Below are 72,089 nucleotides of genomic sequence, written 5' to 3'. Positions count from 1 at the left end.
AGGTTACTGCTATAGAAACCTCTGTTATTTTAAGATTCTAAATGCTTTAATTATATTATTGCTTATTAGGTTGCAGAACAACTGAGTAAGAGGATTAAACTGAAAGTAACCTATGGTGGAAGAGGGAAGGTGCTGGGTTGGAGATCTCAGAGGAGATATGACACCTTCTAATGGTTACTTCCAGCATGATGACAGTAGTTCTGTGCAGAATAAGTAGCCTTAAGGAAACTGGGTGCGTCAGCAGGTGAAATTGATGCAATGAACAAGCTTAAGGAGAAACATGTGAGGAGACAGCAGCAAGAGTGATTCTAAAAGATTGATACCCCAAAATGAGATGGACTTGATCTGGTAAATATATATTGTTTAACATGATATGTTAAATGTCCTTAAAAGTGGCAGTATGGGGACACCTGGGTGGCTCCATAGGTTAAGCACCCGACTTGGGCTCAGTTCATGATCTCACGGTTCATGAGTTCGAGCCCTACATCAGGATTTGTGCTGACAGCTCAGAGCCTGGAGCCTGCTTCAGCTTCTGTGTCACCTTCTCTCTCTGCTTCTAACCCAACCCCCAACCCCCTCTCATGCTCTGTCTCTGTCTCTCAAAAATAAATAAATGTTAAAAAATTTAAAAAGAAGTAGCAGTATGAAGTACAGAGGAGGCTGACCCCTGCCATAACTTCTAGTTTGGCATTAGAGAAAAAATAAAGGCAGGGGAGAATAGGAGTGTTTATCTATCTGCAAGACAGATAAAGGTGATAAAGGAAAGGGGTTCAAAAATAGTTTTGGGGGAAGAGAGATTTATTTATGTATTTTTATGTTTTTACCCATTATGAATGCGAGAGAATAGGATTAGATAGGATGAATCAATGCCAAATAGGTTCCGTAAGTAGCAAAGGTATAGTTGGAATTGCCTATCTATGTAACAGAAATGACAAAAGAATTGAGGTGGACAAAGGGTATGAGACAAAAGCAATAGTTATGATGGGGTTGCCTGGAAACACTTTTACACAAAGCAGAGGGTGAGAGGGTTTGGATACCGGCAAGAACAAAAGACGGAGTAGAATTTTCGTTAAGGTCTGAAGTTGTGAATTAATGCCGAAATAAGACATCTGTCAAAATTTCTTCAGTGTTCAGCAATATTTTAATTAGCTTGCCTTTTGTAAAGTTTGTTTCCTCAAGCTATCAACTTTTATTTAATTTTGCCTAGATCTGTAACAAAAAAAAACAAAAGTCTCTTGGAAAAATTCTTGGAAAGTACAAGGTACAAATTGTCCTCATTCAACAGTTTTAATACATATCTGCATTATAATTTGCCTGTATTATAAAACCCTTGCTTGGTAGTAAAGCCTGGAAAGGCATGCTGACTCTGCTGTGAGACTGTCTATGGCTGGATCTCATACACATTTTTAAAAGGGCAGAAGTGAAATGCAATTTTCATGGCTTGAAGCTCTGAAAGTTTTTCTTGCCTGTGCTGTGTCTTCAGTAATACAGCACCCTTTTATCGGTTTAGAGAGTTCAACCGATAGGCAGACGGCGGGCTTTAAGATCACGCCCACTGAGTAATAATTAGAAGTTAAGTTTGTGCTTCTGAAACTGCATATTGAGTCACGTCCCAAAAGAATCAAACTGAACACTGTTGTTATTTTATAACTTCACATCCACAGAGTTGTTTCAAACATGGCCTTACAGAAAATGTTTATAATCTGATTGTGTATATGCAATAACAGAGGACTGCTTGAAAGAACCATCCTTTATAATCGTTTTCACAATAGGCGTACATTAAAGTAGTCCCTTGTCTGTAGCAAATGTTTGCTGAAGCCACCATTCTTCATAACATACTTCATGTCTGAGCAAATCTAGGTGGTACGGAATACAAAAAAACACTGGTTACACTTTGGTAGCTTTCATATACACCCAAGGCAGTTTTCAATTAAATTTACTCTGATATTAACATAGATAGGGCTTCAAATTTACACGTGTCCTAATATTTTACTTAAAAGTGAGCAAACAAACCTAGACTTATTCTATGTTTGGTTGCTTAGTTTTATGCAATTCCTTCAAAGGAATCAATCCTGTCAGATTCCCATGAGCACCGAGAATTGTTAATCCAACATCATTCTGAGCTGGCTACTTGGGCAACACAGGACTGACCATTTGCTTGGGATATGGAAATCAGAAAGCATCTGAGGGCGTTACATTTGATCTGGAACTTGTAGGCTAAATAAGATTTTGCTAGTATTTGGGAGGAGGTAAGCTTGTGGTCAGGAACGAGCAACAGCAGAAATGTTTTACAGATCTGAACCTACATTGCTGGGTCTGATCAATGCCAAGTGCCCCAGAGTGAGCTCAGAGCCAAGGGTGCTGGGAATGAGAACTCAGGGGGCTTTGACATTGTGATAAGAAAGGGGGGACCGCTGTAGGTATTTAAGCAGAGGAACAAAACATTATAGCAACGTTTTCAAGATCACTCTAGCAGATGAATGGAGCATTGATGAACTGAAAGAAAGTCAGGAATACCAGTTAGAATCCTAGTCTAGCAGGCTACATAAGAAATAAATAATAGGCACCTGGTTAAGGCAAAACAAGGAAAGAGCCTTTGAATTTTAAGAGCTCTTTCCACCACCCTCCACCCTCATTTTCTTCCGTTTCTCCTTAATTGGGGGGGGGGTAGTTTTTCCTTCCTGATTTCTAAATGAAAGAATTTCCACCCTTTTTTCAATCTATAACTGACCCACAAAATTACACTGAGAATTCAGTGAGACAACACGTTTAAACACACGTATGTATGCTATATATTTTTATATACACATTTCTACATGTGGGACATATTTTGATTGCTTTCACTTTTTCGTGAAAGGATTTTCACTTTATAGGATTTAAGACTGTTTTTTAAGCAGATGTCTTTCAAATAACCAATCCTATTCCAATTTCTCTCATGACCCATACCCAATTTGCCAAGTGTCCACTTGTGTATTTTCACTTACGTATCTGTTGATACTTTGAAACTCAACTTGTATAAAATGGAATCCAGTCAGGCGCTTCTCCTGAATTTCCTATGACCATCAACCCGTTCTGCCCGTAGAACTCAGCTCTGTAAGACTTAGCTTCCTGTGTGTGCAGGCGCAACAAAATGTGCCATGTCTGTCCCCTTTCCACTACTCCTGCAGCCACCTGTCCCTGGGCTTCAAAATCTCCCTCAGGATCTGCATCCAGAATGATTTAACTGTTCACGTGCCTCTTCCAGCCCTCTCTCAAAAGATAACACTTCCAAAGGTGGAGCGTTCCTGCTATTTTTCCTCTGCTCAAACACTTCCAATTGCATTTGAGTGCAGCCTTCTTTTCTAGTCACATTTCTTGCTTCTTACCTTCACAGAGTCTGCACTCAAAGCAAGCTGGATGCTTTCTCCTCTGAATGCCTCATGTTTTCCTGGCTTTGACCATGTTCTTTCCAAGGTTAGCTCAAACATGATCTCCCTTATGATCTCCCTTGTAAGCGTTTTTAGAGATTTCCCCCACTACCAAGTATGATTTTGATCACCATTAAAACTCCGTAACACTTTAATCCCTTCTCTTTATGTCTCCTTAATATACATCACTGTAAACAACGGTCTTACCCTCACAAATCCACTAGATTGCAAACTTCCTGTGGACAGAGTCTGTGTTGCCCATGGTCGATCCTAGTACAAAGCCGTGCGTGAAGAAGCAGTTTGCTAAGCATCAGATTGACTTAGTTGTATTGAACGTGCCCTCACAGCATGTATTTTCCTAGTCTGGGTGCAGCTGCTTCATTTTAGGTGAATGTGCAGCATTTGCCCATTTTTGTCATCATTGTCACCGCCATTATAGTCACCATCAATAAAGACTCACTGAAGATCTACAAAGGCAATTCACGCCCACTTTGGTGGAACTGTACATGGTTGGCACAGATTCCCTGCCGACACTTTTCACTCGAGGACGTCACTGGCAACGATGCTCAAAGGTAAGCATGGGTTGGCAGTACTGACAATGCGCTGAAATCACGAAATGCCAAGCTACCCTCCATACTGAGGAAAAGTCGAAGTTCGGGCACGGCCGTGACTTTGTGTGGAGACAGGGTTCTCTTCCGATTAGTTTAGCCTTGTTAATTGTGAAGCTTAGCTAACATCCATATCTTCCCCAGAAATCACAGCACACCCTTCTTGCACTTTGCAGCGCTCCTGAACTATGCAGACTACACTTTGGGCCCATGTTAAGTAGCAAAATCACCAAAGCACAAAATACAAACGCACATGGCACTAAGTAGACCTCAGAAAGGATGCTTGCTTAGAGTAGGAGAGCCGAAATAAGAAAGTTGGGGAGTCATCTTGTCGGACCTCAGCTGGGAATGTGTGGGTTGGTCGACTTAACTTTTCACCACTCTGCACAAGCTTGTGAATATCCACAAAAGCACCTGGATATTGGTCTTGGGGTCACAGGTAAATGTTAGCATGTAGGCAAATTCACAAACATGGAATCTGCAAATAATGAGGATCAATGGTACTAAGGGTGATTAACCACTGGCCAGCCAAAGATTAGATAATATTTTATTAGTTCCTTAGGTTGAAATGATGTTTATAAAGTTTCTTACGATTCCTCAGCTTGCATTCTATACTAGTGATAAGAAGCTGTTTACAGTCTCCCCATACATTTACTATCTTAAGTCTTTAAACTTGTAATTGTATAGTAACTACCCCTTTCCTGGAATGCTGGGCTCCCGTCTTCTTCATTATTTAATTCCTATTTAATCATTGCAGTTCAAGTTAGCATTACCTCCACCAGGAAGCCACCTACTGACCTCCCTCTGAATGCATGCATTTCTCTATTTTGGCACTTGAAATATTAAGAACTTCTTAATAAAGCTCATGTTTAATAATTCTGTGCCCATAATTCCATCTAGCACATGCCTGTCACATAGTAGGTGCCAACTATTGTGTTGAATTGAATTAAAACCAGGAAGGGTATAGGAAGAATTGCCAATTCTTTGGAAAAAAAAAAAAGAAAAAAGAAAGAGAGAGAGAGAATTCAGCTTGAAAGTGTAGAAAAAACAACTAAAAAGAAAAAGTAGGATTGGATTTACCAAGCTCAAATGAAAGTACAGTGAGGAACAAAAAAACAAATTCAATTGATTTAAGAAAGACTTTGTGTGCTCAAGTACCAAGGGGGAAATGGCTTAAAACTCATCATTTAACACAAATCGTATGATTCAGCAGCATAAAGCAATTTTTTTAAAAGCTAACATTATGCTGGAGTATATTAATAGGAGTATGACAGGCTTATCATGAGTAGTAATCTTTCTCCCATATTTGGCAATAATCAAGCCTTTCCTGAAGTATTTATGAGAGTTGTAGAGAAATTGGAGCTCATTCAAAGAAAATCTACAAAAATGAAAATGAGACAATTATAAAAGATGAAAGGGACTCTGGGCCTCCAAAGAGGTCAGAGAACAGCAAGGAGGAACGTGAATTAGAACTTGTCTTCAAGCCCAGTCCAGTATTTGGCACAAGGTTCAGTGAATAACTCATTGATTAATTAGAATACTGTATTTGAGACTCAAAAAAGACAGAGATCAGTGGTCCTGTATTCGTATAGTAGCCAAAACTGGATGCAATAGATTAAAATTTTAGAAACAGATGAAAAGTTATTTGAAGGAGAATCTGATGGCACCGAGGGATTAAATACTGGAATAAACTTTAGCCAGAGATCTTGAAATATTCCTTCATATGTAACTGTTAGAATCACTTAGATGACAGCCTAACTTAAGTCCAGTACCATCCTAACAGAATTATAATACTTACTGGTATATTGCACTATTTTTCTGATCAAGCAGTCTGTGACTATAGTTCTATTTACTCTATTTAACCTGTGTCCATAATGACTGTTTTTGTGTTCCCCATCTTTACTCTCATGTATATTGTCCCAGGGATGATGAAGGTAAGTGTCTTCATTTATTTCCTTCTTCATATTCTCACCTGGTAATAGATTTGAATCAAGCGACAGAAAGAAATAACTCTTGATGTAGGAAGTTGGCCACATTTCTTGAAGAAATAGTAAGAGTAATGATTATTTTTATAGCATCTATTAAGAACTTAAATGTCCCGTTTACTAGGATGGGAGTCTTAGAAGCTTTCTCTCATCTAATCTTAACAAAAAGTTTCTGAGAAAGATACTGGTATAATGTCTTTCATGGATGAGGGAAATTAATTGTTAAGTGAGGAATTCTAAGTCACAGGAATTGAGAGGTAGAGTGGGGATTCACATGCAGGATCTTTCTGACTCCGGAATACAGGTTCTGAACCTGTATTATCCTAGTTTATTCATTCATTGATTTACTTACCTAGTTATTGAAATGATATTTGTTGAAGCGCCTACTGTTTGACATGATTTTTGTTGGTGGTGGGCATAGATTGGGTTCCCAAGGAAAGAACATCTGAGATGGAAATTTGCTTGCAGGAGGTTTATTGGGTTTACTCTAAGGAACAACAATTAGAAAAAAGTGAAAGAAGCAAAACTGGGTAGAGGGAGAAGATGAATTGTAAACACGTGGTTGCACAAAGGGCCTCGGCCTGTCTTCTGGGAGCTCTTGAGCTAGATGGCCCCTCATGGTTGTCGCAGATTGTGGGAAGGGGTCTGGTTCTTCATCGCCTCATTCGCTGGTCACTTAGTGGGGGCTTCTCCAGGGAAGGCATTTACCTTGGTGAGGCATATCTCCTTCATCCAAGAGCAATTACAAGAAAGGAACTCAGGGGCGCCTGCGTGGCTCAGTCAGTTGATCATCCGACTTTGGCTCAGGTCATGATCTCATGGCTCACGAGTTCGAGCCCTTGTCGGGCTGTGTGCTGACAGAGCCTGGAACCTACTTTGGATTCTGTGTCTCCCTCTCTCTCTCTCTCTCCCCCCCTTTCCTGCTTGCACTCTGTCTTTCTCTCTCAAAATAAATGAACGTTAAACAAACAGAACAAAACAACAACAACAGCAACAAAACAAGAAAGGAGCTCAACCTCAGGACACTCCCCAAAAGGATACAACAGTGAAAACACATGAGTGCCTACCTCCATGATGTTTATCTATTAGTGGAGAAATGGGAGATGTCATCAAAATAATATATTCTTTTTCCCGGTGGCAGATGGTGATGTGTTGCAAGGAGAAAATAAAGCAAGGGAGAGAGCAAGTTTGGGAATGAAGCAATTTAGACAAAGCTTTGTTAAGAAGGTGACGTTGGAGCAAGTATTTGAACAGGACGAGAAAGAGACACAAGTAGATGGCTAGGGACAGAGAATTTCTGTTGGAGAGAACAGTCCCATGCAAAAGGCCCAAGAAGGAACATGGCTGCAGTGTTTGAGAAAGAGCAAGGTGAGGGAAATGCGTGGGGATGTACACAGCTGGCCAGTGTGGCTGGATTAGAGCCTGCAAAGCACAGACTCCTAAGAGGTCAAAGCCAAAGAAATATCAGGAGGCAGGACCCCAGATAATGCATAGGGGTCTATGACTTATTAAGGACTTTGGCATTTGTTCTGAATGAGTTAGGAAGTTATCTGAGGCTTCTGAACAGAGGTGTGAATGATCTGACGAATTTTAAATGGCTCCCTCTTATGTGTTAAGAACAGACTGTCGGGCGACAAAGGCAAAAATAGAATAGGAGTTAAGCTATTGCAGTGGCCTAGGCAAGCCTTGGTGGTAGCTTGTGCCTGGGTGGCAACAGTGGAGGTGGTGAGAAGTGACTGATTCTTGATACGTGTGAAAGGCGGAGTCAAAAGAATTTGCCAATAGGGCTCTGCAATTTACTTTTTGGCCTTAAGCAAATTACTTAATTTCTTAGAGCCGTACTATCCTGCCCTTAATATGTGGAATAATAGGTCTACTTTATGGAAGCGATTGTGAAGATTAAATGGAAAAATCTATGTGGTGTGCTTGGCCTGGTGCCTAACACCAAATGGATGACCAGTAAACAGAATGAATGTCCGGTAAATACTGTGTTTCCCCGCCCTTGTCTCCCACTCTTCATCCATCGGTTGTTACTTGCATTGCTTCATCTCGTCTTGAAATACATACTCTGAGGTACCCAGACAAGCCTTATTAACTTTGATTTGTAAATAAAGACATATAATGATTTAAATGACTTATATGAAACTGCACCAAAAATTAATGAAAAGATCTCTGGATTTAATTCCTGTTGCAATGTGCTTTCAAGTGTAGGGTATGGCTTCTGACAAGCTGGTGTTTAAATCCTTTAAAATATCTCATAAATCTCATAAGAGGCAAAATTCACCCTACTTTTTGGTGGATTTTTAAAGTGTGTTCTTCAAATTTTAAATTTTAAAGGTTTCTTTTAAAGAAACATATGTTATCCCAGCTGTCTCCATCTAATAAAGCAGCCACTGACATAAGGGAAAAAAATGGAATGTAACATTTCAGAAGTTCTCCAGATACACTGAATACTATGAATGCAGTGAAATCAGGTGAACATGCAAGTAAGGGAATTATGGAAAGGTAAAACACCCTGCAATGCATGTAGAGTCCCAGACTTTCAAAGGCAGTACGGTTTACAACATATAGGTTATTAGCAAGTCAGACAAATCACAGGTTATCGGGGCTCCTGGGTGGCTCAGTTGGTGAAGCGTCTGACTCTTGACTTCGGCTCAGGTCACTATCTCAGGGTTCGTGAGGTTAAGTGCCAGGTCAGGCTCTGCACTGATAGTGCGGAGCCTGCTTGGAATTCTCTCTCTCCCTCTCTCTCTGTCCCTCCCTACTCTCTCTTTTTCTCTCTCAAAAATGAATAAACATTAAAAAAAAAAAAAAACAGGAAAGAAAAAAAAAAAGAAAGGGGCACCTGGGTGGCTCAGTCAATTAGGTGTCTGATTTCGACTCAGATTATGATCTCACAGCTCGTGAGTTCCAGCCCCACGTCGGGCTCTGTGCTGACAGCTCAGAGCCTGGAGCCTGCTTTGGATTCTGTGTCTCCCTCTCTCTCTCTCTGTCCCTCCTCTGCTCACGCTCTCTCTCTCTCTCTCTCTCTCTCTCTCTGAAAGATAAATAAAAATTGAAAAAATTGAAAAAAAAAGAAAAATCACAGGCTATTAAACAAACATGCTGGGTGTTTCTGCTATTGATATATTTAAAAATCACGTGTTTAATGATAAGATGTTTTTATAATGTTTCATTTTAACAAAATTTATAATGTCACTCCTCTATCTTATAATCTCTAGGTGAATAATTATACAAAGAAGCCAGGACATGTCCCTGCCTGTTTTATTTTCTCATGGTCAGAAGTAGAAATATTGTAACAGTTTATAGAATACCATTGAAGAATTTTATTAAAAGTCACAATTGTCAAAATCAACAACAACAACAACAACAAAAAACAACAAAAGAAAAAGAAAGGAATCCATACAGAAAGAAAAACCATTCGATTTTCTATCAATTAATGCTATGGTTTCAAGTTGTGTCAATAACTTGAATAAGACTATTTTTCCTATAATTGACAAAGCTGATCTATTACTCATTGTATGATTTGTGTTTAAAAGTCAATTTGGTTTTGGACACAGATCTTTCTAATCTCACTTCGCTTGCAGGAGGGCAATAATAATAGGACTGTGATGATCCAAAGGAAGAACGAGGGCTTCCTAAGCTGCCTTCCTCCTCCACATAGTCTTTTCTCTTCCAGGGGAGATCCAAATAAAAACCTAACGAAAGGACAATCATGGGAGCCTCAAAGGAGCGTCAGAGAATCACCTGGGAGGCTTGTCAAACATGCAGATTCGTTTACCACTTGCAAACCCTCCCAAATCAGAATATCCAAGGTGGATATCCCAGAAACCATATTTTGTAAGATCTCTGCATGATATTCTCACTTACTCAAGTTTGGGAAGCACACATTCTAACTTCAGAAATAACGTGAACAGGTCACCTGAGTCTTGCCAGTCCTCAGTTTCCTTCTCTGTAAATTGAGGATAATTATAGTCACCTCATAAGATCACTGCGAAGAGTAAATTAGATAAAACCAAGGTGAGACATATGAAGCATGGAATGTTTAGTACTATTTTTAATCATTGTTAGTGACCCTGAGTTCCTGATTTTCTGGGCTGATGCAACTAAAAACAACAACAACAACAACAACAACAGCAAAGGATTTGAGGATATTTTCAAGAAAGCAGGTCAAGTGATAGATTGTGAAATTTAGACATATTACTAATTAAAATGAAGCCAGGAAGGATTTGGCAGAGTTGAGAGTCACAGTGAAATCTAAGAAAAATGTGTAGTGGGCCTCCATGGAGAGAGCTGGCAGGATGGAGTGTGGAGAAGAAAGTGTGTTTTCTTTCCTCCAGTTTCTAGAATGGAAATTGTGTGTGTGTGTGTGTGTCTGCGTGTGTATGTATAAAACAGTTGGAAATGTGATAACACTATCAAAAGCACATGACATCAACTACAGAAGTACTAAAACATGAAACACGAGACAATTTGATATGGGACAATTTAAAACCCTGCAGCCCAAATCAAAACCTGCTCTCTACTCCATCGCAAGAAGCCATTCCCTTGCTTGTCCCTAAAAAGTTGTGCTTCTCTTGAAGAGCTGCTCTTCGGGGCTAGAGAACAAAATAAGAGAAGAGAGTTGCCATAGAAAAGGAACATTTAAGATTTTACTGGTCTTGTGGCCCCTGATTACGGCAAGACTGAGATATGACAACAAAATTAAGTGACATGGCAGACACGAAGACAAGTGGGGTGGAGGCCAGGGGCCTGCGAAATAGCTGTTATGGCATGGGTTTCCAGCAGAGATGGGGGTTTGGCAAGGTTGGGGTGATGAGGAAGATTGGGCTCTGGAGACGATACAATGATCCCTGCAAGATGGAGAGTGTATGGGTGCCTGATCGATGAAAAGGAAAAGCGTGGAAGGGCCTTGGTCATGCGCCTGCTGTGGTGCTTACTCACATTAGGCTGAGAGTCATGGTTTACAAGTGGGCAGCACTGCAGAGCAGGAGTTATGCCTCCCACCCTCACGCTGGTCTTCATGAACTTGAGAGAATAAGCAGTGTATGTTCAGACAGCTTCAAGGGAAGCCACGTTCCTTGGAGGAGCACTGGATTTAAGACAGAGGGTTCCATGTGAAAAAAGACAGAGATGCTGGGAAGGCCTCCCCTCATGGGGCAGGTGAGCTTCCAGAGTGTGCTCCTAATGCCCTCAAACGGGGCCTTGCTCTCTAACATTCCGTGGACATTGCCTTCAAATTCTTATAATCTTACCTTTCAATTTGTTTTGTAAATGAAATCTGATGGGACGATGGAGAATGTGTGAGAGCTTAGAACCTCGACTCACCTATTGTGCTGCCTCCCTGCCTCCCTGGACAAGGCCTCAGCCACCTGCTTCCGGCACCCCACTACCCCTACCGATCAGTGACTGTTGCTGCCCCCACTGAGGGCCTACGTATGGACTTGGGGATGAATAGGGGGTGAGGAATGCAAGCCCCACACCGAAAGTGCTACGGTAGGGTCTGGGCTCCCATGAGGTTCTATACTTGTACCTCACCCAAGGGAACATGACACTTAAGTATCTTTTTAGGGTACCTGGGTGGCTCAGACAGTTAATCATCCAGCTCTTGATTTCGGCTCAGGTCATGATCTCACGGTTTGTGAGTTTGAGCCCCACGTCGGGCTCTGTGCTGACAGCGAGGAGCCCGCTTGGGATTCTCTGTCTCCCTCTTTGTCTGCCCTCCTGCTTGTGCTCTCTCTCTTTTTTGAAAATAAGTAAATAAACGTTAAGGAATGATTTTTTAAAAACCACTGTGACTGGTTCAGAAAGAGAGCACAGAAGAAAGGAAAGAGCTTCTTCCCCTGCTTTTTCATGCAAGACGCCCTACGTTCACATTTTGCACTTGAGCCCTACAATTTCTGTAACTGGCCCTGACTTGAGGTTTCCAGAGGTAGCAGAGGAAGATCACAGAAGGAGGGCAAAGGAGGGCAGGACTAGAGAGAGGGGACATCAGCGGGACTCTAGGTGAGGGCAGATAGATAAACAAACCGCAGGGGATGATGGGCTTTGCCTTTTGGGCAGTGGCCAAGGAGAAGATTGCGAGAGAGATGGAGCTTACCTTGTCAAGGATCCAAATGGAATGCCGGCAGAAGTTTTAGTGTGAGTGCCCTGAACCCCAGTGCTTACCTTTATTGCTCAGGGCACCAATCAGAAAGCTGGGAGGTTCTCATAAGTTGGTTCAATAAATCCTCTCCAAGTGGAAGCTTCCAAGACAAACCACTTCAAATCGAAACTCCTCTTGCTGAATACAGCAGTGTGCTCATGGTGTGTGGGGTCAGGTCCAGGCCAAAGGAAGGCACTGGGGACAGAATTTGAGTCTTACTGTAAACGGCTGGACATAGCCAAAGCTACGGGGCTTACAAAGGAAAAACAAAAGGCTTTGGGGCCTGGGTTTTCAGTGACCAATTTTCACCCCAAAGAAAGACCTTAACTCCTTTGAGGTTTATGTGTAAAATGGGGATGGTGATCACTTTTGCTTTCTGATGACCCAGGATTGTTAAAAGTGTCAAAGTATATCAAAAATGTGAAAATGCCTTGCAAATAGCTATATAAATATTAATTGGTACTTTAATTCTATATTCTTTTTTTTTTTTTTTTTTTTTTAAGGATTACTGGATCCTACAAATTAGTCTGTGACAGCATTTAGGAGAGAGACACTGGAGTCATGCTTCATCATTGTGAGCCCCACATCTCTGGAAGGTTAAAGCCTTAGGGTGGACCTCTGAAAATTTTAAACACAAACAGAAGCAAAAGGTGAAGTTCCAAAACAGAAGAAAGCTAAATTTGTATATACAAATGGCAAGTGTGGCTGGATGAAGGTCCTGAAAGACATCTATTACACAAAGAATGTGGGAAAGGGAAGAAAAAGTCCTATCTTTCTGAATTGTAGAGTACTTTCCACCTCATACATTTATCTACATTAAAGGAGTCTCTTTCTGTGTTATTGTCTCTTTCTCTCTCTCTTTTTTTTAATTTAAAAATTTTTTAACGTTAACTTAGTTTTGAGAGAGACAGAGAGACAGAGAGTGAGCAGGGGAGGGGCAGAGAGAGAGGGAGACACAGAATCTGAAGCAGGCTCCAGGCTCTGAGCTGTCAGCACAGAGCCCAAAGCGGGGCTCAAACTCACAAACCACTAGATCATGACCAGAGCTGAAGTCATATGCTTAACCAACTGAGCCACCCTGGCGCCCTGTCTCATTCTCTTTTTGATAGATTATGGAAGGATCTAAAATGGAAGTGGGATTAGCACTATTTACCAACTTTTCCTCATTCATCAATGGAATACCCACAAAAGAGCAATTGTGGATAGTGTGGAAAAAAACAAGTACCAATCTAAAGAGATCAATGAAGCATCACATTAAATAACAATGTCAGGGTTTTAGAAAAGAGGTTATAGACAGTCCAGAAACTAAAATCTGAGTAACATGTTTCTGTCACCTCTTAACAAATCAAAATCTTAGCTTAATTCAGACAAATGTGTTTGAAACATCTTTTCTCAAGCATGTATTCAGAATTTTAAAGTGGATAATACCCATCTCTTCAATTTGTTAGATTTTGGAGACAGAACTTAAAATCTTATGGTGTCCCAAATCGTATTTTTTCGTCTTGTGGAGATTAAAATAGTAGCTAGAGTAAGGTGTAAATACTGGGTGCTGATATAGCTCAATTCTCTAATTAGGTGGGTGTGCTGGCGTGGCTTCTTTGAAAATATCGCCACCTAGAGGAAATTATGAGTCAAAGCAACATCTGCAATGCACCACGGACACTGCATAAGAGAAGTATGACATCTGTAAGAAGAAAAACAGATATTTCAGTGAATGAGGTGGGTCACTTAGGAAACGTATTAGGTCACGGGTCTACTAGTGTATTTTTGCATAATTTAATTAATTTATATATCTATTTGTATTCCTAAGTAACATTAAAACTGCATATAGCTTTTATTTATGCATTAGGGATTGACTTCTAATTTTTTTGTCCATATCTGGAAATATTTTTAGAAAATAGATATCCTGATATTTGACTACAGGGGTAAAATTTACATTTTGGGAAAATTCTTCAATTTAAAAATAATCAGTAATTTAATTAACATCCTGAAAATGTTTAAGAGGCTAACATACTAAGGATTTTCTATCTCAAGTCTTAGAAATTAACAAACAAAATTCCTTAAAGTCATTTGTTTCTGAGCATTTATGACTAGGTTCCAAATCATAGCAAGCAGGGTAGGAGGTAATTTAGTTGGTTGATTCGAATAAAAATGGGATAATTTTCTTTGCTTCAATTTCTGATGTTTTTCAATCATGGCAATTTCTGAAAGCATATTTAACATGAAATATGATCTATGCAGTAATCTTAATATGCTATGTAACAAATACGGGACCTTGAAAGCAACAGATCTTTAAGGTAGGTTTAAATGGATGATTTAGCAGCTATGAGAGATTTATATCCTGTTTAAAAAAAAAAAGAAAGAAAGAAGCTGCCAACTTCAAAAGTTAACTCTCTTAAAAAGTCCCTAAAGATGATTTTACTTTAAATTGTCTTCTGAAGATAACAATTTTTGGCTAATTGGATTCCTCTGGATTATCCATTTTCAATGTGTCAAGAATTATGGAGTAGGTAAGAATATAAATAAGGAAAAAACAACTTCATAGACTATTTGAAGAAGTTTTATTGTCCTGTGTTTACCCTTGTTAGATCTGTTGCCTATTAACTCATCAATCTTCCCCAATAAATGCTAAGCCCCCTGGAGGCAGAGACTATTTTTTATATGCAGTCATTCCTAGAGTGCCATTTGGTCAGTGTCTGTTCTGATTAATTGATATCCATAGTACAAGTGGTTAAATATTTTGAATATAACCCTTAGCTGTATCTATAGCACTTAGAGTAGTCCCTGACATTTGGGAAGAACACAAAACACAATGGGTGAGTGAATGAATGAATGGCATCCCAAACTGGACCTACCATCTGTTTTAAGTGTATGTTTATTGAATGTATCTCTCCTCCCCACCACACACAAAACCCTTAATTAAGTAATCTGTAGAAGGTCTGATTAACACTTGTAAGGCAAAGACAAACATAAATCATTCCTATCCTTTTTTAGATTATCACTAGCCTAAGCATAATGGCATACCAAAGGGAACTATTTTGTCGTATGAAATTATAAATGTCTATATATGTGTATATATGTATACATATACATAATATCTTATATACGTATTACAGTATACCTATTATAGTATGAATTTACATATAATATATATTTATATATTTGCATATAAATATAATTTTAGGAACGGGTAGTGTATTTGGTAATGGAATAGAAAAGATTCTTAGGTACATCAAGATGAATCATAAATTAATCTACCTGGATAAGTAAACTTGATGCTTGATCACTGCCTAGGGAAACTATTTAAATTACTGGGCAGCTTACATGTAACATACCTAATATATATTAAATTCGGTGAGCACTGATTGTCTTCTATTTGCAAAGTAGCTGTTATGAGTCTACACTTTAGTGTTCTATAGTTTTTGTAGAACAATGGTTAAGGAAGATGAACAACCTAAATGCTGAAAATTTCTGTGTTCTAAAACACACTTGACTTCAAGGATTTCAGTAAAATATGTGTGATTCTGTCTTGTGTATGTAGTCTAGACCAATCAGCTTTCTCCCTCCAGCCTCTATCAGCAATGCATCGCCACATTTTGGGAAAAATTTATTTTATTTTATGTTATGTTATGTTATGTTATGTTATGTTATGTTATGTTATGTTATGTTATGTTATGTTATGTTATTTTTCAGAGAGAGACAGAGGGCGAGTGGAAGAGGGGCAGAGAGAGAGGGAGACAGAATCTGAAGCAGGCTCCAGGCTCTGAGCTGTCAGTGCAGAGCCCAACGCAAGGCTTAAACTCACAGACTGTGAGATCATGCCCTGAGCCTAAATCAGATGCCCAACCGACTGAGCCACCCAGGTGCCCCAATGCATCACCACACTTAATCCCCTTCAAATCTTAATGCTGTTCTGCTTCTATGGACTCTCTTTTCCTCCAAGTCAACAGCTTTGCTACAAAGCAGGACAAACCAATCAATTGTTTGATCAATTGATTACTGGACAAACTAATCAATGCTAATATAGTCATTGGGCTTATTCATTGTCAACTCTCTCCTGATAAATGCAGAATCTAATAGATGATTTATAGATACATAAATAAATAAAAAATGTCTTAAAGGAGTGGTGAGGCTTAAGGTAGGAAGCTTAAGCTAGAAAAATCATAAACATACCATTGACCAGTGGAAACTATTTTGAAAAAAGAATTTTAATGTACACCAAAATTTAAACTCCCTGTCTCTTGTCATATTTATGACTGGGTCTTATGGTAACGAGTGACAGAGGAATTGCAACATCTTACATAGCATTATTCCTAGCTAAATCCTTCTTTTCTTTCCTTTTTTTAAATGTTTGTTTATTTTTGAGAGACAGAAGAGCGTGAGCGAGATGGGGGCTGTGGTCAGAGAGAGGGAGACACAGAATCCAAGCAGACTCCAGGCTCTGAGCTGTCAGCACAGAGCCCGACACGGGGCTCGAATTCATGGACCATGAGATCATGACCTGAGCCAAAGTCGGACACCCAACCGACTGAGCCACCCAGGCGCCCCAAGTCCGTATTTTCTATTAATTTCATCCACATTTCCTGTTTAAATTCTTGCCTCCTCTCATTCCTGATGCTTTCCTTATGGTGATACTTAGCTCTTACATTTGGACACTTCATTATACCCAAAGCTTTCAACTGACCTCCTGATATTGGCTACTGCCTGTATTTTTTTACACCGTATTCTATATTTTTCCTTAACCGTGGCTGCCATGTGGCAGCTCTTGGGCTCCTCCCCTGCCAGCAGCCAGCAATTTTCCATTTCCACCCACTTCCATTAGTGACAGCTGATTCCTAATTTAGAGAATGAAGAATTCTGCAATCAGAACGTGCTTTATACTTTCACCTTAAGAAGAAAGGGGAAAGGGGCCAAGAAACAGCTCTAATGATGTGAGGATTCTAGCACAATTTTGCACACTGTTTCTTTTCTCTCTTTAAAAACTTCTCCTCCCATAAATAATTTATCACAGAACCTTTGGACATCAACTACTGAGACTCAGCATTTTTCCAGGACGGTATTACAATATGCAGTATGACTGCAGAAGTTTGACTTTGAATATCCACTCTGAGTTATGTCCTTGACTAATCTGAGCTGAATTTAAAATTCATCACATTCCCCCCCATTTCATGGAGTAGAGCAATGATACAAGGAAACAGACTGTGTGGCTTCCAACTTCAGTCACTTGTTAGCTTTGCAACCTTGAGTAAGTTGTTCAGTAGCTGTCAGCTTCAGCTTTCTCCCTGGGAAACTAAACCTATACTCAGGGCACAGGTCCTGGAACAGGGTAGGGACTCAGCTAATGTTAAGTTGAAACGTGGCAAAAAATAAGTATTTAAATTTCCAAACCTATTTAAATTGTAGAATGATAATGAACTTAAAATGTATTTTCAGGTGCACTTGAAGAGGAAGATCGTTGCTGTGGGCATTATCTAGGTGGCTCATATTCATGATTCTGTGGCCTAGCAAGCCTGAGTCAAGAGCTTCCTTGTGATTAAAGGACTTTGTGTTCAGTCCCTATACAGATCTGTTTTGTCCACAAGGATGTGCCTAGTGTATAACACAGAGCTCAGGGTGCGAGAGATGTTGTGCATCTGAAAGTGGTTTTAGTACACTCATCATGAATAAGTCACTGTGCTTCCCTATGAAAGCTACCTAATGATCACAGCTCATTTCATACATTTCGTTTCATTTTTTCAGAATAAATATTTTCAGAATATTAAAAACATTTATTGAGGGCTTTTTATATATAAGAGTCTGTATTGAAATAGAAAATCAGTTCCTTGCCCTGAGTGATTTTCTAGCCGGAGGAGAACCACAGAAAACTAGCTATAATTTTCAAAGGATAATGGAATTCTCGGTGAATTGAGTACCTGCTCTTTCCAGAGGTTCTCAGGGCAACTGATGCGAGTGTTACTAAGAAAGTTGTATACGTGGAAACTGCTTCTCAGGCTAAGGCAGAGCCAATCCTTAGCACTGACTTATGCTCCCAATAGAAGTGGTTAAGCAGCTGGAAAGAGCTGGAAATGGGACAGTAATAAAAATATTAATTATCCTTTGGATGCCAGACAAACAAATAAGCAGGGTTGTCTCTTTCCCTAACAAGTTGTGCTCTAAGGAGTGGCTGTAATCATTAATAAATGAAATGACTCTCAAGTCCCAGGAGGTAATTGACGATCACAAGTCCTGCATTTAAAACTAGGCCAAAATAATGTACCACTGCATGTCAGAGAAGTGGAATTAAAATAAAAACTTAAATTTTAGAAAAAAAATATAAAAATAAAATAAATAAAACTAGGCCAATGGGCACATAGTTTTATTTTTCAGGATTAAAGTATTAAGCATTATTTACTTTAGCAACTGGGAGTTAAAATTTAAGCATCGAAAAATAAATTCCAAATTTGTTAATTGTCTTCTCTGCTGTTGGTTTTAAGTCAAAACAAATATACTGTCAAAAATACATTGCTTGTATTAATTAGGGGTGTAAATCTCAAAAGGAATTCAAAATAGATTTATTATAGTAATATCTTTAGAGAAACTTATTATCAGTATAAAATTAGAAGTATAAAAATAATCCATGGAAATCCAAGAATCTTGTGGGTCTGTTTTCCTTCTTTCTTTTACAGTTTGATAGTTTATGTTTATGGCTTAGTTTCATAGGTCAAAAAGATGCTATTGTTAAACACCAAGATAGTTGGCAACATGTTCAAATAAATGATACAGACATCTTAATCAAGTCCTTGGGCCAGCACCTTTAAAATGTTCATCTTCTATGTATTAATATAGTATGTGTACCAGAAAAATGCATCTGTAAATACAACAGGAACGCCATGATCATTAGTTCACATCTAAATGTTCAACCTTTGCCACTAGGTGGCACCTATATATTAATAGTGGTAGAGCATATGTCCCGCATCTGAAGGCAAAGTTGAGAGTATGTAAGAGAAAGGTAAGTTAGTTTAGCTTCGTTTTGTATTTAAATATTTGTGCTGGTATATACTTTGAGGTGATGGGTTTATTGCAGTAACTAATGTGGAATTCACAAATTTTTTTTCAGAAAAGGAAAACATTTTTTTTTTTTTTAAAGAATAAATAAAAGATGAACATTGACTTTGGAAAATCCACTGGAGGTGGGAAGATGTACATCCATCCACTTAGTCCTGACCTCAGCTTGTCATTTTATATTATCTCTCAGCTCAGTGGAATGTTACAATTGAAAGAAAGTTACAACAACAACAAAATATCCAATTATATATACCAGCATTATAATTTTGCTTTTGGTAGTGCTATTAATAGTAAATGTCGTATAAAGTCTAATTTAATAGTGATTTTTGTCAGAACCGGTAAATTAAATTAACATCAGTAAAAGGTCTTGAATTACTAAAAGTGACGTGCTAAATTTTTAAGTCTCTTCACAGGAGAGAATACTCAAATATTCATGATAATAGAAGTATCAACCATTATAAAAAAGTCCAAATGCCACATGAAAACTACAGAAGATGCTAATATTAATAGTTTCTCTTTAGGTGTAACATAAGACAGAACCTTCAATAATGTTATAGTGTTATGAATGATATCCAGTATCTTAATACACCTACAAAATTACCTACAATTTTTGTGAATATTTTTCTATCATGAAAACATTGATTTTAATTATAGATGAGAAGCAATACAGTCACTAAAACTAAATTTTCTCAGTGAGGTGTTTTTTTTCCCACCAAATATGTGTATATTGACACGCACACATATAAAATTATTAACCAACAGTGATCGTCATCATATGACTTACATAAGCTGTTAAACTAGTAGTAAAAATTATAACAGAGACAGGAATATTAGTATCTCTTCCTTAGGTGCCATTATCATCAACCCCACATCGAAGACAATATAATCTTTTGTACTCTCCTTGGAACTCAGGTCAAGGTTATTAAAGGAAATTTTGATCCTACCCAAGGTGTCTTAAATAAGACAATAGGGAGATATGTTCCAATAATACAGTGGGCCTATAACTTTAAACTCCAAACAGAGGACTTGAGTCCTGAAACATTTTACTTCTTTGCATTTCAGGCCCTTCATCTGTATAAGGAAAATAAAGCATTAGTTCACAGCGTGGCTCTGTATTTCAATGCGATAATACATCTTAAGCATCTTGCATATGCTGGGGCGCCTGGGTGGCTTAGTTGGTTAAGTGTCCGACTTCGGCTCAGGTCATGATCTCACTGTTTGTGAGTTCGGGCCTTTCATCAAGCTCTGTGCTGACAGTTCAGAGCCTGGAGCCTGTTTCAGATTCTGTGTCTCCCTCTCTCTCTCTTGCCCTCCCCTGTCTCTGTCTCTCAAAAATAAATACACATTAAAAAATAAAAAAAAAAATCTTGGGGCGCCTGGGTGGCGCAGTCGGTTAAGCGTCCGACTTCAGCCAGGTCACGATCTCGCGGTCCGTGAGTTCGAGCCCCGCGTCGGGCTCTGGGCTGATGGCTCAGAGCCTGGAGCCTGTTTCCGATTCTGTGTCTCCCTCTGTCTCTGCCCCTCCCCCGTTCATGCTCTGTCTCTCTCTGTCCCAAAAATAAATAAAAAACGTTGAAAAAAAAATTTTTTTAAAAATAAAAAAAATAAAAAAAAAAATCTTGCATATGCTTACGTGTTTTTTGAAGTATTAAGATCTCTGTTCTGAATAGTGTATGTTTTCCACATAGGTGGCTTGTAGCAGGTATTTAATATTTATTGGAGTTTTCACTGTCTTAGGTGTAGCATAAGACAGAACCTTCTTCTTTAAGCATTACTATGCATGTGTTTTGATTTTGAAAAGATACATTGCCTCTCTGAAAAAAGAATGATCCTGACTGGGGTGGGTAGTTCTTAGCACTAGCCATTAGGGTATTAATGTCAGCCATAAGAAGGAAAGAAACATCACTGACCTGGTGTTAGGGGGAGATGATAAAGAACAGAAACTTCTAGCTATATAGATTTAATTGATTTTCGTAGTCCTGCACAACAGTAAGTACAGCTCAAAGTATGTATCTGATTACAATTATCCATGGGGAAACAAGGTAGTTAGTGAATCATTTTGTTACTTACCTTGTGGGGTTTTACATTTACAGTTGCTCTGATTACTAACAAGTGACTTTTAGACACCCCAGGATATGTCGATGGTCTCATCTGTGCATTTATTAAATACTTAGTATTATAACTAGTAGATATTGGATATCACTGTTCTGAGTGTTTGGTATGTATTGACCCATTTAACCTTCATAATCTCATTTAATCTCGTGAGGCAGATACGACAGATGAGGAGAATGAGAAGCCAAAATTTCAGTAACATGCCTGAGGTCACACAAGTAGTAAATAATAGAAGTTTTGAAGCTACAAAGTGCAGCTTTGATCACTAAATTCCCTTGAGGGCTCTCCAATGGCACAAACCCCTCAACCACAAAGCTTCCAGGCCTTCACTGTGCAGGCATATCGTTTAAAGATCGTGCTACAAAGCAGATTCTAACTCAAAAGGTTTGGGTGGAGGCTGGGCATCGATAGTTCTAGCAAGACCGCAGGTAGACCCAATGCCGCAGGTAGACTACACCTTTTTTTTTTTTTTTTTTTTTTTTTTTAATTTTTTTTCAATGTTTATTTATTTTTGGGACAGAGAGAGACAGAGCATGAACAGGGGAGAGGCAGAGAGAGAGGGAGACACAGAATCGGAAACAGGCTCCAGGCTCTGAGCCATCAGCCCAGAGCCCGACGCGGGGCTCGAACTCACGGACCGCGAGATCGTGACCTGGCTGAAGTCGGACGCTTAACCGACTGCGCCACCCAGGCGCCCCTTGACTACACTTTCAATAGCAAGGCACCAAAGCACTACATTTGCACACTATTTTACCAGGAGCCAAAACCGAATTTCAAGGGCAGATTTGTTCATTCTTCGTTTAGTGATAACAACTAAAATATCTAGATATCTCAGTCCAACAGAACTGCAGTGAGATGACACTTCATGAGCCTGGTTAATGCACGTAAACTGATCTCATGTTCAGAAATCGACATGATTTTTACGATTAGATGTAGTTTAGCGTCTAATTAATGGTGATGCAGTCTACACTGTACTTCTTAAGTACTGGGTTATTTGATCTCCACAGTAGACTTGAGCAGTAATGGAGTATGGCAAGTACTTTTGAGGAAACAGACCCAAGGAAAGTGGCTACTTAGGCACTCTTAGGCAGCAGTGACCACGCACAGAGGCCCAAACTCTTCTCTTCCCTCAACTGACCTTGATGTCTGGCCATGTTCCATTAACTGATTAAATGTAAATAGATGGAAATACAGAGTAAATGGATACAGAACAACAATAGTACCTGAAACAGGTAAGAGGCAGCCACATTCTGATTTTGCTTTAAATACACAGATAACCAAGGCCAAAGGAATTTGGAAGCATGAATATTGAGTAATTTTCTATTGTTATTCCATTAATATAAATGTAGCTAAATATGGACAACATAGCTGCATATATAATTTTATTATGCTGTTAAAATCAAAATTAAAGCTGTTTTCTTAGTCCTATTCACTCCCTCACCCCGAGACCACCTATGAGATGATATTTGTATTATTTCCTTCCCAGACTCTGTAGGTTTGGTGTAGCCATCAGGAAACTGGTTATTTCACCTTTTGTGTTAATTGTAATGGAACTAAATCTGTTGGAATTACTTTTTTCATAAGCAGATGTTAAAAATTTTATGAAACCATACTCAGAATTCAGAGTTGATCTCTAAATGTCAAACGTATTTACCATCCTTAGAAGACTAATATTTTCACAGAAAAAAAATCCCTTTGAGTTACTCTGGAGATGAAGTAATGAAGATAAATCAAGAAATGCTGTCAGTCACTAGGAAAGGAAAATACCGGAATCTCTATATTTAAAAACACTTGCGAATAGACAGCAAAGATTCTTATCAAGCCTAGGCCTTCTAGACATATCTGCGATTTATAATGTTATCTTTCTTATCATTGGCAAGGGAAATAATACCTCCACTCTTGAGAGAATTGACTAAATGGCACCTCTTTATCGCCGTGTTCACGCATCGAGTTTGAAACGACTTTAAGAATGATACATTTACTTTGGAAAATTGTATTTTCTTTGAGTGTACACTTAACCCTAAAACTAAAGACTAGATTTATTCTGAGTTCTTACTGATATTACTGAATCATCAAGTTGTACTGAACAAGCTGCGTAGAGGTTCTCCATGAGAATTGAGAACTACAGTGCTCCAAGCATGCTAAGCAACAACAGGATCCCTAGGATCCTGTCATTACATGGGAGTGGATGGGGAGAAGTCTGAGAAATGTAATGGTGGGGTATACTGGGGGCGGGGGGTATCCCTCTTTCCCCCCAGCATGATTTAATTATTTCATATTAGCCTTTAGGATTAGAAAAGGGGCCATCACAACCTGGCTAATAAAACAAGAGTTCCCATAGAGAATCATCAGGTACTAATCATTTTCGTCATTAATTTTTGCTGGTGTCTATTTCAGAAGATATGGGTTGCACAGAAATTAATAGATAACATAGCTTCTGCCTACCTCTGTCACTGTTCATTGGCTGCTCCTTCGGGACATTCTGGTATTTCTGTCCTCAGTCCCTTAAAGGCACCAAGCTCCTCCCAGTTCTCTGCCTTTACACTCATGGTTCCCTCTGCCCACAGTAAACATCCCCTTGGAAACCCCTGTGATACATACTTTGCCAGTGATGCATTTCCTTGGCATTGCTTGCAGAGTGACTAATTTGTCTAACTCCTCATTTAATGTGTCTTTTCTCCTAAACCATAAGCAACACGAGAGTACTGATTTTGTTTATTCACCATTGTATCCTTATCAGGATTTACATTGCTTGGCCCCTAGGAGTGTTTTGAACAAAAGTTTGTGAAGTGGAGGAAATTCTTGAGGTTTACATCCTTTACAATGGCTAACGAAGAATGCCGCGTGCCTGTGGAGCCAATTATGTGTTAAATTTTTTAACGTAAAAGTAGAATCTTTTGTAATAATAAACTGATAATTGTCCAGATGTGATAATGAAGAAATGAAATCCTAAATCCTTAATGAGAACATATTTATGACCCAGTGAATATTGTAATGTCTTGGACAAAGTATTCTATGAGCTTTGATTTGCAAGAATTTGTGGGTCAGTATCAGGAGCAGAACTCTTGATTTCCCTCTACAAATACATATTAGAATAGTAACAGTAATATGGCTGGCTGGCTATTTTTAAATTCCTTTATAGGTCACTCAGAAGCTGTATCTTGTGGAAAGTAATGATTTTTTAGAGTATTATTAAATGTTTGGTTATTCATTGCTACAGTTTGGAGTGTTGTCATTTTAAGATTCCTATAGTGTGTCGTTTCTTCTGTTCCTCCTGTTGACAGCTGAAGTATTGCTGAATAGATTTCTGACATTAAATAATAAGTGAAAAGCCGAGGACTATCATTTAACACTTCAATTATTTTATTTTTCAAGAGCTTAAGCTTATCACCCCCAAAGTTATGTATGCTGGGATATGAGTAAAATTCAACATCCATGTAAGATACCACCATACAGTCTTCTCTTCATCAAATAAATACTAAATTGTGGTTCAAACTGGAGGTATAGTTTGTCAGAAAAAATGTCATTTTTGAGAAAGGTTCAAATTCTTCATCTAGGGATATTCTGGAATATGCCATCGGTGGAAACTTTTATTAAGTTATTGGAATTAAGTGCCCAGAAGGAAATATGTTACTACTTCCTAAAAATGTTTGAATAAAAGCTATTACTCTGAATAATGTATTCTCTCCAGGTAATTGCTTAGACCTTAAAAAACTAGCTCACATAGGCTTGCACTTACTCATCTTTGTTTTACTGTCCTTTGTAAGGAAGACAAACTGGGAAAGAAATAAAACATTCCACCCCCAATAGGCCAATAATCCTTTAAAAAAAATCCATTGTGCAAAAACTATTTTTTCTGGTTCCTGTGAACTTATGACAAGGAATATATCCAGGAACAAGGCTTCAAAACCTAAGCTATGTTCCATTGCTGGCCGTTACCTTGGATTTTAACTAGATGTACAAGTTGACTTCTGACCATGGGGAATCCTCTCCATGCATGGATTTATGGATTGTTGAGGCCATGGCAGATAACCAGTTCCACAGAAGCAACTCCATGTTCTTCTGAGGAAGATCCATAGTGCTGCAGAACAAGGAATATAAATGAGCGATGCCACAAGACACTGCAACTGGGGTCATCAAAATACAACCCTCAAAAACGAACTCTGAAGGTGGAGAATCTACAAGGAAAAATATTTTTTGAAACATAGACATTTTTAAATGGTTTCAGTATTAAGAGCACTGATAGGGCGCCTGGGTGGCGCAGTCGGTTAAGCGTCCGACTTCAGCCAGGTCACGATCTCGCGTTCCGTGAGTTCGAGCCCCGCGTCGGGCTCTGGGCTGATGGCTCAGAGCCTGGAGCCTGTTTCCGATTCTGTGTCTCCCTCTCTCTGTGCCCCTTGCCCGTTCATGCTCTGTCTCTCTCTGTCCCAAAAATAAATAAACGTTGAAAAAAAAAATTAAAAAAAAAAAAAAAAAAAAAAGAGCACTGATAGACGTTCACTAGCCATGGCATGTGCTTCTTAAACATGTAACAGCCAAAATATCTGTTGATTCCAAGTTTATTAAGTAGACAGCTGAATAAATTTGTTAAAAAAAAACCTTTCAGCATTGCCAGAATTAAGAAGAAAGAAAGAAAGAAAGAAAGAAAGAAAGAAAGAAAGAAAGAAAGAAAGAAACCTCCAGTGTCTAGAGAGGAAAACACCAAAAGAAACTATTCAAACTGCAGTAATAAAATATTTGGCCTTTAATCATTTCCAATTAAATTATATTTGAAAGCTCCCCCTCCCCCACCCAGAGTCATACACAAACACACCAATTTTTAAATGTTTTATAATGGTCAAAGGAGGGCTTTACATAGATATGTTTATTAATGGAACCCACTTTTTAAATTAGGTTTTAATAAGTTGCTAATGCAGTTTAGCCTCAAATCAGTTCCATCTCATTCTCAATCCCTTTCCTGATGTCTAACAGTTAATGTCGTCTAACATGAAGAGAGCTTCCTGCGGCATTTTGGGAATTACCTGCGTGGGGCTTAAATAAGTACAGTTTATAAAGTTCTCTCTCTCTTCCTCAGCGCCCACTAGGAACGATAAAGGCATTTCCAGAGGTAAGTGATTCTCTTCCTCCCTCTGCTCCTCCCCTTCCACCCCCTCCTCCTCCTCTTCTATTTCCTCGTCTTCTTCCTCTTCCGCCTCTTCCTCCTCCTCTTCCTCCTCCTCCTCTTCCTCTTCCTCCTCCCCCTCATCCACACAGTCCGCCTCTTGGACCTCCTCTTCATCTTCGGCCTCTGCCGCCTCCTCCTCCTCCTCCTCCTCCTCCTCCTCGCTCTCCTCTTCCTTCCCATCACACTCCTCCTCATCATACTCCTCCTCATTTTTCTCCTCGTCCTCCTCCCCAGGCTGTGCTGTCGGAGACTGGTCCGGAGGGAAGACCAGAGGCGGGTTCTGCGCAAAGCTGTACAAAGTTTCCCGCAGCTCCGCGGCTTCTTCGCCGCCGCTGGGGGGCGCGTCGTTCCAGGAGGGGCCCTCGGGGGAGGCCGGGCCGCGCGCCTGGGCCTGCTGCGCCCGCAGCGCCTCCTGCTGGCGCTCCAGCTTCTCCTGCTGCCGCATGTCCTCGTAGATCTGGTTCATGATGAACTGGGTGGTGTTCCGCGGCGCCCGCATGCCGGGTGCCCGCCACCCGTACAGGTTGACCGGCCGGAGCAGCGTGCTCAGATCCACGGGCGGGCTCCTGGGGAAGGAGCGGCGAGGGTGGCGGCGCAGGCCGCGGCCCCTGCGGCCCCAGCGCTTCTTCCTGCCCGGGGGCCTGGCCCAGCGCGGGCTCCAGGGCCCGCGCCAGCAGGAGCAGCAGCAGAGGCAGAGCGGGTGCAGCCCGTACACCCGGATCACTTGCACTCGGCCTGGAGGCCTCCAGCATCCCTCTGGAGGTGGGCGCCAGGGCCCTCCCCAGCGCCCCCAGTTAGAGTACACCTCCCAGTGGGGCCGTCGGGGTGGTTGGAACCAGGGGCCCGGACCGTGCTGTTGCTTCCTGGGGGGCTCATACTCAGACTTGGGACCAGAGCGGTAGCGCCGCTTGTTTATTGGAGCGCCCCTGCGCCTTCGGTGCCAGGAAGACCAGGTGCCTAACCGGGCCGAGGATGCCCAGCCGCCGCCCAGGTTCAGAGGGTCCTCCCTTTTGTGAAGAGTCTGGGTCATCGTTCAGGGAGCTCCGGGAGGTCTAAATGGAAGCGTCCGGGTAGCGGTCAAGTTTGGCCAGATCCGAAGAGCTGAAGAGCCTCGTTAGTCCGCTCAGAACCACGTGCCTGCTCCTGGGATCACGACTTTCTCTCCAAGAGGACTCCTCTTCTCCCTCTTCTCCGCTTGCTTGATCGCTCTTCCTTCGTAATCTCTTCGCACCCGAGTTGTCTTGCCCAGGTGGGTTGGGCGGGACTGGGGCTGGGTAAGGATGGTGGGGGAGGAAGGTGTTGGTGGGCGACGCACAGCGAGACCCGCTCCCGGGTCCCACACACACCCGCCTCGGCAGAGGCGTGGGCTGGGAACCGGGGAGGCAAGGGTTGCGCGTTACCTTGCAGCTCACTCCCAACCCAGGTGCTTCACCGTCGCAGTCCTGGTGGGACTGAGGGGCCGAGGCCAGAGGCAGCCTTTAAATATCGGCCGGAGCCGCCGCGTGCCCACCGCGTCCTTGGTTGCCCAGGGTGATAGCCAATTGGGGCCGAGGTCGTTCCCCTTGTGGTGGAGGGGGATTCCGGGTGGAACGAGGCGCCCTGTGAAGGTTCGCAGAGGGCTTGTGACGCAGTTTTTGAAGGAGGGAAAGAGGGCCCTAGGCTGGGGTTGTGCTCAACTCTGATAATATTTGATACCTTTGTACCCCCTGGACGTGCGAGCATATGGAAGCTGGACCGTTAGCTGAACCTCTTGGAAGGGGGGCAGGGGGGTGGGGGCTTGTACATTGGAAAACTTATAAAGGGAAAGTGCCTAGAGTCAGAAAACTGGGCCCCACTCCTTCCCTTATGGCCTGTGCACACTCTTCTAACTCTTGAGAGTTATAGTGCGTCATGTGGGAAAACACTACCACGAACATTTATTGCGTGTGCCTGCAGCAAGCGTGGGCTCACGGCACGTAGCCCTCACACCTCCCCTGTGAGGTAGGCATTGTTATCACACCTCACAGAGTAGGAAATTGAGAGGTTATTTTACCAAGGGGATTAAGCGCTTCGGGGCAGGTATTGAAACCTAGGTCTGTCTGGCCACAGAACCCACATGCTTAACCACGTGACTCTCCTCAACTGCCACCCTCCTTAAATAGGACTCTTGTGAGGAGTACATGAAATCCTATAGGAAAGCACTGTGCTAATTGTATCATAGCACGCGAATGTCCACTGATTAAATAAATAGTACCAGGATGTATATTCGTGAGAACACAAATATGCCAGTTATGTCTTTTCATATGTCCCTCTATCTGTACCAGAAAACCCATTCGTTGGGAGCGTTTATAACATTACATTGAAAATACGGGCTTTGATTTAAATTATCATGAATATACGCTGAGTGATGCTATAAGGGTGGATGTGTGTCATTATGCATTCGTCCAAATACATAGAATGGGCAATATCAAGACTGAACCCTAATGTGAACTATGGACTTTGGGTGATGATGATGTGTCACTGTAGGTTGATCGGTTGAAAGGAAAGTACCATTCTGGTGAGGGATGTTGGTAACCGGGGAGGCTCTGCATGAGTGGGGAGGGGGGTATATGGGAAATCTCTGTATATGGGAGATCTTACACTCAATTCGAATGTGAACCTAAGCTGCTAAAAAACTTGAAATCTATTAAAAAATGTGCTTGAATTTCAATTTACCGATTAGTAGTCTCTGTAAACCTCAGATTCCTTACCCATACCCAGAAAACAGTTATAGTACCTATTCCATAGGGTTGTGTTAATGATTACATAGGGCACTTCATTAAAACAGCTAGTGCAGGTACCCCATGAGCACTCAGTAGCTGTTAACTATCATTGTTGTCATACTAACTACTTGAGGATAAAGAAGTTGATTCAGTGTATGTAAAGATTAGTAACCCTGTGGGTAATGCCCAAATAGGTTTCCTTGCCCTGTGACTTTTTCTCGTTCCACTTTTCAGAAACATCAAGGAAATGCCCCGAGGCCTGATCCTAGAGAAAAACCATCTCAGGGTATATCCCTTTATTGCTTTCCTGTGGTGAGTAGAATTGCGGAAAATGGAACGTTGCCCATTGGGAACCTGAGTCTATACAAGCCCCCAGTAAATGGCAAAGAAGTAAAAGGTGGAAGCGCCATGAAGCCTGCAGAGGTCATGCAGGCTTTCCTGGTTGAAAACGGAGAACAGTGTGGGGATTCTTGGATCAGGATTTCAGCCATTGCCGTGGGACCTGCAGGCTCCACAGGCTTCATTCAATTTTGGTTGCTCTGTGGTTTGCTGAGACTAGCCTGCTTGACTCAAAGTGCAGAATGCTGACACATTTAGCCTCCAGTGTCCCTTTCTGGATGTAGACCCAGACATTTGGCAGTTACTGTCCCTTTACTCTGCTTAATTCAAATTGGAATGGTGACACCCCAGATTTATTTTTTCTGAGGACCTATGTGGTATATGATATTGGGTTTTAATTGGGAACTTTAGAAACTGGCCGTGGTGCCATAGTGGAATTCTCACCAATGTCTTGTTTCAAAAAAGGTTAACTCAGATAATTAAGGACATTGTTTTTTGTACAGTTGTTCCACGGTGACGTATACATTTCATATTAATTCTCCTTATTAAAGAACATTAATGTGGTATTGTTCTTGCCCCATCCTTCCTCTTCTTAAGAGAAACAGAAAATTATGATTTATGAGTTTTAGTTTTATCAAAAGATTGGCATTGTAATTCTGGCTGTTCATGTAGTGGTAAATCACCCAAGAAAATTACTGCCCGAGTATGGTAAACACAGCTTTCAGAAATGCAACTAAGGAATTTTTTAACACATCTTTTAATGGCCCATGTTCTTTAAATACTGTAATATGAGGTGTTCTAATTCATCATGAAAATATAACACACTTGCCATGGCTTAGTATGTTGTATTAGTTTTCTACTGCTGTGTAACAAATTCTCACAAACTCACTGAAACAATGTACACTTGTTACTTCAGAGTTTTCGGGTGTTAGTTGGGTCCTCTGCTCAGGGTCTCACCAGGCTATGGCCAAGGCACTTGTCTGGCTTGGTTCTTATCTGGAGGCTCCATTTGGGAAAATATTATTGGCAGAATTTGTTGTGGGTATACAAATTAGGACCCTGCCTTTAGGACCCTCCAGCTGTCTGTTGGACAGACAGAATTTTTTCTGGAGGATGCCCTGAGGTTTGGAGGCCACCCACAAGTCCTAGGGGTCAACAGCCATTCCTAGAGACCATTCTCACTTCTTTGCCATGGGAAGGCCTAGGCTCAGTATGGCTGCTCACTCCAATCAAGTCAGCAAGGCAGATCTCCCTGGTGCTTCCTAGCACAATGAATACACACACACATACATATGTATCATAGCATGGGCTTGACATTGACATTTGTGACATCCATCATCTTTGTTATACTCTATTGGTTAGAAGCAAGACCCCATGTCTTACCGGCATTCAAGAGGAAAAGGTTCCACAAAGGCACGGATACCAAGAGGTAGGAAGTTAATTGGGGGATTACCTTAGAGTTTGTTCATCACATATACCAAGTAAATTTAGTAAAATATGTACTTCTTGGTAGCTAGTTATGATTTTATTTGGGAGACTTAATGACATTTTACATTTTGAAATTCCACTGAGTGCCACATGACAGCATAGGTTACACTAGGCTTTATGTACGCGAGACAGTATATTTTTAAGTTGAAAACACACTGCTATCTTAGTGTTGTTTTTTGTGCATTTGTGTGAATTGAAAAGGATGAATTCAAACACTTGATGGCAGTAGTAACTCATTCAAAATTCGGTCAGCGAAAGCCCTGGTATACAAAACAAGCTATGAGAATATAGGTACTTCATTTTTATATTTATCACGAACACTATATTTAAACTATTCCAGTTTTCCAATATGAGTTACTAGATTTTAGCATTTTTTCAATTGGCTTTTAGAAAGCAAACCTCAGTTAATTAAACGTATAAAAAATTCTCTAGCTAGAAGTTGGATATACCTGATACATTTGGTCAGATAAATAAAATCCAACAAATATTTTTTTAGATCCGTCTTTGTAACCAATTAAGTTCTATGGTAAATGAAAAAAACAAATAAATGGAACATATTTTATGCACTCTCAAGAACTTGCTTTTTGCCACCCTGAAGGTATCCATGCACAGGAAGTTGAAACCACAAGGGGAGGCGCCATCTATTGGTCTTAGAGGCTAAATGCAAAGTATTAAGACCAGCTTTCAAAGTGGGTGATGGGCATTGAGGAGGGCACCTGTTGGGATGAGCACTGGGTGTCGTATGGAAACCAATTTGACAATACATTTCATATTAAAAAATAGTGAGATACAAATTACTCATTGCTTTCCCTTGATAATTTGAGAAGTTTGGGGTAGTTGGCATATTGTGAGGCCTATTGTGCATCAAAGAATAACATTGTGGTGCTTTTCTACTTATGACTCCTCGTGTCATTTAAGTAAATTATGAAGAGAAAGTTAACTTTGTAATGAGATAACTACAAAGACAGTTTCTGCAGATTTAAAGAGAAGTAAGGATGGGAATTTTGTACTGGTAATCGTACTATGTGTAGGTATTATTTGTTATCACACTTTGAAAATATTACTAATCTTTTATTCACTCAAGATTTTCAGGGAATTAACCTGACGTACTGTAGTCATGACATCTGAAAAACATGTGTAGTCAGTAATGATTAATTAGGAATTATTAGCATGAAAATGTTTGTTTATAAATAAGTTTAAAGTATGCTGTATTGTGGGGCAACAGAATGAAGTGCCCCTCCCCAAAAATGGCCTGGAATATTCGAGAAAAATAAACCTGTGTAGCAATTGAATAAAGAAAAAAAAGTTTATTAAAAAACACAGCATTTAATCAGAGGCCAGTTTTAGAATTAAAGCTTTCAATGAAGAATGTGACGTGTTGGAACTGGCCACTGAAAAATAGGATGCATTTACAAGGAATGCTAAAATGTTATCATCATATTGCATATTCCATATGAAATAAGGAAACATATAATCCAGGCTAGATTCATTACTGCATATTTATTATCATTATTATCATTATCTTGTTTTGTTTTATATTAAAAGAATGAAGACATTTTAATAGGTCTCTAAAACCATTATGGGACTTTGGCAACTGTGAAATCCTTAGCTGAGAGCCTAGTTGGTTCATGTAGGATTTCTGACCTATATAAACTGTGAGATAGTAAGATGCTAATTTTGTGCCAATTTTTTTAAAGCAATAATAGAAAACGAATATAGAGTTGCAAAGTTAGAATTCTACTTTTAGTCTGATTCAGAATCATGTATTGGAGTGTGTCTAAAAAGTCCAAACAAAAGCTCAATTAATTTCTAAATATCACTGTTTTATAATGATGGCTTGATGGTTATTCTTTTCTAAGGTTTACAACTTGGGGTATACAAATTATGATTCACAGGGTGCATGATTAATTTTACTTCATATGTCTCAAGCAAATTAATATATATTTTTAATTATTACAGACATATTGGTATTTATACTTTTAAACTGAAACAAAGAAATGCTTATGCATCTACTGTGGAGAAACATAACAATTCTTTTCAATTGCTGAACTACAGAAGTTCTGGATTTAGCTACAATGTCTATAAATAGTGGCATATGATGGATGGTATGAAATAATGAGAAAAATTTCAGAAAATATAGACGAAGAAATATATTTGCCTGAAAGAGATAGTTGAAAATAAAAATATATACTTTAAGTTTTTATTTATTTTTTATTTTAAAAATTTTAATGTTTATTTTTGAGAGAGAGAGAGAAAGAGCGTGAGTGGGAGAGGGGCACAGAGAGAGGGAGACACAGGCTCCAGGCTCCAGGTTTCAGTTTCTGGGCTGTAAGCACGGAGCTCGACCCCATGAACCATGAACTCATGAACCAGGAGATATGACCTGAGCCGAAGTCTGACACTTAACCTACTGAGCCACGCAGGCGCCCCAATATATTGTATGTTTTTAATTATTAAAGGTGTACTATTGCCAATTGTCTCTTTTTTTACTTTAATATATTAATTCAGAAATAGTTAGGCAAGGGCACCTGGGTGGCTCAGTCTGTTAAGTGGCCGACTTCAGCTCAGGTCATGATCTCACAGTTCGTGGGTTCGAGCTCTGTGTTGGGCTCTGTGCTAACAGCTCAGAGCCTGGAGCCTACTTTTCAGATTCTGTGTCTCCCTCTCTCTCCACCCCTGCCCCATTCACACTCTGTCTCTCTCTCTCTGTCTCAAAAATAAAATTAAAAAAAAAACAACATAAGAAACAGATTATGCAATGATGAAGAAGTTTGATATTAAAACATTTTCGTGAGGTATAGAGAATTGTGCACTCTCCCACACTGTTGGTGAAAGTATAAATGGGTATAACATCTTTGAAGGCCAATCTAGTAATATTTATTAACATTTAAAATAATATGCTCTTCAACCCAGAATTCCATTTCTATGGCTTTACCCACAGATGTACTCTCACATGTACACAAAATTATTTTTGTTTACATAAGGCTAGTCCTTCCAATTTTAGTGTAAATAAAAGAACATAAAATGTATGCTCATGTAATGGGCTGATACGTGCTTTTCAGAATCAGTAGAGCTGTATGTGCTGATATGGAAAAATCATCGAGAAATATTTTTAAGTGAAAGAAGCAAGGTTTAGAATAGTGATTATTGTAGTTAAAAATCCATGTTTACATGTATAGATGCATATATTATGGTGATATATATGTGTGTGTGTGGCACCTGCATGTGTATATTTGTAATAAAGAGGAGTAATTGCTTATGTACAAGTTTTTGTTTCTTACGGAAACTTTCACAAAAGTGCAAGAAACCATTGCCTAGTTTGTTCTTGGGAGTGGAACTTGAAGTTTGCAGCTGGAAGGAAAATCACCTTTCATTGTATATTCTTTTGTCATCTTTCACTTTTTAACCATGTGCCTGTATTATGATCATACATTTCAGAAAGATCAACTTACCTTAGAAAGCATTCCTTAGCTTCTTCCCTAATGTAGCTCTCATATCATCCATTGTCTGTTTTCTAGTTTATAAACTTTATTTTGTTCACAGGCATAAAGATATACCAACAGAATGATTCGATAGTTATCTAGTTGTGTTCAAGGGATGAGACAAGCCTAAAGTCTTCCTACTACACCACCATCTTATGAGATATGCCAACAAATTTCCATTTAAGCAAGGTTCTAAAATGAGTTGATAGATCTTTAAGGTGATAAAACATTATTATTCAACAACCAAAGCCATGTGTTTTTTTGTTGTTGTTGTTGTTGTTGGATATAATTATTTGTATGTTGCATTATAGTGAATATTTGCCCACAAGGCCATTGTAGATTTCAAATACTTTTATTCTCTCTTTGATTTTCTTTAATAAATTTGGAAACAGAAACATGCTTTAGTGGAAAAAAAAAGGAAAAGGAAAGTTTAATTAAAAAATCTAAATCTTGACAATACACCTAAAGTGCTCATTTAAAATTTTTTCTTTATTATGTACTTAACTTGAAACTATATGGGACAGAAATCCTTAAAGCCTGCAAGTTACATGTGATTTTCAAGAATATCTGCGAAATAGATACATATTTTTTTTATCATTTGGTTTCGCTCTTTCTGTACATCATTTGTTTTTATCCTTGACTTATCTGGTGTTTGCTTAAATTGATAAACTGTCATCATATCTTAAAACTTTTAGTTGTATTTTGTGAAATTATATCATTTTTCAGAACACTATTTGAAAGTATGCTGAGCTTTTGTTTCCAAAGAGAGCGGTAAGAATTGTTTCGTTATAGCAGGCATCATAATGCTAACCATTATCCGCAATTAGACAAGACTCCCAATAGGCAAACGAGGTAGGCACATGTATGCTTGAGGAGTTTTGCTGAGATTGATAGGGTTTCCATCCAATCGAATATCCTCTAGCGCCTTACGGATATAAGTCAAATTTTTAACGTTGCAGAAAGTATCTTCATGCATCTCCAAAATGTTGTTATTCTAAAAGAGATGATAATAAATTATAAGACAAAATATAACATATGCCTAGTATTGATTAATAACATAGTGCATTTTGCCTCACCCCCATTTTTATTCTTTTGTTCTTTCTCTTATCCAAAAATGCATGTTAGGGATCATTATGCATTGAACACTTTCTAGACAGTGGGTATTAAATCATTGAAGCACAAAGTAGACATGTGCTTGCCCTAATGGAGCTTACATTTCATTAATAGAAATGTAAAATAAGGAAGCGAGAAAACAAATTTAAAGAAAATGTTATATCTAAAAATGATGAGTAGGGAAAAGGAAGGGTGGTCACTGTGGAAAGTCATCTTAAGAGGTAGCAATGGAGCTGAGAATGGAAAGAGCCAAGGTAGGAATATTGCAGGGAGAGAGAACACCATGTTCAATCTGAGTAATTACCATGGAATGTTCAAGAATGGGAAAAAAGTCAAAATGGCTGAAGTCAATAAAGTGAGGGAGAGAGTGAGCAAATCTTAGGGAGATACGCAGGGCCCAGAAATATGTATTTAAAAATAGCTTTATTGGATATATTTTACATAACGTAAAATTCATTCACTTTAAGTGTGTGGTTCAGTGGTTTTTAAGATAGTCATGGAGCTATACAACCATCACCATAATTTAATTTAGAACACTTTAAACATCCCCCCAAATCCCATAGATGTTAGCAATTACTTCCCCCTCACCCCCCACCATTTTTCTCTATCTCTAGGCCCTGATGACTTCTAATCTACTTTTTGTTTTTATGCATGTTCCTACTTTGATATTTTATGTAAATGAAATCACATATCATCTTCTGTGACTGGGTTCTCTCATTTCCAATTGTATTTTTTAAGGTTTATGTATTTTGTACCGTGTATCGGCACTTGTTTATTGCCTGATAATATTCCATTGTGTGGACATAACCACATTTTTACCAATTCATCAGTTACAGAAATTTGGATTGTTCATACTTTTGGCTTTTATGAATAATGCTTCTATGAACATTTGCATACAAGTTTTGTGTTGACAGATGTTTTCAGTTCTCCTGGATATATGCCTGGGAGTTGAATTGTGGGTCATACAGTAACTCTATGTTTAACATTTCAAGGAGGTATTGGACTGTTTTCCAAAGTAGCTGCACCATTTTAGATTCCCACCAACAATGTATGAGTGTTCCAATTTTCTCTGCATCCTAACCAACACTTGTAATTATCTGTCTTTTTTATTTTTGCTGACCAAGTGGATGTGAAGTGGTACCTCATTGTGGTTGAGTTCATTGCTAGTGTATTGAGCAATTGATATTTTATATTGATTTTATCACCTGCCACGTTGCTGAACTCATTTAAGTTCATTTTTTTTTTAACGTTTATTTATTTTTGAGACAGAGAGAGACAGAGCATGAGTGGGGGAGGGTCAGAGAGAGAGGGAGACACGGAATCCGAAACAGGCTTCAGGCTCTGAGCGGTCAGCACAGAGCCCGACACGGGGCTTGAACTCACGGACCGCGAGATAATGACCTGAGCCGAAGTTGGACGCTTAACTGACTGAGCCACCCAGGCGCCCTGAACTCATTTAAGTTCAAATGGTTTAGTGGATTACTTTGACTTTCTGTATAAAAGATCTATGGATCAATTTGGGGATTATTTCCATCTTAATATTAAGTCTTCCAAACAATGAATATGGGCTATCTTTCCTTCATTTAGATCTATTTTTCCTCAGATAAAATTACATACATTGGAGGTTTACAGCATAATGTTTTGATACATGTATACATGGTGAAGTGATTACCACAATCAAGCTAATTAACGTTTCCATCACCTCATATGGTTACCTTTATGTGTGTTTCTGGTAAGAACACTTAAGATCCACTAATGTCAACAAATTTCAAGTACACAGTATAGTATTCTTAACTATAGTCTCCATGCTGTATTCCATTATATCTCCAGAACTTAATACATTCTGAATAACTAAAACTTTTTATTCTTTGACTAACATGTTCCCATATCCCCCAGCCCCCAAGCCCTGGCAACCACCATTCTACTCTCTTCTTTGAGTTAGACTTTTTTAGGTTCTACATGTGACGTCTTATAATATGTGTCTTTCTGTGTCTGACTTATTTCCCTCAGCATAATGTTCTCATCCATGTTGTTGTAAATGGCAGATTTTTTTTTCTTTTTTGAATTTTTTCTTTTTTTTAAGTGTATTTATTTATTTATTTTGAGAGAAAGAGAGAGCGAGCTGGAGGGACAGAGAGAGAGAGAGAGAGAAAGAGAGAGAATCCCAAGCAGGCTGAGCACTGTCAGCACAGAGTCCGATGCAGGGCTCAAACTCATGAATCGTGAGATCATGACCTGAGCCAAAATCAAGTTGGAGGCTTCACCGACTGAGCCACCCAGGTGCCTGGTGAATTTTTGTTCTTTTTTAAAGAATTAATAATTACCCATTGTATACATATACCAAAATTTCTTCATCCATTCATCCATTGAGAGACACCTAGGTTGCTTCCATATCTTGACAATTGTTAATAATGCTGCAGTGACCTTGAAAGTGCAGATACCTCTTCGAGATACTGATTTAGTTTCTCCCTTGAATATATATCTGGAAATGGGATTGATTGCTGGATCATATGGTAGTTCTGTTTAACTTTTTGAAGAACCTCCATACCATTTTCTAGAATGCCTGTACCCCTTACATTTCCACCAATAGCAGACAAGGGTTCCCTTTTTTCCACATCCTTGTCAACACTTGTTATCTTTGGTCTTTTTGATAATAGCCATTCAACAAGGTGACATCTCACTGTGGCTTTGATTTGCATTTCCCTTATGATTAGTGATGTTGGGCATCTTTGCATATACCTGTTGGCTATTTGTATGTTTCCTTTTAAGAAATGCCTATTTAGGTACTTGGCCAATATAGTCGATATTTTATTGAGTTATTTGAGTTGTGCATATATTTTGGATACTAACCCCTTATCAGATGTATAGTTTGTAGATATCTTCTTTCATTCTATAGATTATCTCCTCTCTCTGTTGATTGTTTCCTTTGCTGTGCAGAAGTCTTTCAACAATATGTATTCCATCTATATATCTTGTACTTTTTTATGAAAATTATTCTTAGGTGCTTTATTATTTTGTGATTAATATAAAATGGAATTGTTTTCTTAATTTCATTTTCAAATTGTTCATTTATAGTGTATACATATACAATTAATATTTGTATATTGATTTTGTTACCTACTACCTTGCTTAAATCATTTATTGGATTTCTTTTTTAACTCATTGTTAATTAAGGAAAATGTTGTTAAATGTCCACATATTTGTAAAATTTCCCGATTTCTTTTGTTATTGATTTCTATTTTAATTCCATTATACTCAGATGTACTTTGCATAATTTCAATTCTTTTCAATTTGTTGTGGCCAGTTTTGTGGCCTACCATATGATCTATCCAGGGAAATGTTTGTTGAACACTTGAGAACCATGTATATTTTGCTGTTGTTGGGTAGAATGTTCTGTAGGTGACTGTTAAGTCTGGTTGATTTATAGATCAACCAGATGCTGCTAAGATCTTCTTGAACTGTTTCCTAGTTGATCTTATGAGAGGCATTCTACCCATTATTAAAAGTGAAGTATTGAAGATCCAACTTCTTGTTGAATTGTCTATTTCTACCTTCACTTCTATTCATGCTTCACACAATTTGAGGCATACTGTTCATAATCATTATTATAATAATGTAATAATGATTAATAATAATAGATAGGAATATATAATTATACATTGTTAGGTGCATATATGTTGATAATCATTTTATCATTCTGTTGAATTGACCCTCTTCTCATTACACAGTGTCCATCAGGAATAACAGATTTGGTGCCTATGTGCTATACTATTTTCTTTGATAGGTAATAGGTACCTGCTGTTAATAATAATTGTGCCTCACATGTAAGAACTTACCGTGTTCCTATAACTGTGGTGCAGGGAGGTTCAGCTATTTTATCCAATCTTTAGATAGTGTTGGGAGTAGAATTTCATCCTGGGGAATCTGCTTTTGCCAGAGCCTTCATTCTTAATTACTATATATATATATATATATATATATATATGTACATATATATATATTTGGCAAACATTTGAAATGAATCAAAATTGGAGATTTTTATATAAGCATTAAAAATAAATACAAATGGAAAACAATGTAAATTAAAATAGTTAGGTGTGTGTAGGTGGCTCTCTTCAAGCATCTGACTTCAGCTCAGGTCAAGATCTCGTGGTTCGTGGGTTTGAGCCTCGCATTGGGCTCTACCCTGGTAGTGTGAAACCTGCTTTGGATTCTCTCTCTACCTGTCTCTCTGTCTCTTCCCCACTTGCATCCTCTGTCTCTCAAAAAAAAAAAAAAAAAAAAAACAACTTAAAGAAAAACAGCTATATACTGCATGTTGATAAGGTGGTCATGAGAAGAGAAATGTTTTAAAGGGTGCACTTAATGATGCTCTTTTAAACCTTAGAGTAGGGTATGTGAAGCCAATTACTTTTTATTTTTTAATGTCATATTGTATATACAAATCCATTGTGTTTGAATGCAACATCAGAGACCCATTTACTTTGTAGGGTCAGTATTATCACAGACAACAGTAATAATCTCTTAATCCAGAGAGATGGAAGTCTGTCATCCCTCAGCAGATAGGAATGTCCTAGGATTGAATTTAATTCAATATATAAAACCTAAAATCAAAAGCTAAAATTGACATTTTTTTTCCTCCTGAAAGCCAGGAATTAAATTAAAAATTTCTTTCCACCTTTTTCTCTTCCATTTCTAATTCTCACACATTTCTTCAGGAGATAAAGGTTTTGATTTTTTTTTTCAAAAGTAATTTCATGTGCCAGAGAGGTGTATTAGGATTTAATAAAGACTGAAAATCTTTAGAGACTATGGTTATCAGAAATAAATCAGTATAGACAGAAGCATGAATATACAAAGACCTTGCACTCAGATAGAGAGTGAGAGAGTGAATAAAGGGAGAAGAAGAAGAAAAATGGTGACTGTGTATCAACAGGACATTATAAACAGTTTTTGCATCCCAGCTTCCTCCTCTTTGCTTTTGTTTTCCATGGAGCTATTGAGCGTACCTTACTAGTAGAAGCTTACCTGGAGGTGAAGGGCCCTTAGGTTTTCTGGGAGTGGCAGAGGGATGTGGTCCAAATTGTTATCGGTGAGGTAGAGATGATGGAGATCATACATATCCTGTAAACATTGCAAATGTAGGGACTTAGTGGAAATTAGCGGTGCCACAGTTGTATTTTCCATTCCCTGTTCTTTCAACTACTTGTAAAATAACACATGCCCGTCCAGGTCTTGTTTTGCAAGGGTGAGGCAGATTAGTTCTCTAGTTGCTAGACAATTCAAATGAGTTTTGTAAGAATTAACTGTAAACAAATCTTCCTTGATGAAAGCGTAAAGTGTTTCTGGATCTGTAGGAAGAACCTTGCTTTGTGCACTCTAACTTCTTCAGTTTAAGCAAGGCAGTGTCTTCCCATGGAAGATCTTCTGCAATAAGGTTTTGAAGATTTGGGTAAGGCGTAGGAAGAAGGTCCTTTATTTTTTATGGATAGAGAAAAGAGTTTCTCTCCAACAATATCCTATTCTTTCTAGTTCAAATAACAGGAAATGGGCAGTGTAACAAGATAAAAAACAAAAAACAAAAAACATTTAGACAATAAGAGGTCTACTCTAGCCAAATACTACAGAATAAACCGTGACTCACCATCACCCATGCCAACAAAAGCTGAATGGGGAGACTGAACTTTGACCCTTGGCAGACTACATACAATAAGGTGTCCTAACTCCAATGCCTACCAGGGTAACGTTATGGGAGAGCTAGTGGAGAAATGGAACTTTCGCCATTGCTTAGTGCTAATGGGTCCACACAGCTCTCTGTACTCTCCCTGGGAATAACATGGTGTCTCTTCAAGTAGTATTTTAAATTTGTTTGTTTGGCATAGATTTAGAAGAGCAGCTTGAACAAAGAGAGGGTAAGAAAGCTGGTTGGTGAGTGTTCTCATACTCTATGCTGTTATTCTAGCCTCAGACTTGCTTCTTTCATTTAGAAAATAAAATTTCTAAGATTAACTGAATCCATCCTTTTTACAAGGTGATTTAGAAGACTTCTGTATTCAACGCACCTCCCTCACCCTGCACAAGTAGTTATCCTTTAAGCCATGTAAAATATTCGCCTTGAGCGGAGTTCCTGGGAAATACAAATTGTCTGGCTTACACCATTTCTAGGTGCGCATTGTAGACTTGTGTTCCAGGGAGCCACCAACTCCTTATTCTCAGTCTGCTTTCTGTTCTTGTTGTTTGACTAGCCTCAGAACTTACCAGAACACAATGTTTCCCCAAAACTTGATAAGTAGTACTTAGAGGTTTTGTTTGTTTGTTTGTTGTTTCGTTTTGTTTTTAGTAGTTAAAAGTCTCATAAAATTGACACTTTCCTTATGGAAATAAAAAAGTTAGTCAATGACAGCAAATGAGGTGGAAAGATTAAAGTCTTCCATATCCAAACTTAAAACTCACTTTAAACGCTTCTTGTTTTATTCCTTTCCTCCCCAGCCTATTGTTGCTAATATCAATAAATGTCAAAGTGTTTGGCAATTCTGGGAGCTGCCTTATTTTGTTGTCACGCAGGACAAGCTCTCGGAGTTGAGGTAGCTTTCTGAATGCATCCTCATCAATCTCAGATATTAGATTTGATGTCAGATCAATTCTTTTTAAGTCATCTAGAAGGAAAAATGAAAGAAGTAGTTAAATAGTGTTGAATATGTTGTGCTCGCATAAAAATATGAATATAAATTAACAATGAATTTAATTATCAATGGACAATTAATAAAATAATTATTTCTAACTACTTTACATACAAATTTAATTGCTTCCACCCAGTGCTATACATACTTTTTTATACACTTATAAGTAAGCATAACTTTAGGGGTGCCTGGGTGGCTCAGTCGGTTAAGCTGTGGCTTTGGCTCAGGTCATGATCTTGTGGTTTGTGAGTTCCAGTCCCGCATCAGTCTCTGTACTGACAGCTCAGAGCCTGGATCCTGCTTTGGATTCTGTGTCTCACTCTCTCTTTCTGCCCCTCCCTGACTTGCACTCTGTCCTCTCTCTCTCTCTCTTTCAAAACTAAATAAACATTAAAAAATTAAAAAAAAAAAGCATAACTTTAACAAAAGTATTGACACATTATATTTAAGATAACTTGTGCTTTCCCTGTATTCTTCATAAGCTTTGTCTAGATTTTACCATTTAAAAGGTTTTCCTCACTGATGCCAGATTGCTGTATTTTCTAATAGTCATAGATACATTAGCATTAAAATACAAAGGCATTAAAAAGAAATTCTCAAATGATCAAACCACTTTATAAAGACACTTTATAAAACACTTTATAAAGTTTTGTAAAAACTTTTCTAAGTTGCCAAAATTATTAAGTCAGAAGGTAGGCTTTTATGCATCAATCATAAAGCAACTGTGCTTTAATGGGAGTCTATTCAAACAACCCAAATCCTAGTAAATATATGACCATGACATTTTACTCAATGTCATAACATGATAATGAATTTTAGCCTATAAAATATACACACTTATGATTCTATTTCTTGAAAATAGCTCATTTGAAAATATCAACTATGTAGTTTCACAATGACCTTTAATTCTTCATCATTTTTAATATAATTAAAAATACCTTCAAATATTTAAATAAGAAAAGAGTTGTTTATGGGCCAATTTTCATATCCAAGGTTCATTTTTAGTACCAACATTTTATAGTGCAAAAATTTTGGAAAAGTCTGTAAAGAAGAAATGGTATTAATGCTGTCATCCATACTTAGGCTTGCAAAATCGTTCTTGTTGATCTTTTTAATTCTGTTGAAGCGGGAATAGAAATAAGCAGTGTTCTTGGGCAGCGGTGGAATAGCATCAAGTTCGTGGTCATCACAGTATACGGTGGTACTTATACATGTACACAGAAGGCAGGTTGGAAAGTCTACAAGGTAGAGGCAAATAATTATGTGTAAGTAACAAAAGGAATTTCCAAGAAATAATGTGATTAGATGTTTGTTAAATAATATTAGGGTCTCATAGAGACTACCCTGGGATATTTCATATTTTATCACATAGTTTTCTATAAATAGAAATTAAAGTCAAACGTACCAAGGAAAGCTGCCATGATAATTAGTATATTCTTTGTAATGTTGTAAATTTTATTTCAAATTACTGAGTGGATAAAGTGTGGTTGTTGCTTTTATGCTTATTAGAAATTCTCTTTTCGAATGTAAATAGTAAGACTGTGGTTTTCATAAAGTTAAAACATCACACATAATATTTTTATTAAGTCTTTGGTTTAATAATTAAACACCTCACTGAAACAAAATCTGCTTCAAGAAAAATGACAGAGTAATGATCATTAATATTAATTCATTCAATATATTTATTGAATTCTTTCTATGTAAATGACACTATGCTAGCTGGTGAAATAGTGAGGAGCACGAGGTGACACAGTTCTATTTTATGATCTTCTATGTAAGATCATATATGTTTAATTTCCCTGCTGAAGACTTTCTGCTGGATACTTACGTTTCCCTCTATTGTGTGCGTATCTGCATGTTTTTATTTGTAGAATGCTCTACTACTCCTTAGAATGTTAGCTATGTGGTAAGAATATAATGTATTCATTTGAAGTATTGGCTTAGGATGTTAATCACACAAATAAATAAAGTGGGAACTGTGAAAAATGTCATGAAATATATGAGCATAAAATAGGGGAATCTGACTCAGTCTGACAGTCATGGTTCTCTGAGGAGGTGATAACTGAGTTGAGATCTGCAAGAACAGAAGGAGTTAACCATGCAAGTGGGAGGAAAGAGTACCCAGGCAGAGGAAGCAGCATTTGCAAAGGCCCTTCACTTTGGAGGGACTAAAAGATGGTCCATGTGTCTATAGCACAGACTACATTGAAATGTATGGGGCAGACCATGCAGAGGCCTTATAGGCTGTGCTATTACAGGTTTTGTTCCTTATCCTAAGGATGGGCAGGTCATTACATGATCAGATTTGCACAGATTAAGAAAACACTCTGCTTGAAGTTGTCGTAGAAGACTGAGGGAGGGCAAGTGGACAGAGTGGAGATGACTTGCTGTCTAGATAAAAGATGATAGTTGCTTGCTTGGGGTCATGGTGACATGTTGAAAAGGCAACATATCCAAAAGGTATTTGTGAAGCTGCGTTATGTCTCAACATATTGATCTATATTTCTCTATCACATGTGCGCACACACACACACACACACACACACACACACCCCTCCTTCACTCTCTGTTTAGGGGTCATGTAGAGGACAGTGAGCTTCAAAGGAAGATAGAAATGCAATGACTAGAAGGAAAGGAGCAAGATAAGATGGGGAGATATTATGGAGGCCAAATGGAGAGAGAGAGTTTAAAGGAAAAGGGAATAGAAAACATTCTAAAGCTGCTGAGATGTCAGGTAATTTAAGGACTGAAAATGTCTTTTGGGTTAGTTACTGCGGTGGTTATATACAACTTCAGTAAGAGCTACAGAGTGATGGGGCTAGAAGCCAGATTAACAGCCAATTGAGGAGGGAGTTGAGGGTGAGGAAGTAGTTACAACAGATATAGACAATGCTAGTGAGATGTTTAACTGTGAAGGAGGAAAGAGAGATGGTGATAAGTATAAGCAAATATATATGCAGTGTGTAAATTGACTGAAGCAGGAGAAATTTGTAGAAAGAGATCCAAAGTAGAATTTGAAGATCAAAAGGATCCTGAGAGGGCGGTAAGACATGGACTCAAAGCCACAGTGGGCAAGATCGCATCCTGTATTTGAGAGGACAGTCTATCTGTTGGGAAAGGAGGACAGGGAGATAAGGTGCGTGCAAGTCCATGTAGGTAAAGATTACATCTCAGAAAGACCAAGAGCTGCTCACCAGAAGATTGCATTTTCTCTGTTGAGCAAGAGGCTTGGCTCTCTGATGAGCTTGAAGAAAAAAGGGAGGAGGAGGAGAAGGGTGGTTAAGATGTGAGATGAATGGAGAATGTGAAATAGCCATGAGCGAAACTAGACGAAAGTAATGGAAGAGCTTCCTTGCAATCGCTCAGTGATCAGTTCATCCCAGTTTAGCTGGGACTTTCCTGGTGTTAGCCTTGAAACCCCCCCACTATGGGACGCCTCTCTCCCAGGCAGACCCGGACATTTGGTTGCCTTCGCGGAGGGATCTCCTTGTGGTTTGTGATCAAGAATTATTAGTGCGCTTACTAAGGTCTTATTGTTATCATTAAGTAGGGAAATTATTTACAATAACAGCTCTGGGAATGAAAACTATTTTAGGAATGGAAATCTAGGAAAGAAAATTTAAGGGGAACTATAAAATATTGAACACTTGCTAGTTTTCAATTCATTATAAATTAATATTTACCACATATATATATTTTTAAAATAAGTATTTGATTCTTCTATATTTTCATTGCCTTGCTAATTTAGCAGTAATTGCTTAAAGTAATTTATATATATTCACACCAGTTATATTTTAATTCTAGCTTTTCCACTCATAACCCAAGCTTATTTTATATGGCTTCAGAAAATTATTTTTAGAAATTTGTATTCATAGTAAAAAAATATGATATTTTGATTATTAATGCTCTAAATAGTTCCTTCCAAGCTATTTAGCTATGATGCATGTATAAGATTTAAATTTAATTTTAAAGTTTAGAATTTCTGGTGCTGATTTTTCTGTGGAAATTAAAATGTGAATTAAAATGTTAACTTCATCGCTTCTCAGCCTTTTGGCTAAGGTCAAGTGTAAAATTTTAACTTCATTAGTCACCCTCAGACTACTTTGCAGATAATTTTTTTTTCTAAAGCCATATATTTTTTTTATGGGTTCAAACCTGACATTATTGAGCCATAATTTCAAAAACTAAACACAATTTTCAAAATCTAAAGCTTTTGAAAAGATTGGGCGTTATGTTTTTCTGTTGTTCCTGGCTTGGCTGAAAGACCTGAATATAGGTAACAGTGCCAGATCAGTCAACGTCTGACGGATCTGAAATAACTTAAAAGTGAGTAACGTTCTATATATGTTTAATTTCCCTGCTGAAAACTTTCTGCTGGATACTTACGTTTCCCTCTATCGTGTGCGTATCTGCATGTTTTTATTTGTAGCGTGCTCTGCTACTCCTTAGAATGTTAGCTATGTGGTAAGAATATAATGTATTCACTTGAAGTATTGGCTTAGGATACAGGGGTCGCTATTTGCATTTCAGCACAGCTAAGTACCACGGCCATGATCTTGCACAACTTTTATCCTATGTTGGAGTTTTAGTTGTCCTATTTGTAAAGCGGAAATAATACTACTTAGTACAGAGTATCATTCTGACTCTTCAAAGCGTTGATATACATAAAATGTTTTAGCAGTTGGCGTATAGGCAGCATTTTACAAAAGACAATCTTTTACATCACTTACTGGTGAACAGTTAAAACCCGGTAGAGGCAGAGAGTAGGTTGGTGCCTACCAGGGGCTGGGGAGTTGCTGCTCAACACATGTAAATTTTCGCTTATGCAAAATAAGTCAGCTGTTGAGGTCTGCTGTACAACATAGTGCCCATAGTTAGCAAACCTGTGTTGTACACTGAAATATTTGTTGAGAATTTTAAAAAATAAGCTCTTTTATCAATAGTGGAGTAACGAGAATAACATTTATTATGTTACTGTGGGTCAGGCACTAAATTCATTCATTCAATTCTTACAACAACTCTATGAAGAAAGTTGTATTATTTGTTATCCCACATTTTGGATGAGGAAACTAAGGCAAAATATAGTGAATGTCTTGCTCAAGATTGTGTTCCCAGCAAGTCCCAAAGCTGGGATTTGAATGCGCTCCCCTGGTTTCTCTCTCAGTATGTTCTGTACAGCCTTTTGTCATATTACCTATTACACATTATTGCCTCTCCATTTGTTTACACGTCTGTCTCCCTGTACTAGAGAAAAATATCCATGAAAACAGCAGTCCGTTTTACGATAAGTTTCGTAGCTCCAGAAGTTTCAGTCCAGAGACACTCTCTGTACTAAATAAACCTTTGCAATGGGAACTCTGCTCATTTTTGTACACCCCCTCACTATGCCATTCTCTGTGTGTGAAACTATTCTGGTGGGAGTCCACTTGAGTGCCTCCAGGGGTGACACGGACGAATTCTAACAAGAAACATAGATCATAGAATCACATCTAGCCTCAGGAACTCCTAACGGCCGTGGCTTAGGTCACCCTCAGGCTGTACAAGATGGAGTTCAGGGCTATGGAATGCCTTCCTCTCTGCTGCTCCCTAGGACTGAGTGAGAGAAGAAGACTGTTCCAATAAGTACACAGACAAGAATCAGAACAGGCTTGCTTTAAACTCAGTGTGTGACACTAACAGCTGTGTGATCTCCGACAAGTTCCTACCATTTTTGAGCTATTAACAATGAAAAGATTAATCCTCACACCTTTACATGCAGGTGGTGGTAGACAAGTGAGAGAATATGAAGCGCTGAGCCTTATGGCCCACAGGTAGTATGTGCCCAGTCAATGTAAAATATTAGTATTATTGCCGTCAACCCAATCAGCTGTCATTACCTTATCACCCTGAACTGCTGTGGCCTCATCTGTCAGACATCGATTCTCATCTTGCTAACAGTATACTCTTTGTTCTAGAAATGCATTCCACCACAAAGATTTTGAGTAACGATGCTAGGCCAATATTTCGTTCCCAGATTTGGTTATTTGATCATTTCTATCATGCCAAAGCTTATTTAATTATTAAATTAATTATCAAAACTGCTTTTTATGAATTATTAAAACTCCTTTATATTTGAATGCAAAATACATATCTCCTGCTTCAAACCTAGCCTGTAGCACAACTTTCTCTGTGAGTCATGTGGACTGCCTATGGCCTTGGAGCTTGACGGTGTTGCAGTATGACCAAGTGGACTTCATTCACATCAGCTTTGATGGACCTGACCTTCATTGGTGTGTGGGCCCAGAACCCCAGTGAACTCAGGCTCCTGTGGGGAAGAGCCATCGATAAGTCTAGGGGTGGACTCTTCCTCCTCTTCTTCAGCCTCCTCTGGCTGTGGGGGTGGGGTGAGAAGCTCTCTGTTCCCAGAAGGCATCACTGTGGCTATTTCAATCTGGAAAAGAAACAAAATTTCACCAGGAAGCCTCAACCCCCCTGTGTGGTAGGGACACAAATTTTAAATGTATCCATTTTTTTTGCCACAAGAGGGCACTGGTGTTCTGAAGTTCAACACTACAGGACAGCTTGCCAGGGAGGGCACATGTGGTTCTAGTTATTGTTATTGTTGGGTTTAATTAATTTTGTTTCTCAAATCTTAGTAATAATTTCCAATGCCCATGGTTTTTTTTTGGGGGGGGGGTGATTATCTTGCTCTTTAAAACATTCTTATATGATTATTTATTTTTTAAAAACCTCATTTATTGTTTTATAAATACATAGCATTGCAAGAATGCATTATTGTTGTGGAAGATTTAAATTAATCCAGGAGTGTGCAGAATAAAATCCCAAAGTCCCCTTCACCCTGAAACCCTGATTCCACTCTGCTTGAAAATAATCACTATTAAGAAATTAATGTGTATGCTCCGGTCCTTTTCATCCTTAGTTTCCTAGATTCAAATATTCTGTTTCTTTACAATTTACACTTCCAATAGTTTTACTGAGAAGTGTCCTTTCTACTAAAATGAAAAAAATATGTATGGATATATGAAAACGATATGATTTTATCATGTGCAATTTCTCATATACTTTCAATTTTAATTTGAGTAACAAGTATTACCAACAATATTTGGGTTTGTTAAAATTGGCCTTTGTGAGAGTTTTGACAATAGAAGGCATCTGTTAAAATTGAAAAAAAAATACTCAAATATTTTTTCAGAGATTATATTTTAGATTATACATGGTGTTCTTTTCTTGCATATTTTAGGTAATGAGTTACTACTGCTTTTAAGAACACCATTTGCATTTAGAATAACCGCTTACTCTCAAATCCCTCCCCGTGTCTCAACGTCTATTCCTTTGCATTACTTAATAAATATCTACCTTCCTAACAATCTTATAACCTTAGGCAGGAAATCTGCTCAAGATAGTTCATTGGCAACATGAAGGACACACTTTGGGAGTCTACTTTCCTGATGGCGTCCAGAAATCTCAGATTCCCCTTTTGCTACCCTTATATGGCTGCTTGATTCTTCCCACCTTTCTTCTTTATTCACACTTATTAAATAAGCAAAAAAAAAAAAAAAAAAAAAACCCACAAATTACCTTTTAATGTATTTAATGTCAAATGGTACGCACAATATTACTTTCATGTATGAAATAAGTATGTAATTAGACCAGATATTTTGGTATTTTAGATAGCTGTTTCAGGTAATCGTAATACACTTAAAATTAGATACATTTATTATTTAATGTTATTTTTAATAAATTTGAATGCGTGGCTTCACAGATGAAAATTAAAATTACTCTTTTAAAGGAACACTAAACTTTTTTGTCAGTTCACACTTCTGAATTGTGTCTTTTTCTGTTTCTGGAGAGTCTGTCCCTTTCAGCCCTTCCTCCCTGTATTGTAGTGACTCCGCCAGTTTCCTGCCTATCCAAGCCCACTACATGGTACACTCTGAGTTACATATTTTATCTTTGTAACTCAAGGCTGTAGCGTAATAGATGATCAACAAGTACTTATTAAATATAAGCTTGCTTGTCCAAACTATATCTAAGTCACAGCTTTATATTTAACTTCAGAGATTTTACTGATAAGAATCATGAATGTGTTAATGCCCACTTTAATGCATTTTAAAGCATGAAATCAAACCAAAAGCATCTCATACTGTATTTGGTGCATTAGGAAGCCATACATGAAGATATTGTAACTCTTGGCCAGAAATCTCCACTTGAGAAGATTGGGCACACGTCCTTAAGCAGGGAGACATACGGTTTCCATCTGCAGGATCAGAATGAAGCAGATTTAGAAGGAATAGATCTGCAGAGACCAAAAGGAGGCTCCAGGAAGAGCGGAAATTGAGACAGATGTTTCATGGAATGGAGGCAGCCTAAAGGGAGAAACACATTCCAGACACGTCGCCTTGAATCTTTAGCTTTGTAGGAAAAATGTTTGCACATACTTTCTACAGATAATTGTTTTTCCACTGATTTGATGCGAAGCCGTAAGATCTCACTTGCCATCCAGTATAATGAGGCAAAAAACAGCTTTTGTGCTTATCAAAACCCGTTTTGTTCATGCTTACTTACTAATAAAATGTGAACGTTGAACGTTGAACAATTTTGAAGACCAAGGGAAAAGAATGCCTTTTCAGTTCAGCAAAATTACAGAACTATAAACTCAAAGTGCTGTTCCTGGTAAGCTTTTCGCATTGCAGACCCATTTATTATCACTATTGAATAGAAATGATTTAAGCTTCTGTCTTTTTTCCTCCTTTCTTTTAACAATTTTCATGCTGCGATATGAAGTTGTGAGGCAATGCGTGCAAAGAAATGTGGCCAGGGAAGCACAGCCACCTGGCTCTCCATGTGGCTGACTTTTATGCTTATCCTGCAGAAACCTAAATTTGGGAATAAACACAAATAGCCAGAAAACCATCCCTGCCCCTTTTTCTTAGGCTACAACTGGCAACACTCAAATGCAAATATAACTGAGCCTGTGATAGAAATCTTCATTCTTCCCGAATATTCCTCCGTTGTTTTTCCTTTTACCTCCTTGTTTTACTCTGACCTGTTGTTTTTGTCTGTTTGTTTTACTGTTTTTTTTTTTTTTTTTTTTACTGAATTCTTTTGATCTGTTTATTATGTTTACCTGGATTTTACAAACACAATAAATACAAAGGGTCACTCCTGCACATGGCCTCGAACTTAGCCACCACTGTGCTTGCATATCTTTTTTTTTAGGTTTATTTATTTATTTTGAGAGAGAGAGAGGGAGAGAGAGAGAATTCCCAACCAGGCTCCACACTGTCAGCACAGAGAGCCTGATTCAGTTACATTTCTTGGACCAGGTTATGTGTACTGAGACTTTTACCAGCAATATTTATCTCATTATCAATAATACTGCAAAAGATTTCAGACTTTCATTCTCCAATAATCAGAAGAGGTGTCCACAGAAAAATCTTCTAAAAGCACTCAGCACCATTTTAAGTGATAACATTTGGTTTTAAACAAATTTAATCAAATCCACTTGTCTCATCCAAAAGCACATCTAAATGACCTGGAGGAACATTGTTACCATTGAGTCTACTTAATGTATTTGTCTTAAGTTCATGGTAAAAATATGAAAAAAGAAGTGTGTTCGGAAACAATAGCCACACTTCTCTTCCTAATTGCCTCCTTTGCCAGGAACCCCGTCACTACAGACTCTTGCTGAACATGCTGCTTATACTTGTTTAGGATGATGGAGAGTCATTTGCTGCTGCTAAGCCTGTGTTTCAACTAAAAAAACATATGTATGTGTGTGTGTGTGTGTGTGTGTGTGTGTGTGTGTGTGTGTAATATTTTGATATCTTTTGATCTCAGCACTTAAACTGAAGTTTCCAAAGAAACACTTAATGAAAATGTCACTGATGTGTGACGGAAAGAATGCTATGAAAGAATTCAGGATACTCAATCGATTCCTACCTTCATGAATGGATGAAAAGATCACTGAATGAAAGAGTGAATTTGTAAATGATGGAAGTTTTGCCAGTCTTTACGGTTACCTAATCAACCAGAATGAATGTCTATGCCAAACATTACATTTAAGTAATGATCATTATGTCCATTTTCCCTGTCAGTATTATTTTCTAAACATCTATCAATACCATTATTTTTTTTTTCTATGTCTACCATTATGGCCAGAATCTAAGTCGCTACCTGTCTTGCCAGGAATACAGCAATAGTCTACTTACAGGAAGTTGGCATCTCCTCCATTATATGTTAACTCTCTAATGAGAATAAGCTCTTTAAAAGACAGAACTGGGGGCGCCTGGGTGGCGCAGTCGGTTAAGCGTCCGACTTCAGCCAGGTCACGATCTTGCGGTCCGTGAGTTCGAGCCCCGCGTCAGGCTCTGGGCTGATGGCTCAGAGCCTGGAGCCTGTTTCTGATTCTGTGTCTCCCTCTCTCTCTGCCCCTCCCCCGTTCATGCTCTCTCTCTGTCCCAAAAATAAATAAAAACGTTGAAAAAAAAAATTTAAAAAAAATAAAAAAAATAAAATAAAAAAAAATAAAAGACAGAACTGATCACTGCCAACCTCTGCTTAAAATCTTTAAATGGCATCTTATTGTTCTTAATAGCCACAAGACCAGTGGCCTTGCAGAAGCAAGGTAACATATTGGTTTGACTGGATGAACTTGACTCTGGCCTATCTGTGAGATCTTGGGTGAGGGACTTTGCCTCCTAAACCTCAGTTTCTCTACCTGTAAAATCCTGGTATATATAGTATATAGTACAGCTGTGTTAGGATGAAAATGTTAATACACAGAGTAAGTGCCATGGAAATTTATTATTAGTAGTATTTGTTATTTTTATTTTTGCTGTTTTTATTTTGTTTGTTATTATTTTTTTAATTTTTAAAATGTTTTTATTTATTTTTGAGACAGAGAGAGACAGAGCATGAGCAGGGGAGGGACAGAGAGAGAGAGGGAGACACAGAATCCGAAGCCAGCTCCAGGCTCTGAGCTGTCGGCACAGAGCCTGACGCGGGGCTCGAACTCACGGACTGTGAGATCATGACCTGAGCTGAAGTCAGACGCTTAACCGACTGAGCCACCCAGGCGCCCCTTATGTTTGTTATTATTAATAAAATAAATTCAAAACTCTCTGCCTTACAAGGTCCTGCATGGCTTTGCCCTTCTAGTGTTGCCTTCTTCCATTTCATACAAACTCTGATCTTTTTCTGCATTGCCCATCTTTAATTTCTTATGCTCCTTTTTCTAGAAGACATTTGCATGTGCTAGTTGTTCTGCTTGGTATTCCCTCCATCCCTTAGCTTCCCCCCCAATATTATTTTATTTTATTTTATTTTTTAACAGCTTTATTGACACTACAGTAAATCCTGAAAGACAAAGAAAGCAAAAGCATGTGCACACTGAGATCCCTGGTGACTCATTGATATTCACTTAAGAATGAAGATATAATTGTTCCTATTGCAATACAAAAAAATAATGCATATTTTAGTGTAAATACTGATAGGGTCAGGGAGAGGGTCGCAGTGAGGTCTCCATTCCAAGAAGTCACTTTAGATTGTTCTCATGATGTAAAACTGACCTTAAAAACGCACAAGAAAAGACTGTTTCACCAAGGCTTTGAGAACAGCTTCCTGACTCTTGACTTTTTAGTGATAATAGTATAGCTAAAGAAAAAGTAAAATGAAGAGAGTGACAGCCTAAAAAAATCAAGTTCAGGAAAGAAAGATTTGTTGTTGTGTCCAGCATTGTTTGGAGGAGAGAAATATTAAATTTGTTGGCCATAAGCAGCAGTCACTAAAGAGATCATCTCTGGTATGGAGAAGAGAAGTTTTACTGGATCTCATAATCTGCTAGATAAAAATAACTGGCATGGACTGAACATTCACTCTATGTGAGAAACTGTTATGTTCTTCCCATTGATTCACATGTAATTATCAGAACAGCTCTTTGTAGAAGGTGCAGTAATTGTGCACATCTAATAGGTTTGTAAACTGAGAATGGGAGATGGGAGGGCTAAAATGAATTGTCTGAGGTCACACAAATAGTAAGACCAGGCTTTCAATCTAATTAGTCCTGCCACAAGACTGCTTGATTTACTTAATTTTGAACCTGTATTCAGCCAAATAAGTTTCTGCTGAATAATCTTGTTTCTTAGGAAACTTCATTCTGAGAAAGAGGGGATCTGGATCAGGGAAGTGAGCCTTACCACTGGGAAATGGCTTCACCTTATACATTCATAAATGGACTATCTTGTCAAAATTTCAAGCCTCATATAGTTTTTGCTGGGCATCATTCATCAACCTACAATCTGATTTGATCATCATTGATTATGTTAGTCAGTTGCTGATCCTGAAGGCGAAAGACAATACCAAGGCCACATTGCCCTGTGGGAGCTCTTGACAGTCATTCAATCCTCCCCTGAAATTGACAAGTGTGAGAAGCATCATATAATATCAATATAGGTGGATTGTAAAATTCAAGCAGAATTTATTGTAATTCTAACTTTTTTGAGAAATAGGTATTATGTCAGAATGAAGCTTTAGTCTGGTTAAACTTGATGGCTAAGACAATTCCATGCATTCACCACAGTTTCATTTTCCTCCTGGGCATTCAGCTAAAGTTCATTCTCTACTTTCCTTGAATCTAGATCGGGTCATGTGGTTCGTTCTAGCCAATTGAATGGGAAAAGAAGTAATGCACCACATCTGGTCCAAATTAGTGAAGCGCAAGTATACTTTCTCCATCTGTCAACAGAAGATACTAGTGTGACCTTGAAGTCCCAAGGTGAAGATGGTGAAGTTCTAGCATGAAGGAAGTTTGAATCCCTAAATAACTACCTGGAGGACAGTAAACCTATTGACCTGCATTGGACAGTCATGTCAGCAAGATATAAATTTTTATTGTGTAAAGCCACTGGGATTTTGGAGTTGTTTGTTACAGCTGCTAATGTAACTTGCCTTAACATAGATCTTTTAAATTTTTGTTTTCTTATCCATATCTTAATCATACTGAGGGAACAATTTTTAATATTGTTATGGGTTGATTTACCTGGCACAGATCACTGAAATTCGAAAACATAAATGCATTTTGTGTGCGTGTGTCACTCAATCCTCTCTGATTTCTTTCTTACAAACAACTGTTCTTTGATTTTGCTTATGATGAGAGTTGATGATTTGAGGGTTTCACTTAATAATATCCTCTCTAGTCTGTATCTCTTCTGGGACCACAGCATTTTGTTGTTCCCATGTTTATTTACTCATTTCCTTTCCTTATTGTCAGAAAGTGGCAATATTCCATTTTTAGTTGCCAGAAAAAAATTTCTACTTTAGTTTTATCCCAGTTTATTAAGGACTCCATTCACCACCATTCCATTAGGCTCCAGAAAAACTTAATAGATTTTCAATATCTTAGTTCTCACAAAATGTATCATCTAGTTCTAATTGAATGTCTCCAAATAATATTGGAACTTTGGCAAAGGCTTTAGAAACATTTTAGAAACATTATCTAATAATAAAGTCAGTTCACATTCCCTTTCCCCTTACCTCCCTTATTCCCCAAGTAGGGATGCCAGAAGGACAATTTAGTGTAGGCTGAAATCAGTAATCTCATGAGGATAGGGGAGAGAGAGAGAGAGAGAGAGAGAGAGAGAGAGAGAGAGAGGTGAGAGAGAGAGAGAGAGAGTCAATCATAGTAATTGAAAACAAAGAAATTGGACTGAAAACCAAGAGATTTGGAACCTTATAAACTCTAGCTTTTTTTTTTTTGACAGAGCAATTTAGTAATATTTTAAGTTTTGATCTTTCCTATCTTGACACAAAGCAAATTATTCCTTCTAGCACAGACTTTATTGATTCACAAAGTATAATAAGCCATGCCTTTTAATACATAGAACTTATCTGCATAAAATTGCTATTCACTCATGGTGATGATGATGATGATGATGATGATGATGTATATATTATCAGAGGGTAATAATAGACATTTTGAATAGGAAAACGTGCAGCAGGGAGGACCAGATAGCTAATAGCCAATTAGCTATTAGCTAATAGCCAATTAGCTTTGAAATAGATAATTATTATGTTATTTATTTCTACTGTTTAGTTCCAGTGGTAAAACCTTAAAAAATTTTTACAAATTTAGAAACCTGACTTTATCTTTTAGAGGCAGAATTTGTTTAAACAAATGCAAAAACTGAACTAGACCAGAATGCTAACCTGAAGGCACTTACTGCCACCAATATATCCCCTGTAGCCTCTGTAGTCTCACCTGGGAACCTAATCATGATCAAAAGATTGTTGTTGACCATAGCACCAGAACAAAAGACAATAGGTAAGTCAGCTTTGTAATAGCATAAGGCGAAGGAGGTGCTGTTTTTCTAGGGATCAAAATCTTTAAGTTTGTTGATGGCCATAAGTTTTTACTATTAGTTTCAGGATTGAATCATCCTGCCAATTGAAGGCTGTTAAGTAGTAGTTGATTGGCCTTGAAAATATTTGATTTGATGATCTTCCTTACTTCTCTCAGTATCAGAATGTACTGATCCTTTTCAATCTCCTTTATCTCTCTATATATTACAGATTCAGTATAGTTTTAGTAGGAGGATTTTTTTTTAATTTTAAATATCCTGGATTTGATTTCTTTCACATTTAATACTTTAATCAGAGTTTTGATATCATAACTCCAAAGATAACTTAATAAGATAACTTATGAGAAAATTTGATCCAGCCTCAATATCTTATATATTTATTTTCTTTGTTATTCTTCTCATATGTTAAGAAATGGAGTGTATAATATATATTTGCATCCATACCGTTTACCTCTTTAAAGCCCACACTGAATGTGAGCAGAGAGACTGGCATGATTCACTGTGATTACCCTTTAGATCTCACTTATTTGCATCTCATATTGGCTGAGTTGACATCAAAAGCTAGTAATTTTACAACCTAATGAGGGACAACATTACCAAGCAATAATTCTTGAACTATTTCCATGCCTGTGAGTGTGTACCTTAACAAACATAAGGTAAGCCTCTCTATTCCTAGCAAACTCAAGACCAGTTTAAGCAGGACTTGTCCATATGAATGTAGGAAATTGGGGAAGATCTAGTGAAAATTAGGCATATTGAAAGAGAGCTAATCAAGACAATAATAGGTCACTTTCAATCTCAGGTTAGAAATTAGTATGATGGGAGAACATGGTCAGGGTAGGATTACCCAACTCTAAAATATAAGATTTCCAAACTTTTTTTGAAAGATGTTATTTCTGGCATATTTATAATTTACTATTTTTTTTTTAAATATATGTCATTATGTGAGATGCCACAAGGCAAAATCTACAGGAGTATGTTAGAAAAGCAAAAGTTTGGACTGGAAAAAAAATGAGAAGGCATACATTGCATGGGCACCAAAAATGTAAAATAATTTAGAAAAAATAATTTAGAAAAAAAAATTTAGAAAATAATTTAGAACTATTAAAATAATTTAGAAAAAAAAAAAAAAAAAAAACAACAAACCAGCAACTGACTCACACTTCCCAGCTGAGGGAAGTCAAACACTGGATCTGGGCCTATCCCAAGAGATTCTGATTTCAATAGTCTGGGGTGTGGCCTAGGCGTTAGGATTTCTAAAAGCTCTAGCAGTGATTCAAATATGTGGCCAAAGTTGAGAACCCCCACACTAAAAGGGAAATGTACTTCACTGAATAGCATGTAGGAGACAGAAATACTAATTAAGTCCTGGAACTTTGAAAGTTTAGTAAATTCTTGATGAGAATGTGGTAGAAGGATTGTTTTTCACTAGGCTCCCGGGGCCAGAAGCTTCACAAACATCCATGACAGTTCCAGTTCAAGAATCTGCTGAGGTTGATTCTCCAGCTGGGGGGAAAAAAAAAAAAAAAAAACCTGGGGAAGAAGGGAAAGGTCTCTGGGAGGTAAATTTCTTGAATTCCAGAGCAGGAAGCCATGGATAAACCACTGGCATAGCTTTCAAGCTGGAGAACCCTACTGGCTGAAAATTCTTGTTCACAAGATAATCTGTCACCTGACAGAATACACAATGCAGAATCAGGTGCCAGAAACCCAGAATTTAGCAGGAAATTAGACACTCAAAGGCTTTGAGTATGCAAAAAGAGGAAGAAACTTTGACCTGGTAACTGGGCCGGCCGCCATTGTATGTTTTAAAAAGATGCTGGAAAACAAAAATATCTCAAATGCTACTCTGAGAAAAGAGCCATTATTTTAGGGAGTGTTTCCTAGTTCAGTGCTGCTCAAACCACAGGTGCATCAGAATGACAGAGGAGTTAAAATCGCTGATTCCTGGCTCTCTCTAGAGTTTCTGACTCAGTAGGTCTGGGTTGGGACCTGAGAATTTGCATTCCTGACTAGCTCCCGGGTGATACTGATACTGCTAGTTCAGAAACTACATTTTGAGAAAAGCTACTCTGAGAATGGTAAAACTGTGCCATAATTGAACTCCTGATGGAAGATTTCTCCCAGTGTTTGAGCTCAAAATTTGCAAACTGGGGACAATAAACACCAGCTGACCAACATCTGGATGAGGCTAAACCAAGGTTTTTTGTGTTTTTTTTTTTTTTTTTTTCCATCTCCTGATTTTTCTTAAGTAGCTCCAGGTCTCTTCTTGAGTATCTGCCAACACTATGTACTGGTCTGGGGGACTGCCCTTTTGCTTGGAATAATTAATTTTGGAGACTCGGGATTAATTTGTTCTTTAAATCTGATGGGGGTTAGGGCCATTTTTGTGATAATACTGCATGCACACTTAATGCTTCATTCTCTTAAAATATCAAAGTCATGGGAGACTATAGTGAACTACTAGCAAAGTATGTGCTTCTGAAGGAACTACACCTGTATCTGGAAGAAATCAGTCATGGTGTTACCGAGAGAGTCCAGCTTGGCCCAGGTAAGATGAAGAGAAGCAAAAAGAATTAGGAAAAGGAAGTTCTTTGGCTTTTTCAATCAAAGTCAAACAATGCTGATTTTGTACTGTAATCTCTTTGGATTTAAACAAATTCAGACTTTAATTTGCAGGAGATGGATATTAATCTTTGGTCCTTTATTTTTCCACACAAGCTTCATAGAAGTAGGGGAAATATACACAGATTTGTGTTATCTTTATGTTTCTGGATTTTTTTTTTAATGTTTACTTATTTTGAGAAAGAGAGAGAGGGAGAGAGAGAGAGAGAGAGTCAGGGGAGGCGTAGAGAGAAGGAGACACATAATCCAAAGCAGGCTTTACGCTTTGAGCTGTCAGCACAGAGCCCGACATGGGGCTCGAACTCAGGAACTGTGAGATCATGACCTGAGCCAAAGTTGTAGGCTTAACTGACTGAGCCACCCAGGCGCCCTTGGAATTGTTTTATTGGAGTATATTTACTCAGAATTTCATTTCATTTCAGAGTCTTTCCTAAGCTCTATTATTAATGTGGCTTGATATAATTTTAGGTAGAACATACAAGTGAGAGTGAGATATCAATCTCAGGTGCAGGACGGCCTTTGAGATAAATTCACTGATGCTCTTGGATCATTTCAGAGCTTTTGGGATCAAAATCTACATTCTGCCATTCTGCCATACATGCCTAAGAGTGCTGACTGTCATGGTGGTAGGTCTCATAAAGATGGGAGTGTGATTGTCCTAAAAATGGGAAGAGCTATCTTGAACTTAACAGTTAAGCCTAATGGCTTGAAGGCCACCATCCTGGGAGGTGAGTGCATCTTCTGTTGGCTCTTTCATTCACTCTTCCTGAAAAAGAATGACTAGGCTAATTGGTGGATGGCAGAAGATACTAGGACTGAGTGGTTCACCCTCCCTTTTGGGGAGAATTGTCTGCCTGTCAAGAACATACATTGCTTTGTCCCTCCATGCACTACGATTTACTGAATCAGGCACTAATCTGACGACTGTGGTTAACCACAGTTTTGGGTTAATACCCAAAGTTAGTGGTTTGTTACATTATTCTTTGTAGTGTGTGGTTTAATAATTTAAATGCCCAACCAAAGTCAGATTAGAAAACAAATGTCCTCACCTATGTATTCATTTTGATTAAGATCCTCACTCTGCCAGTCAATTCCTAACCAGTAAGTCCAGGCCTTCAGCAGAAAATATTTAAATTACAGATCTGCTTCTCATTAAAAAAAAAAATAGAAATCCAGAATGTTATTTGGATTTTCATATTTGCACAGAATAAGGTTTTTGTTAAACGGAATGGAATTTTAAATTTCTCTTTTCTCAAAATTGTCCCACACAGTTGATAAGAAATCTTGAAGCTATTCCTTATTGTTACCATTATGTCAACAATTGGCTTCCAAAGGTGTTAAAAGGTTCTCATATATTCAGCCTGGGTTACTAGCGAAGCATTCATAAGGATTTCATAGACTGGCATGTAGATATCTTAAGTGTGGTGGAATTCTTCTCTAAATATCAGCCTGGTGTACAAATTGATTTAACTGATCCATATTAATTATCTAAAAGAATGTGACCATGGACACTGGCAATGAAAGCTGTATCTTATTTTCTATTTTATCTTGAAAATGGATGAGGAAGAAATGTGTTTGGCGAAGATTGCTCAATCCTCACATTTCTCACAAAGCAGCTTTCAGTTCAGAGGGATTGTCTTACCTCTTGCTCCCTTAAATACTTTGACAGCTAAGACAGATGCTTAGATATTGTGTTAATTATAATCACTTGAAAATTCTTGCTTTTCTGATTCCTAATAATCAAATTACTTAATCTCAGAGGAAAGAAACCTCAATATTGGACACAGCTAAAAGAAGTAAAGATTAAAGAGAAGAAGAAGGAAAATAATGGAAGCTTTTAATGCCAAAGACTCTCTGGTTTGGCATTAAAACAATCTGGTTTAAATTTTACTCTGAAACGTACTAGCTGAATAACCTTGGGCAAAATTCTGATCTTCAATTGTTAATAATAATAATAATAGAATAATTTATCATTTCAAAGGATAGTTATGAGAATTAACTTAGGCTTGTGGTCTCATAAATAACGTATAATACAAACACAAATAAGTCACTGGCAAAGACTATCAGTGTTCTTTTGTTTCCTGATGAGCCTATATGATTGTATGTTTGTTGCATTTTCTTAAAGTTTTCAAATAGTTTTAAAATGAGATTCAAATAGTTTAACACTGTTTTTAAAAGAAGCATATGGAAAGTCAATCAGACAACCATATTAAAAGCTCATCAGCAAAATTCTACCCCCCCCCCCCCACTTTCTCCAGAGTGTCTTTGGTGAGGAGGGAGGGTGAGGAGAAATATTAGCTTTTATTTTTTGCCAAATTCTGAAAAGAACATTTAATTCAGGCTGAGTTTAAGTTACCTCTTCCAATAAAAAGTATTTTATATGCAAACCATAAGTTTGAAACTTTTAAATATATTTCATAAACTGGCCAAAGTGAGACATCATTCCAAATATAAAGGTAAAAAAAAAGATAAAAGATAAAAGTATTCCATATCTTTATTACCAGAGGAAATAAATAGTAGAAATATTACTAATTAATTGCTTTCTGTTCAGAAAATACAAAGATGTTATCTGTTAGCATTACCAAAGCTCTATACCAATTTATCATATTTAAACCTAATTAAAATACTTTTTATATATCATTATCTGAAGTGGACATTGATTCTATGAGTAGCTCAAAGTTAATGTCATTTTCTTAAGCAATTTCTAGTGTTACAGGGCACCAGCATTTGTTCTAAAATTATTCTGCATGGCATCATATTACCATTATGGCAACTGAAAAGAAACCATTGTTCAACTGTTCCTGGATACAACTGCCTTCACTGAATACTTGCCCATTTCTACAACTCCACTAAATTTAACTTTCATTCCTTTGATGAATCTTATCGCTTCTTCATCCCTGAAAGCTATTTTTTTTTTTTTAACGTTTATTTATTTTTTTTGGGACAGAGAGAGACAGAGCATGAACGGGGGAGGGGCAGAGAGAGAGGGAGACACAGAATCAGAAACAGGCTCCAGGCTCTGAGCCATCAGCCCAGAGCCCGACGCGGGGCTCGAACCCACGGACCGCGAGATCGTGACCTGGCTGAAGTCGGACGCTTAACCGACTGCGCCACCCAGGCGCCCCAATGAAAGCTATTTTTTAAGCTTAATTCATTTCTTTCAATGGTGATTTTCTTTGGGATGATTTTAAATAAGTTCACTACTTATTCTCCTTATGAAAAAGAAAACAATGGCCTAATTTTAAGATCAATGGAGAGTAACAGCAAGGAAGGCACCTCTCATTCAAAAAATTCCCTATGGGTCAATTATTACTGATATCCCTTTATTAGTTATTGCCATTTAGCTATGAATGCTTACTCCATCCTATTCCAGAAAGTATATGAGGCAGTTTTAAAAGCACGTATGGTAATTCTTCAAACAATCTACACGAGGAGATTAGGATGATGGGAAAGTAAAGGTGGGGGAAGTAATATAAAATGAGGAAAGAATGCAGCAAAAATTCAGGGCCCAAATTTCTGAGCAAAATGACAAACACAATTATTTACAAGATGTAGAGCCCAGAAAATAAGCACATTCCTGAAAATTTGCAACCCATTTGGGTACTGAGGCCTGAGAGAAATGTCTACCCCATATCCTCCTGAAGAGCATTGTATGGCATCACTGTAAGTGCCCCTCATGCTGTCCCACATTAAGTACAACCAAGTGCTCCACAGGGCTCTGTGATACAACATTTATGGTGTTTATTAAAGATGCAGAGACACTGCAGATGCAATTAAGTACAAGTAATTATATAAGACTAGAGTGAGGCAGGATAGGGGAGGGTAAATCTGATTGGATGGAGCCAAGGAAAGGTTACTGCAGGAACGGAAGTTCATATGCTCCATAAATACTAATACTGCCACTGAGTACTTTTCTGGGCAAAGGAAATAACTCATGGGCAGGCCAATGTTTTTCTGAGACCTAAGAGAAATGAGTAATCAATAACCCCAAAACTATACCATGGAAACAGAAGCATCAAATACCTAACTTAATCAAAAATACAGTCTCAGTTTAAATCACTCAAAGAATATCAAATTTTTAACTTTGTGCTGATGAAAACTTTAAGGCAAATAACAAAATGTTTCCGTGGAGTCTAAACCACCAAATATTTATGATTTTATATATCTATCTATATTTATATTTGTATCTATATCTACATTGGATGGATGGATAGATAGATGTTAGATAGATAGATGGATAGATAGATAGATAGATGGATAGAAATAGAGACATAGAGAGATAGCTATAGGCAATTCCCCATAGCATAGATATACTATGTTGGAGGATGACTATCTACAATTAATCTTTGAAGTAGTCTTTTTTTATTTTAATTTTTTTTTACATTTATTCATTTTTGAGAGAGAGAGACAGAGCACAAGTGGAGGAGGGACAGAGAGAGAGAGGGAGACACAGAATCTGAAGCAGGCTCCAGGCTCCGAGCTAGCGTCCGACGTGGGGCTTGAACTCACAAACCACGAGATCATGACTTGAGCCGAAGTCGGACGCTCAACCTACTGATACACACAGGAGCTCCTGAAGTAGTTAGTCTTAAGCCATTCTTTCTTACAAGTTGGGTAAGTCAACTGTCTCTAAAATTTACTTCTAGATTACATTATTCACCCATAGAACAAATGCTTTTAGCAGTGTTGGAGCACCAGCATTCAGTTCTACTAAAACAAGTATCAAGTTAAAAGGACAATTTGGAAAATGGTAGAAAATGGAGGGAGGATAATATATATTTTTTATTAACCTGCTGGAAATTATTTTCTGATACGAGAAGATAATATCACTATAATTATATGTCATTAACAACTATGATCTTAATCGAGTTACTTAGCCGCTCTTTATCGCAATAGTCTCATGTATTCAATGAAAAGAACAATATCACTTCCTAGTTTTGTTGTGAGTAATGAGATCATGCATGTGACAGGCCTAGAATAGTGCTCAGCACATAAAAAGTGCTCAATCAAGGTTAGCTAATATTCATCAGAAAGCAAAAAGTTCATATTTTTGTCTTACGGCTTGTAACCAATTCTCACTTGTACCATTAAATTAAAATAAAGGCTAAGTAAAAGACTGAAAAAAATTTATGTTATAACAGCAAGTTTATCCATTATCCACTGGGTAACATAGAGCATTATGATGGAATTGCTGAGCCTAAGATCTGCTTCTAACACAGAATCCAGCAGATTCTGAATATTCTAAATCATCAGAAATCACTTAAGTCAGCAGTCTGGAATACTATTCCTGCATGTCATTTTCAAAACTAGAAATTCTTTCATGACCCTTTCACTCACTAGGGAGGTAATGAATATACTACCACCAGTAGAAATCGACAAAGCTCTATTGAGATTCTAACTCTGGGGTTGGAGGGGTGGTTTGGCTCATTGCTAGATAAATCACTGGATTCACAAATGCAAGCCTTGCAGCAGTACAATTCAAATTTGGTTTTCAGAAAAAAATTTACATTATTACATATTGTATTAGTTTTCTATGGCTGCAAAGCAAATTGCTATACATTTAGCAGCTTAAATCTATACCCATTTTTAACTAACAGTTTCTGTGAGTTGGAAGTCCAGGAATGGCCGGGAATGGTCAGAAGTCCAGGAATGGCCAGACATCTGCCCAGGGTCTCACAAGGCTAAAATCAAGCTAATGGCCAGGGCTGTGATCTCAGGTATACCTCTGGGTTCCTTATATCTATAGGACTGTGGTTTCCATTATGCTCTCTGGCTGTCAGCCACTCTCAAAATTTAGAGACTTCCTGCATTCCTTGCTATGTGGACCCATCCATCTTTAAAGCCAGCAACAAATAGTTTTCCATTTCCTTGAATTCATTTCATGCTTTAAAATTTGTCCCTGACCTCAAGACACTGTTTTAAAGGACTCATTAGTATAGATCAAGCCAACCAGTAGAATCTCCCTTTTTAAATTTCAGTTGTGCCATATAAAATAACCTAATTATAAGCCTGATATCCCAATACAGTTATGATGTTGAGAATTATAGAGGGCATGGACACACCAGGGAAGGAGTCACTTAGGGGACATCTTAGATTTCTGCCTACCTCATATGTCTAAGGCCTTAAGGGTAAATCATTCAAAGTCTAGAGGGTCTATTATATTGGCCCAAGATGGAAGTCTTTTTTTAAACATTTTTTTTTCAACGTTTATTTATTTTTAAGACAGAGAGAGACAGCATGAACGGGGGAGGGGCAGAGAGAGAGGGAGACACACAGAATCGGAAGCAGGCTCCAGGCTCTGAGCCATCAGCCCAGAGCCTGACGCGGGGCTCGAACTCACGGACCGCGAGATCGTGACCTGGCTGAAGTCGGACGCTTAACCGACTGCGCCACCCAGGCACCCCCCAAGGTGCAAGTCTTAAAATTTGTAAGAAAGAAACTGGCATATATTTTAGAAACATTGCTCGTTTATTCTATAAATTTATAATTTTAAAATATAAACTTGCCTTTTCTAGAAATGAAATAAATTCTAGACTAACATAGTCAGAACCACACTCTTGGGATTGAAGACATAAAAGAAAAGAACCTTATCTTACCATTCTCCATGTGCTTCATTTACCATGAATTTTTTTTTATCAACTGTACCTTATATGGGTAAGTTACCAGTGTGTTCACTCAAAAAGTGTCATACATGAATAAGAAAATGTAGAACAACTGTTCTTAGTTGATAAATATGAGATAAAGAAGCTTATCAGGAGTTGTCAGAATCTGAATTTCCATGACTAAAGTCAAGAAATTCAGGTAATGAGTAACTACATTCTAGAATCCATGCAGCATGGCTGGATCTATTGGCTTCATTTCACATCTTCTCATAAGGAATTGAATATTAGTTCTTTGTTTCTAAAGCAATTTACATTAACAACTTGTTAAGATCTGAGCTTAAGTTCTGAATTTTATTCCTCAGGTCATTTTATTTATTATATTACATTGTTTTTGTATTTTGTTTTTTCATAGGTGGTGGGTGGGTGGATTGGTGAATTGGTTTTTGCTACTGGACCAACTTGGTAAAATTAAAAAATTATGCATAGTTTGTTTTCAAATGTGTTACATTTTCATTATAGCACAGGTATATGTGTATATGTATATCATCTATCTATAAACTGGTTTTCTTCATCGCAAAAGATTATTAAATCAGGGATGACTTATGTATTTCAGTCATCAACAAGAGATTATTTTGTGGCTCTCTGGAGAGAGTTGTTAAGGATGCTGAGTTTGCCTACGTCAGTGTGAAAATTAAGCATATTTGAATGAAGTAACAGGATACAATGCCACATATTTGGTACCTTGCAAGAAGGTTGCTCTTCCAGAATAAGCAAATACTGAGGAACGGTTGGATATGAAACCATCTTTATAGAGATAAATTTATCACTTCAGAATCTCTTGAGAATGTCTGTGCAGCAAAAAGGGATTCTGACATCAAGGAATGGCTTTAAAGAGGTCTACAGATAAAGCTCATCTCCTTCAAAATTTTATCTAGGGCAGCCTTGAGCAGTCTCTAGAACCCACTCCACAGGCCTACTCACAACAGAGGATTCACTGATGACACTCATCAAACCTCTTTGATCCTATGAAATATCTTTTGGAGGAATGACAGTACATTTAAAACTAAAATATTTAGCTTGGTAGATAACTGCAGATACATACTGAGTCTTTTTTTTTTAAAAATATTTATGCAAAATGGGAAAAGGAGCAGAGCAGAGGAGTTAAGCACTGACAAAGTTTCTCCTTATATTCTAAACTGATGCATTAGATTGGAGATCTAGAGAACATGTATAGCAAGACTAGTGTTAATGACTATAAACTCTACAGAAAATTCCCTTAACATAGTAGAAGTCATACAGCAAAATGAATCAAACAATGTATAAAGACTTGGAAAACAATCACAACCAAATGTGCAGAAGACAAGTGGTCTTCTGTCAAGCCTAAAACTTTACTAAAAATAAGGAAAGAGGGAGACAGAGAAGGAATGGGGTGGGAAGACCGTAAAAACAAAAGAGAGGAGGATGGAAAGGAAAATGGGGTGGGGAAGAAGATGTAAGAGTCATCGCATTGCAAAAATTTGATTATTAAATTTCATAAGGCAACATAAACAATAACGAGAATGCATATCCTCTTAATAAAGATATAGCTACGTCCATACAATTTAAATAAATGCTTTTGTCAAAATATTTTATTTCCCTAGTTACCAAAAGTAATTATTCTAACAAGACTTACACTTGAGTGACTGCCCAAAATATGTTATGATCCTGTAAAGGTGATGTAACTTCCCTTTTGGTTGATTTATGCTTAATTAGTTTTTGTCAATGTTGTACATTAATTACCCTCCAACATTTCAAGGTCTATTTGTGTTTTGATTTAAAAAATTAGTCTGTATCCTTTAGTTATGTAAAAAGTCTAACATTTAATTGGAAACATGTCATATCAGATTTATGTAATGGGCTGTAACCTTGCCAATGCCTACATTAGCTGAGAGATAATCCGTCATTTAGAAAAGCACACTCACTCTTGGAACACAGTGGAGTTCCAAATCACTGCCCTTTCTTTGCATTCTTATTTTATTCAAATTTATTTTCCTCTTTGTCCTTTGCCCAAACTTCCCCAACTTCTTTATTATCACACGTGTACTATTTCCACTCTTCTCCTCTAATGCCCTCTGTTCTAACTTGAAAGAAACTCTTTTTTGTTATTGTTGTTTTAATTTGTGAGAAGATATAAAGAAAATGAAGTGAACCAGGCGAAAGCAAAAGAGTGTCCCAATGTTAACTTCCAACAGATTGAACAGATTGTGGAGAAAGGGTTCATATGAAACCATTAAGCTAGAACATCTCTATTTATAAATAAACAAAAATCTATTTGAAGAGAGCAAATCTCAATAACTCCCCATATTCATGCTTTTAAAAGTCTCAAGAGAGGCAGGAATCAGTTACCTCAGCTTGACCAATAGGTATGTTTTCATAGTTGTATAAATTATCCAGGTCGTCCAAAGTGGCATCGTAAGTTTCTGAGTCATAATTGATGGGGTCCAGAGTGGGAGCAGTCACAGCAGCATCAAAGATGACAAGTCCCAGAATGAGTCTTGCTAACATTTTCATTTTTCAAGCTTTCCTAACAAAAAATACTTAAATGTATAAATATCTAATTGATAATAACTTAGGAATAGTTTCCACTAACTAGGAATGATAAATTCACAGTTTGACACTGTGAAACTCAAGCTGGTAGCTTTCTTTATATGGATCATTTATAAACATAACACATGAAATTATACAGATTCTGAAGGCTATTCATAGCAGATGTTCAAATTAATTCACAAACCTGTCCACATTTTTACAGTAGATATAGTCATTACAGTGAAATTAAGTTTCTTTCATAGAGAAACACAGGGAAAAAGGGGACACAGAAATATTGTGATACACTTGTTCATGAAAGCCTTTGCCTTAGAGTTTTACCTTTTACTAAACATTAAGTTTCTTTCATCAACTCTGGGATGTAGGAAGGAGAAGGAGGTGGCGGAGGACTATAACCGTAACTCCATTTTACAGATGAGGAAACCGAGGCAGAGTTGACTAGCGATCTAACTAGGACTCATAAGTGTTTCTTGCACATTTAAGCCTATGGCTTTTTCCAGACAAAATAATGAAGGTTTTCTTTTTTTTTTTCTTTTTACTTCCTTGTTGCCTCTGGGTATCATTGATGTATACATAATTTAATATGTGTATAATTTACTATTTCATGCAATATTTTTCAAAACTTATTCTTAACCGAATGAGGCAGAAAATGATTTTTCCTTTAGTCCTTCGTGTTTTATTTCAGTTCTTCATAGCTGTCTAAGCTTTAAACTCAGAATCAGTCAGAATACATGCCTAAAAGACACTATAAGGCAAGATTTTCTTGGAGGAGGATTTCCACACACATAAGATTAAGAAGTTTTTGTTTCGTAATTCTTTGTTAAGCACAATTCTTATTTTCCATGGTAACATCGTGGTGGGGGGATTCGATCAAGATCTTACCATTTTAATTATTTTAGTTCTGTATGTACTCCTTTGAATACGTTCTAGTTTTAGGGGAAAAGAAAACCTCTCACGTTTAATTTTAAACATCTAAATTGGGCCTATCAAAAATGTTACCTGGTAATCATTTTTCGAGGAGGCAAAGAATCTGGAAAACTTTTCTTATCAAGCATGTCTAATTTTAAAGGTGTTGTATTTTGGATACACTTCTCAGGTTTACTTCAAGAACAGTGCCTATGGTGTTTTGTACCTATACACACGTATAAAAGGGAATTCATGATAAATATTACTTTTAAACTTGAATGCACTGGCAGACAAACTGACCTTCAGTTACTTGAAAGAAAGTCTTTATGAAGCAGATTTAGGCAGAGGCATATGAAATTCCTCTGAGAATAAGAAGCAGTACAAGGAGCTCCTTTTTATTCCCTCCTATGATTTCTTCAAGTAATTTTTTTATCCATCCTGGATAAGCCAAGCCTCTATGTCACTTGCCTTTGCAGGGGTCTTTGCAGGATTGCAGATTTCGAACTGTTGTACACAATCACCAGCAAAGTCCTACTTAATCAAACAGTGTGATTTACAAATTTTCCACAAACCATTCTTCCATAGTCGAGTGGAAAACATTAACTGTGGACCCCACTAACCTAGAGAAAATCTTTTCTTTTTACATTTCCTTCTACATTTCTGGCCACTTTCATTGTTCAAAGTAATTATGTACTTGCTGATGATTTTTTTCTCACTTCAAACTATAAATGTGAGTATGTGTCTACATTCTTAGAGTTTATTTGCTTTGGGCATATCCCTCAAAGTTATCAGCAATGAGACAGTCTGTGCAAACCCCAGAAATATGAAGAACACCTACCTATGCTTAGTTTAAAAAGTACATTTCTTCCTCCAAGTAACTATACTAGTATTTAATGTTGTATCTTTGAACTTGTTGCCCACTTTATACCATTTCATGATATTCTGAAAATTATGCTTATAATAAAACTTTAAAATATATAGCTTATAAAGACATTCTAAATGCATAATTGCCATATAATCATTAATATATTTTTAAATGCATGAAATCTCCCCCCTTCTTCTTTTGCATGATATTTCAATCAATGCTAATCAATAGTGCATGTCTATAATGACAAGAAACATGGTCAATGTCAGGGCACTTGATTTAAGGAATATATTGGAAACTACTACAATTTTATTGGCATCTCTCCTGGCTATTAAGATCAACCATTTTACTGTGTGTTATTAATTCCTGAGCTAATTAAAAATTTGAGTTTTCCAAGAGTAATATAAACGTAAAATAACAAACTTAAACCTAAACCATTGAATCAAAGTTCACCATGAAATATGAAAGCAAGTTGAATTATTTCTCAAAAAGTTGTTAGAGGAGAAAAAAAAGTATCTCACCCAAGAAGAAAGCAATTGTAAAAACTTACCTTTGGCTCCTACTTGGTGAAATGGCACGAAGTGACTGAGGATGCCGAGCCAGTAGTATGTGCCCCTGACCAATGGTTGTGAATTCTGGTCTGTGGGAGGTGGAATTTATAACACTCAATTTTCTGTTTGGAAAAGCTAACCTTGAGAAATGCTTCTCAGTCTTTAAAAACCCCAAATTACTTTATAGTCACTCAAAATAAGCAGTCGAATCCAAATGCCATAGTGTATAGAGTTCTTGAAATATGTTAAAGGAGTTCTAATTGCCAACATGTCGCCTTAAACATTTTAAATGCAAAAAGTTGGTTTTAATATATTTAATCTATAACAAGCTCACCAATTAAGAAAAAGTTAATGTATACAGTGATACTAGAAATGGATATTTTAGAAATGTTCTAATAAGAAATAATTTTCCTTGCGTGTCTAGCGTTGCTTTCTTCACTTTTCATTAATGTTAAATGAAATTCAGTAAATGTGGCAAAAGCCTTACCTGTTTAATGCCGGGAAAGTAAAAAACAAATCCATTTTTTTATTGCTTGGAACATTCTGAGAGCAGAGAAACAATAAACCCTTTGCATTCCCATTTACAAAGAAAAATATGCCCTGAAACAATGCATAAATATGATCTGAGTGTTTTGGAAAAAAAAAAAAGTCTCCTTTTCCTCTCTTATCTATCAGAACCAAACAAATCAAATTACATAAAAACGTTTTTCCCACAGAATACAAGATTTGTTGTAGGCTCCTGGTACCTGACATGGTTTGTGAAACTGAGCCTTACTACAGGTATGGAGACAAAGTACATTTGTGTCAAATCTCCTTTCTCCACTTCCATTCACACTGCAAAAGTTCTAGAGGAAGATGAAACTTATGTCATGTATTCTGGCATGCTTTCATAAATCCAGGTGTCTGGTTCTAACCTGTGCATCAAGAATTCTTTTTCATTGACCAGAAGTGAATAGCTGTATTGAATTTTGAAAGCAGGTGAGGGAAAACTGATGGAGGAAAGTCTGTCTTCAAGACTCTCCTCTTTCTGCCTTCCCTCCTGTTCTCCCTCCTACCCCCAATTTTTGGGGATTCAGGGCACAGTCAGTCATGCTCATCACGCACACCTGCTTCCACATGATCTGTTCTCAGTGTGAGTTATTTTTCTTGGGACCAGTTTTATTTGTAATGGAAGCAGTGATACTGGATAAAGTGCAGAATCTATCAAGACCTCTCCAATAGCAGAGAGGCCATCCTGGGGGGTAGGGACTCCTTCCCTGCATCCTGCAGTTTCACATCATGTGGAGGCTACT

The 72,089-nt window shown here is 37.9% G+C and overlaps 2 protein-coding genes and 2 long non-coding RNA genes across 4 annotated transcripts; 1 reads left to right on the top strand and 3 right to left on the bottom strand.

The window, feature by feature from the left end:
- Positions 1–1,135: 1,135 nt before the first annotated feature.
- On the bottom strand, positions 1,136–6,631 carry LOC147578996 (uncharacterized). Its single transcript, XR_015253109.1, has 3 exons — positions 6,353–6,631; positions 5,814–5,987; positions 1,136–1,856 (listed from the first exon to the last, which is right to left on the bottom strand). It is a non-coding gene; the product is annotated as an uncharacterized LOC147578996 (long non-coding RNA).
- Positions 6,632–26,022: 19,391 nt separating this feature from the next.
- CCER1 (coiled-coil glutamate rich protein 1) lies at positions 26,023–27,988 on the bottom strand. The gene is made up of 2 exons (XM_086712675.1): positions 27,866–27,988; positions 26,023–27,735 (listed from the first exon to the last, which is right to left on the bottom strand). Exon 2 carries the CDS (start codon positions 27,493–27,495, stop codon positions 26,266–26,268), a length of 1,230 nt encoding a protein of 409 aa, XP_086568801.1. The 5' UTR covers positions 27,496–27,735; positions 27,866–27,988; the 3' UTR covers positions 26,023–26,265.
- Positions 27,763–55,212, top strand: LOC147578994 (uncharacterized). Its single transcript, XR_015253444.1, has 2 exons — positions 27,763–30,974; positions 54,947–55,212. It is a non-coding gene; the product is annotated as an uncharacterized LOC147578994 (long non-coding RNA).
- On the bottom strand, positions 34,987–70,887 carry EPYC (epiphycan). The gene is made up of 7 exons (XM_025926920.2): positions 70,797–70,887; positions 68,278–68,455; positions 48,570–48,738; positions 43,388–43,546; positions 42,082–42,284; positions 40,657–40,752; positions 34,987–35,509 (listed from the first exon to the last, which is right to left on the bottom strand). The coding sequence occupies exons 2-7, from the start codon at positions 68,440–68,442 to the stop codon at positions 35,339–35,341; spliced, it is 963 nt and encodes a 320-aa protein (XP_025782705.1). The 5' UTR covers positions 68,443–68,455; positions 70,797–70,887; the 3' UTR covers positions 34,987–35,338.
- Between the last annotated feature and the right edge of the window lie 1,202 nt (positions 70,888–72,089).

This window comes from Puma concolor, chromosome B4, assembly GCF_028749965.1.
Source record: "Puma concolor isolate L17-30 chromosome B4, mPumCon1.1.hap2, whole genome shotgun sequence".
NCBI lineage: Eukaryota > Metazoa > Chordata > Mammalia > Carnivora > Felidae > Puma > Puma concolor.
Note: the sequence above shows the minus strand (reverse complement) of the source record. Positions and strands in the feature narration are given on the sequence as shown.

Excerpts from the sequence above, each read along its gene's own strand:
- CCER1 (XM_086712675.1), bottom strand. The coding sequence starts at position 27,495 with ATGACCCAGACTCTTCACAAAAGGGAGGACCCTCTGAACCTGGGCGGC.
- EPYC (XM_025926920.2), bottom strand. The coding sequence starts at position 68,442 with ATGAAAATGTTAGCAAGACTCATTCTGGGACTTGTCATCTTTGATGCT. Across the intron at positions 48,739-68,277 it reads TACCTATTGGTCAAGCTGAG|ATTGAAATAGCCACAGTGAT; the intron begins GTAACTGATTCC and ends TTTCTTTTCCAG. Across the intron at positions 35,510-40,656 it reads TAAGGGCCCTTCACCTCCAG|AATAACAACATTTTGGAGAT; the intron begins GTAAGCTTCTAC and ends CATCTCTTTTAG.